Source organism: Porites lutea, chromosome 6 (assembly GCF_958299795.1).
Source record: "Porites lutea chromosome 6, jaPorLute2.1, whole genome shotgun sequence".
Lineage (NCBI taxonomy): Eukaryota > Metazoa > Cnidaria > Anthozoa > Scleractinia > Poritidae > Porites > Porites lutea.
In genome coordinates, this window is record NC_133206.1 from 27,187,394 (window position 1) to 27,259,482 (window position 72,089).

The 72,089-nt window shown below is 38.9% G+C and overlaps 5 protein-coding genes, 1 long non-coding RNA gene and 1 other non-coding gene across 7 annotated transcripts in view; 3 read left to right on the forward strand and 4 right to left on the reverse strand.

Annotated features, from left to right (window-relative positions):
• Nucleotides 1–631, forward strand: part of LOC140940522 (probable cysteine desulfurase) — a 14,433-nt gene extending 13,802 nt beyond the window's left edge. Inside the window, exon 19 of the mRNA XM_073389508.1 lies at nucleotides 1–631. This exon is cut by the window's left edge and continues 531 nt beyond it. The gene's annotated coding sequence lies outside the window, so the exon portion shown is untranslated.
• Nucleotides 632–4,235: 3,604 nt separating this feature from the next.
• Nucleotides 4,236–7,393, reverse strand: LOC140940614 (FGFR1 oncogene partner 2 homolog). Its single transcript, XM_073389608.1, has 4 exons — nucleotides 7,184–7,393; nucleotides 6,573–6,758; nucleotides 6,382–6,444; nucleotides 4,236–4,563 (listed from the first exon to the last, which is right to left on the reverse strand). The coding sequence occupies exons 1-4, from the start codon at nucleotides 7,304–7,306 to the stop codon at nucleotides 4,324–4,326; spliced, it is 612 nt and encodes a 203-aa protein (XP_073245709.1). The 5' UTR covers nucleotides 7,307–7,393; the 3' UTR covers nucleotides 4,236–4,323.
• A 66-nt stretch (nucleotides 7,394–7,459) lies between these two features.
• Trnal-cag (transfer RNA leucine (anticodon CAG)) lies at nucleotides 7,460–7,543 on the forward strand. Its single transcript has one exon. It is a non-coding gene; the product is annotated as a tRNA-Leu (tRNA).
• Nucleotides 7,544–10,906: 3,363 nt separating this feature from the next.
• LOC140941699 (melanocyte-stimulating hormone receptor-like) lies at nucleotides 10,907–12,657 on the reverse strand. Its single transcript, XM_073390711.1, has one exon. It carries the CDS (start codon nucleotides 12,499–12,501, stop codon nucleotides 11,569–11,571), a length of 933 nt encoding a protein of 310 aa, XP_073246812.1. The 5' UTR covers nucleotides 12,502–12,657; the 3' UTR covers nucleotides 10,907–11,568.
• Nucleotides 12,658–16,342: 3,685 nt separating this feature from the next.
• On the reverse strand, nucleotides 16,343–17,637 carry LOC140942096 (histamine H2 receptor-like). Its single transcript, XM_073391073.1, has one exon. The coding sequence runs from the start codon at nucleotides 17,635–17,637 to the stop codon at nucleotides 16,705–16,707; it is 933 nt and encodes a 310-aa protein (XP_073247174.1). The 3' UTR covers nucleotides 16,343–16,704.
• Nucleotides 17,638–25,013: 7,376 nt separating this feature from the next.
• On the reverse strand, nucleotides 25,014–26,098 carry LOC140942333 (histamine H2 receptor-like). Its single transcript, XM_073391292.1, has one exon. The coding sequence runs from the start codon at nucleotides 26,095–26,097 to the stop codon at nucleotides 25,171–25,173; it is 927 nt and encodes a 308-aa protein (XP_073247393.1). The 5' UTR covers nucleotide 26,098; the 3' UTR covers nucleotides 25,014–25,170.
• A 37,419-nt stretch (nucleotides 26,099–63,517) lies between these two features.
• LOC140941293 (uncharacterized) lies at nucleotides 63,518–64,213 on the forward strand. Its single transcript, XR_012166441.1, has 2 exons — nucleotides 63,518–63,910; nucleotides 64,075–64,213. It is a non-coding gene; the product is annotated as an uncharacterized lncRNA (long non-coding RNA).
• Nucleotides 64,214–72,089: the final 7,876 nt, after the last annotated feature.

Consider the following 72,089-nt stretch of genomic DNA (forward strand, 5'->3'; position numbering starts at 1 on the left):
AGGTTAATGCTTATTTGATAAGCTGTATTTAAAACCGGCTCGCAAGTGTTCGAAGTTGTGTTATAGGAAAAGAACTCAGTTGAGCTTCACATTTTCAACTGAGTCTCGATAAGAGACGTCTGCGCGCATTTGTAAGCCATTGATTTGGCGATCACTTTGCTAGGTTTTTATCACACGCGTCACTTTGTTGTAGCAAATTGTAGGTTCAATGCTTCATATTTTGGTTTGGTTACTGTTCAGCGTCTTTCCAGTCTTCCGTTTAACGTTATTTAGTCGGCGTTACACCAGCCTCAACACCAAGAAAGAAAATAACACTAAACCTGGAAAAGCTTGCATTTATGAACTGTTATTTATATAGCGAGGTCGAGCAAACTTTCACAAGTCCCTAAATAGGTGGAAATGATTATCTATTTATTTCAAAAGAATGTTTGAAATTATTAATATGGTCCTGAGATAAGTTACTGAAAACTAATAGAAAACTAATACCTCACGGTATATAAATATCTTCCAGATTTTTTCTAATTGCTCTTTTTATATCATTTTTTTCTTTCAAAATTAAATTATTTTGATCAGTCAGTTTGGTGAAGATAATCAGTAGGGTAATAGAGTTCAGCACACATAATAAAGAAAACACGATCAATTTAGGTTTGTGGGAAAATGCCCACCTACCCCTCCCCTAACTGAACGTTGACATGTAGGTCTCACTTAGGGGCAAAATGTTGGGTTAGGGGAGTGGTAGGTGGGGTAGAAACCTTAATTGATCCGAAAAAACGTTGTTTGTCTTAAAACTGTATTGATTCCTCTGAGTAGGGGACAGGACGGTAGACGCAAGATGGTGGAATGGGGACTGTTTTATGGGTATGACTTGGCCAATGTTAACATTGAAGCAAATCGCGTTGAAAAACAATATAAACGTTATAGGTCGCTAGCTAGAAAACCTGAACCAAATAAGAGGATGATTATTGTGGGAGATACAAGTCAGTTTATCGTGGGTTTTAGTCCGAAGCCAGCCTGCCAAAAAATGGCGTGACGTGACATGGAATATTCGCAGAGTATGAACGTTTATGAATTCAGCTTTTAGTCATTTAAAGTCAGTGAGGCAAGCACGCGGATATAGTTGTTCTGTGTTTGTCACTCTACCTCCCACCCGGATTGCATTTGCCCCCACACAGTCAACTCTGTCTTAACGAACACCTAGAGTTGACTTCTTTGACTCGAGCTCTATAAGACGGACATTACTCTTAGACGGACACTTAATGCCTGTCCCAAAGGTGTCCATCTTAACCCTTTATGCCCTAGGAGTGATCAGCATCAAATTTCTCGTCCTTGTAATATCAATGCTTTGTAAAACAGAGTGGTCATGAGAATTACAGACATGATCACAAAAGATGAATTTTCTTGATATTTTATCATTTTCTCCCCACTACTTCTGTAGGAAATGAATAGGGTCAACAAATGAGAATTCAAATTTTGATCTTAGGGTTTAAAGGGTTAAAGAGAGTTGACTGTGTCTGTATCATGTGGTGTTGTCCCACCTCTTCCCACCAGAGGAAGAGTTGACGGGACAAATTTTAAGGGGAGTCCTTTCTTACTTAGCCTGCATAGCAGGCGCTTGGAAGTAGTGGGCACAAGAAAAAACGGGCGCGCGAGAAGGAGAGACCCTCGCACAGGCTATAAGTGTGGCAAGTTTGAGAGTAGCAGATTAAAAGACAACAAAGATACAGAGGTGAAACAAAGCCATCTCAGAAAACACCCTCGCGCGCGCCCGTTCTCTCTTTCACCCACTGCTTCCAAGCGCCTGCTACGCAGGCTATTTCTTACTAACAGCAAGAGTGCCACCAGTAAACGCTCTCTGAAAGGACATCTCCCTAAAACGGACACGCCGTTCTTCAGTCTCTATGAGGCGGACAATTAACGCAAGAGTGAATATCCATTTCCTCCAAAAAATTTGTTAAAATAATCGTCAAAGGGACAATGCTTTTAGCGGTTATCAAATTTTCTCCACTTATTCCTTAGGGAAATGTGACGAAATCAGTTAGAATTTGCTTGTGGATATTGGGATGGCCAGCCTGAACAGTCTGGGTCTTAGATAGGGAGTAGACAGTAGATCTGATTCAACTGGGGAAGGGGAAAGATCAATGGGGGAGGGGGGGGGGGCTATATAGGTATGTGCCGCTGTGAAGGGTATGGTTTTCAAACAGTTCACTCTTGGATGGGGTATATAGATCAGAGTGTTTGAGTCTAGAATAGGGTATCATTTTTCAGGAAACTGATCAGTTGGTTAAAGATTTTATCTAGACTAGGGATTGTGGTATAAGGTTTTGTTTTGGCTAGACTGTGCTAGTGACCTCAGTAGTTTCTGGAAAACAGCTACTCTAGGATAGGAGGGATTTGGGGAGTTTACTCTAGTATAGGGTAGCAAAATGCTGCTGAACTCGCTCTGGTATAGGTTAAGGGTTCCAGGGTCCCAGCGGCACATAACCACCCGGAAATTCCTAAAGTACCCCCCCCCCCCCCTATGTAGGTATGGGCTGTTTGAGAAAGTTTTGTCGTGAACTCCTCAGGAGAAGAAGTGCTTGTCTATGAAAGAAAAAAGAAGTGAAAAGAAAGAAAAGGTTCTGTTTAATGACTGTCTTAAATTTGGGGTAAAATAAAGTCTCTGCATGGTCGTACCTTACAAGACTTTCTTACTGAAGAGACAATCTCTAAACAGGCAAATGCATCTTTAATTAACGTACACGTTACTCCAGGAAAAATGAAGAACTTGGTCAGTAGGCTTCATGTACTGCAAGTTAGCGCTACAATATAAAGCAGTATTTCAACCCTCCCCATAGCAATAAGCGGCATGTGTATTTTTTTGGCGGTCCAAGGTTAGGTAAGGGACTTGTCAGAAATTAGCAGGGGGGGAGGGGGGGTGGGAATTTTAAATTTGGGTTCGGAAATTAGGTGACCCACCCCTGCAATGCGAGTGAAATTTGCTAACCCTCCCCTTGAGCTTGGTCTAAAATATCATGACCCTCCCCACCTTACACAATTGAAAGAAAAATGAAAAAAAGCCAGGGCAAAAGAATGGAAGTTAACTGCAAAAGAGCTACTGAAACCATATTACACCTCAGCAAGAATCGCATGATGTAACAGAGCCTATTGGCCCGTTATTTCTTCATTATGAAGGAATAAGTGGGCTCCTCAAAACGCAAAGACCATATACCCAATACACCTTTGAGAAGGGTTGTTCACCAATGAATCACAGGACATTATCAAGCAATATCTACGCTTCAACTGAAATGAAAATCATGATGATGATGAAAGTGATTTTATCAAAGCGAAGCTAATAAAATAAGATAAAATAAACAAAATAAAATGCTGATGAAAAAAAAAGATGTAAATGATGATGATCAAGATGCTCACAGCAGCACTGATAGTGATGCTGAAGACAGGAATGAAAAGGATAGCCAAAACTATAATAACATTAACAACAACATTATTCATTATTGCAATAAGACTGTATAGCATTGTTATAAATGAAAAGTAGATGTTTGTTAAATACTTCACGGTTTATATCCATAATATTCCGTGTTGCTCTTTTTTTTACCATTAAAGAACTTTCTTTTTCTTCTGTGGGTGAACCTCTACATGATCACGGGCATATATTTGCATGACCCTCCCCCTTTTAATGGCCCATTTTTCATGACCCCTCCCTTTTCTGAGTCTCAAAAAGTTGTGACCCTCCCTCTGTTTCCACCCCCCTCCCCCCCTGCTAATTTCTGACAAGTCCCTAAGCAAGGACTTTTTTCACATACAGGACAGAACAATCTGATCACTTAAATAACGGAAAAGATTCAACTATATGCATTTGTCTACTTCAAATTGACACCAACCAACTAGAAAAAGTCGTGCAAACTATTGAACTTGCGAGTCATCTTTCCTTGTTTCTGCGATAAAATTGGTACTTTTATATTGATTTCTTGGGTATTCCTTGGAGGACCGTGTTTTCAGTCGGCTAAGAAATTAACTGCTGCTTTTAAGCCCTGGGGTTATACATCTTCGTAAGGAGTTTTAGGAGAGCTAATAAAGTAGAACGGAAGGGCTTAAGGCCAGGATAGAAACTGAAAAGCGCTTAAGAAAGAGCAATAGCAGTGTTGATCAAAATACATTTTGTATTTACTCGGGTTTTTAAGTAAGCTTCAAAACAACAGACCACGTCGAATTCATTTTAATACATTTGAAGGGGGCATACATACCAGTTGGAGGAGGGGGGGGGGGGTGGCTTACAATCCGATGTAGGGTGTCTTATAAACTTTTAAGGCGGCAATTTACAGTATACTATTGATCAGTAGAAGTTGACAATGCACTATCTGTATTTTGCTGAGGAGAAGCTTTCTCTTCCTTAGCAGTCCGCACTGGTATACCACTGATTTTTAACAATTCCCTGAGGCCTTGGTTCTCTGCCTCAATGGAAGCCATTCGTTCTTGTTCTTGTTGAATAGCTTCATCATCGATGTTTATTGCCTGTGCCATAACTGCTGCCATTTCACAAATTTGCTCTGTTTTTGCCTGTAATTCCTAATCAAAGAAAGACATGTATTAAAGTCCAATAATTATTGTACCTTAACCACTCAAAAACAACCTGAAAATGTATTTTTTTTGGGATTGAGTATTACATGTATTCTCTCCAAGAAAGATGAATTTAGGGTGCTAGCGGCTGGTTAAGGCACTTGCATTGTGTTTTGTAAACTAGGGAACATTTCTGGTAACTTGTCTCTCAATTTTGTTGGAATCATCATACAAGTTCCAAGAAACATTGCATAATGTATCAAGTTTCAAGTTTATTTATTATTATATAACAAATTTTTGGGGGCGGCCATGTGTGCACTGAGCTGTGCAGACCTGTTATCTGTGCTCTGATCTCAATTCAAGAATTCTTCTCTTATCGCCTAATCCTGAACCTAAATATTCTGAAAACCAATTCAGTATGACGGTTTTTGTTTTTATAGGATAATTGTGTTATTCATGTACTTGTCTTGCGCCCCACCCCCCCCCCCCCCAACCAGCTTTCCAGCTATTTGCCCAGCAAACTATCCAACTTTTGTATTTTTGAACAAAGAATAAAGTTGTTGTTGTTGTTGTTGTTGTACTATTTACAATCAATCCGATTGACCTGCAGGTAGCTAAACTATAAATCAATGCAGGTCAGCCTCACAAGTTCTAAATATTACAGATTTCAATTTCCGAGTTTGAAAAAAAAAAAAGATTAACAAAGTAACAGTTTTGCAAAAACAGAGAGAAACGTATAAGTAATATGGTTCCACATTAAATCTAAAAAGGAAAACTAATTATTAAAGGAAAAAAAATTAAATAATTATGATGATAGGTACTAGAGATATATAGAGAGAAGTGTTGTAAGTTAATTTTTTTTGAAGTTGGGCCAGCAGCATGTTTAATAATCCGATCATCTTTCAAACCTTAATCCTTTAAAACACCTTGTTTGTGTAGTTCCAGAAAATATCCATAGTTGTCATAGACTCATGAATAAACTTCTGGTTATCTACCTGTTGCTGTATTACACAATATATTGTGGTATTCGCCACAATGTGGTCATTTTCTAAGCCTTCTTCTAACATGTTTCAACTGAAATGGAGAAATTAATGTCTACTTTTTGTTTAGCTTGAATTTAAATGGTTCTCATTTGTGTCGTGTACGGTATCACCTCCATGTTTTTCATTGACTTACTGTAAATTATTAACTAAGAAAGACCCATTACAAGGCAAAACTGAGGTAATCAGAAACTGAATTTGCATGAATAAAAGGATTCTTTCTCTTTTTATTGCAGAAACAATTAACTTTTGCACAATAGTATAGTGCAACATTATTTTTGTCCTAAATCTCTTTTCCAGGGGGTGCCTACCCAAGTTGAAACATTACAGAAATTCCAGGGGGAGAGGGAGTCTGACAAGTACCCCCTGGAATGGAAATTCCAGGAGGTGGGGGTCTAAAGCAAGAGTACCCTCTGTGGGAGGGGAGGGGGTAATGGATATTTTCTAGTACTCCATATTTGGATTAAGCACACTGCTTGATTGGAAAAATTGAAAATGGATATTTTCTCAAAAAAAGATGAAAATAAGGCCAAGCTAATTGAAGGGGTTCATGAATAGGGCGGGATCTTTAGCTTTTTTTTATAGCCACCCCTACTTTTAGATCATTTAGATGATTTAGATCAAGCACCCCACCCTAAATTTAGTAAGGTTTTCTCAGAAAAAATTATTAATAAAGTAAACCAAACAAAGACGAACAGCCATTTAGGCATCATCAATAAGCAGGCCATAAGCAAAGTATGATAATGCATGAAATATGTAAAACAAACCCAGACAAAAAGGACCATACCTTGTAATTATTTAACTTCATGCAGCTGGCATCTAGTCTGTTTGCTTTGATGAGTCCAAAAACCTATTAGAAATTAGATTAAGAAGGAATTACCGGTAAGTTAAAAATTGAGTATTCTATTTAATGCAAGGTTTTGTCCTAGCTGAAAGTTATATATTTTATCATAGGCTTAAGCACAAGCTGACACTGACCTGCTCTCTGTACTTAGCCATTATAAGCTCCAGTGCTGACTGGTATTCAGCTAGTGAGGTCTGCAGCTCAATGTTCTCTTGTTGTAGTTCCCTTATACGAGCATTCTCTTCCTGGCTTCCTAAAATAAGTGTACTGCGGGGTCTGTGGTGTGCTACGTCGTTAAGATCACTCACAACATCACGATACTAAAATAAAAAAGAACAGGTGCTTAAAGACTAGTATAAAAAGTGTACCAGTAGAGATACATGTCTTTTTTATAAACTCTTCTGACAGACTTCAGATTCTTTGAGCTACGAACGTTTCCATGGTCTCCAAGTAAAGTTAAAGAAGGTACATTTTACACCTTCAAAGACTAAGTATACATTTGTTGCGTTCTTCAGTATTGAGCATTCATTTTACACTGACTAAGCTTAAATTTAAAATTTAAATTCGGCCTACGAATGTTCCAACATTCGATTGTTTATGCAACGGTAGAACCAAGGGCTGTGGCTAACGAAATGTTCTAGGGCAGAGGGATAACTTGTTAGTTTTGAAAGTTTTGGCGATAGATACATATATTTCAATATTTAGCAAGCTTAATTAATCCTTGATTATCTTTCATTCACTTTACCTGTTTCATTGCGTCCAATTTGAACTGTAGATTTTTCGCTTGGTCAATGAGTGTATCTGTAGAGCCACTGTGTTCACGAAGACGGGACGCCAAACGTTTAGCATCCAACAACAACTGGTCCATGTTTATTTCCGATGAAAGCTCACTGTTTGATGTCAATGTAACAATCCGCCATTTTGTTTTCACAGTTCAACACAAGAAACCGCTGGCTCGTACGGCTGCTAACGACAGCAACTGTTATTGAAATATCTTTAAATCGCATTCCCGTAAATCGTAGTCAGGATGGCCGAGCGGTCTAAGGCGCTGCGTTCAGGTCGCAGTCTACTCTTGTAGGCGTGGGTTCGAATCCCACTTCTGACACACTACTTTTTTTTCTACCTTTCCCCTTTTTCTTTTCTTTCTCATGAAATTTTAAAAATAATTTTAAAAAATAGAAAACCCACTCATTCAGGAAAGAGTGATTTGAAGTAGTTAACTTCAATTTAATTTCTAATTCCCAGGACTACCAGAGAAACAAATAAACTGGAGTTTGTACTCAGTACTGATATTATGATAAGCCTAACTAAACTTGTTTCAGAATGTATAAGTAACGTTATCTGTATAACAAGAGTTGTTTAACAAAAAAATAATAAATAAAACAAAAAGCGAAACAAAGTTAATAAAATAAAGCCAGCTTTCTCTTTCATCAGGAGCCGATTTTACCCCTTTCATATACTTTGCAATCTCAAAGTCAAACTCTTCAATTTTGACTTGGGACTCTATTATTGGGGGGGGGGGGGGGGGGGAGGGGGGGCGGGGTTTTGGGGGGCTACTGAGGAGAATGATAGTGTTTTATTTTAACTGTTACCACATATAATGACCTGCTTGATCTTGCTTGGCTAAACAAGTTTTATATTGTTAGGTGAACGGGCAAATTTCTGCCAGCAGGTTCTTAAACCACTACTAGGTTCCTCGCGCCGGGTTTTTACTGTAATGTACCCCTTCAAGTGAAGTGAAGTGAGGTGAAGTCAGTGGGTCAGTGAGGCGAGTAGCGAAAAACCGCATTTTTCACCAATTCCTCTTCTTTGGACTGATTTTAGGTCAATTAGCATAAGAATGGCTAAAAACGAGTTTTGCAAGGAAAGAGGCATATTTTCCGACTAACCTGACGAAATTAAACAGCTTTTTTGCTTTTCACGCATACGCAAAAGCCAAAATTTGGACTTGTTGTTGTTTTTTTCTTCGATCTTTCTCTCTCGCTCTCTTTGTTTCTTTATTGGCGGTTTTATTGCCCAATTTTTGGTCTTTCCTTTGCATGGAATTGTGGCTGACTAACTTTTTAAGAAAGGGACAAATTTAGTAGTATGTAAACAGCGAAATTGGCAGTGGATTTTTCTCCAAAATGTTACCTTTTTTTGTGAGTGTAACTCTGTCAGGATTGCAGTGCCGGATCCAGACCTTGAGATAAGGGGGGGGGGGGGGGGGAGCTCCCCGGGCACCTCCCCTGGATCCGCTACTGGATTGGTCAGAATATCAAAAACGAGGTATCGCTGGAAAGATCTATCTCTGCTGACGTTGTTGCTTACCAATTTATTAACTTAAACTGAAATCTAAATGGGTTCAAGGAGAAATGTACACATCGTTCCATATGGGTCGTATACGTCCTTAGCCGTCCGAAAAGGGTTAAATAAAAAATTATGTAAATAAAGGATTGTAAGAAGTGAATAAAAGTGGGGATTCGAATTACATATCTTCATAGGAATCACAATTTCTTTAAGATTAAGACGATTAAGGGAGCTACCTTGTGTTACCTGGATATATCAATAAGAAAAACTCATGGCTAAAAAGAAGTCTAAGAGTTGCTAAAAACGGAAATCGATGTAGCTTCTTTTATTGATGTGGGTACATTATCAAAAAGAACCTCACCTAAGTAAGCTTATCTAAATGTGTTTTTTCCTAGTGTTAACTTAGGGTTTGGTAGATAAATATCGTTCCTTTGTCTTGTCTCGTTCGTGTCACATTTGATTGCAAATAGATCTTGTTATTGGGCTGCCCGTGAGGGCAACGCCCAATCAAGAAATAACTTCCATCTATGTCGAAAAAAGATAAAATGGCGGACGGAACTTCCAGAAGGCTTTGCGTGTCCCATTCCCCCTTCAATGGGGACGATTTTTGCGGGGAGGGGACGGGTTATTTCAGTTTGTCTGGCGAACATATTTGCAAGTCGATTTGGAACGAACACAAAATTATTGCATGGGGTTATTGGCCCTATATCTACGCAGAACTATTATCTAAATACACTGTACAGTATCCGAAGAAAACCAATGAAGAACCAATGCCCTTCCCACGGTCCCCACGGAAAAAGCTTCAACTTGTTGCAGTTTTCTCCCTATGAGTAAAAAGTCTTTCCTTAGAAGAAAGGAATATACCATTTGTAGATCGCCTCGTCAAAAAGAAACATATTTACTTGTACATTCAGAAGGGTTAAAAATCGGATATCCCTGGGAAAGAAAACTGGAGCTTAATTTGCTTTACGAGTTTTAATTAAGAAATAGAAAATTACTGTTATTTGACAGTCAGTCTAAGAAAAGAAGTTGACCCTATCACGCAGTTTGTTAGCGTAGAAGGGCAATCATTTTTAGAATTTCCGGCTAGATCAAATCAGAGTCACGTTATAATGGGGGGGGGGGGGGGGGGGGGGCAGAGGGATTGGGGAAAGGAGGTGCATTGTGAAAATACACAGTATACCCATGGCTACTTATATATTTTCCATTGAATTAAATTAGGATGACCGTTGCATATAAATTTCCATGTTAATTCACAGGATCCAGAGGAGATGTGTTTGTCGTTAGAACATCAAAACCCGTCGAAAACCTCCGAAAAAATGGGTTATTTTGATCGCGTTACAGTTTCGTTACACATTCTATAGACCGCAAACCAAGAGACTCAGGGCTCGCAAGATCGGCTTACAGTATAAAATACTTTTACTCGGCACTTCGTACCTCAGTCGCCCTTCGGTCACCCTTCGGGCGACGTGCCGTGCGCCAGCGAGGATATGGCTTGCGGTCATCGATTTTCAAAAGTCGATCTGGGTCAGATAAGAAGCGAAGAAATCGTTTACAGTAGATTCATAAAGATCCCATTGGGCTAATTAATCGTGCTAAGCGACACTGGTATAGACATTTTTCAAGGTGAGACTTTAAATAAGTAATTCATTTATTCACACGAAACTCCTCTGGACCCTGTGGTTAATTATTGAAATATTACTCTTCAGATTTGAAATGTTCGTCCCAATTAAACGTTCCATTATTTCATCCACTTGACGAAAAAATGGATTTGCACAAATTTTCTCCTTTCAAATATGTCGCAAATATGTGAAAACTGAGGAATAAATATGGGGCAATGATGGTAAATGCCACGTTCGCATATTAAAAAACAGGGGGTTTATTGTAATGGCGCAATTTTTATGTACGTTTTCAGTTGCACGTGATTTATTCCTTCATGTATTCAGCTGTGTGTATGCAACTGAACAATATGCGTTGTGAATGTATATGAGTTCTTAAGGTTTTATGTTCGCGCGTTTTTGACTGTGAAGAGTTTTGAACATCATACTCATATTACCTTTTTCCTTTCTCTCAAGGCACATTTAATATTTATTACACAAGGGACGTTTATTAAGATAAAACATGTCTTAGCAGCATATTATAGACACCTATAGATTATTAACTTATAACATCACCAAGAGACTGAGCTGATTGCCTTGGGATGGTCTCGTACCTTGTTTGTATAATAATACTAAAACACTGAATTTCTTGTTTGTTGGTTCCCTTAAAGAAATTTGCAATTTCAAAATGTTAAAAGATTTCTAAATAAACATGATATGTTATGCTCTCAGACACAGATGCGTTTAACTTTGTGGATTTATAAGAATTCTTTTTCATACATCTTTAATCGCTCACCACGCAAAGACAAGCAATGAATTAAAACAGCAAGTAACGTTCCGTAGTTCATTTTTCTTCGTCTTAAAACAGTGTAATTGTCGGCTGCCCTGACAAAAACAAACCTCAAACTACACCACCGGCGCCGGTCGAACTACACCTAAAGGCGATTGCAGACTTGTTGTGCATATACTAAACTACAACCTGTTCTTATTATTACAAAGCTTTCCACCTTTCGATCAAAATGTTCATAAGACTTTAATAGCAACAACAAGTTGCCTTTTTAAAAAGCTAAGATATTAACAATAGAAGGAAACCCTTATACCTCAGCTACCACATTAATTATGTAGTTTATATACGCTGTAGTTAATTTTTATTTTTCCGTTGTTTTTGGGTACGGTAAGGTATGATAATGAATTTAAAACAAAGGAAAAAAAATAACTGAAATAAAAAACTAACTGCAACATATTATGTCAAAGAACAGAAGATTTGCCTTATTGTGTCTTTAACAGCCTGTCTTACTTCTTTGATTTTCCAGCAATAAAGAAATGGGTTTAATGACGAGTTTAGGAAAACAAAACTAAATGAAAAAGTCTTGGTAAGATAAACTGATGAAGATAACTTGACGCTTTTCAGATCAGTTAAGGCCTCTATTATGACAAATGGTAGATAACAAATTAATAATGTAACCTGCACCAACAGTGCACTGTACACTGCCTTTCTGTATCGAGCTATGTTCAGTGGAATTGCTTGCCTCGGTTGTTCTTGAGCCACAGTGACTTGAATTTGGTAATGACGGAGCATGAAGAAGATTTTCATGTAAGAGAAAATTATGATAGTCAAACAAAAAGACAAATTTATGAAAAGAAGCAATGAAAATAACAGTTCATTCCAAATGTAGCTTGTTGTGACGACAATGGACAAAACCGACATAGCGATTACAGTTATATAGACACTTCTCAAAGTTACAACTTGTCTGTATCTGAGGCCCAACCACAAGGCGAGAAGTCTGTCCACGCTTATTGCAGTCAATACTAACAAAGACACCGAACACAAAATATGACTGGCGATAAAGAGCGCAACGTTAACATTATAGCAAAGATCCCATCTTTTACTCTTCACCGACATCAAGTAAACAACATACAGAGGCTCGACAATGATTCCCACCAAGAGATCAGTTATCGCTAGGCTGCGTAGCAGGAGTTTGGAGGGCGGATGAAGTGACGATTCTTTATGTAGAGCAACTAGGATCAGAGTGTTCCCCAGAAAAGCTGTAATGGACAGAAAAGTATTTAGCACTAAAAGGACGATTAGTTCGTCGTGAACTCTGGCAGTGACATCTGCGACATTTGCTGAACAGTACAAATTTCTGATCGTTTTTTCAAGGGTTGGCACTGCCATCTTTCTTCACTGATGTTGAGCGGTACGTGCAAGTGATTATAAGATTTATGTTTATATTGTCTCTTCTTATAAGGGGATCATCGTGCTACAATCACTTATCTCTCGGCGTAGTCAATCGAACGAAACCGAACCAAAAACTCGATTGAACCCAATCGAACCCAATCGGTCGAACCTTGTTTGATTGGTTTGGTGGAACTTTTCGGCGAGTTTGATTAATCGAACTCGTGTGTTCGATTACCGAACTCAATCGAACCAATCGAATTCAATCGACGAGATTAGTTCGATTTTGTTCGGCAGAAAGACAAAACGCATCCATTTGAATCGGAAACATCTCCCTATAGTAGGTATTTGAAGCAGCTAATTGCTTGAAAACAAAATATTACAATTAACCCGGAAGTAACTAAAATCTTTATTGGTTAAGTGATTTAAAATCGATAAATTTACTGGGAAACATGCAAGCTCAGGCACCAGTTCACGTTGCAAATGTCCAAGTTCACCGCAGCCATCGTAAGTTACCTTGAGAGCTGGATCTCCCCTTTGTTTGAAACCAGATGAAACTGGTGTTATGTTTGATTTTTGCATGCATTGTTCGATTTTGTTCTATTGCTTAAGGGTTCGATTTTCGAACGTTCGATTGTGTTCGATGAGCAAAGGTTTTGGGTAAGTTCGATTAAGTTCGAATACCGAACCCAGTCGGAGTCAAACGAACCATCGAAGTTCGATTGGGTTCGATTTCCGAACGTTCGATTGATGACGCCGGGCTTATCTTCATGATCAGTCAAAAATTAGCATGCCAAGGCTTTCATATAATTAACTTCCTTTGCTTTTATTTTACGTTTGACATGGGTCTTAATTACCCTTCCGGTGTACTCACTTCGGTGATTTATGAGTCAAGTCCCTTGCGTCGATAAAATAATATTGAACCTGAAGATCACGGGATATTGGCTGGCAACAAATTTCCCCTACTCGGAATGCTAATTACCTCCGACAGTGATTAATGATTTCAGCTTTCCTCTTTCAATATAATAAAATTTAATTTGACGGTGAGAAAAAAAAGGGAAAATAAAAACCTAACGAAACGAGTTGAACAAAGTTGTGTATTGTACATGGATTGTATTTTGTCGTTGATAATGTTCAGAGTAATGAATCAAATCAACATTAAACTAATCTGTCAATGGAAAATGATCTTTTATGCATCAGGAAGGAAATATTTACTCGGTTTAGTGGTTTTTTCTTTCCATAGAACGTTTTCATGTGACGACTCGGCGGCCACGGCCCGGCAATCTCATGATCAATTGGCCAATCCGATCCCCGTACCGTTGTTAAAAGTAGCTTACTTCCTTCCTTGTTGATAATTTTTTAATTGCGTTTCTGTAGATTGATTTCAGGATTTGTGTCCTAATTGCTACAGGAGTAGTTTTGGGTAAAACATCTCAGCGCCTAGAGAGACGCCTTGCAAGTTTTGATTTTGAGATTAATTGAAGTATGAAGAAAGCTTTTGTTAGTTTTACGACAGAAAATGGAATGGTTATAGCAGAGGCTTGAACTCCCATGCACAACCGCCCCTTGGATTTGATGCCAAATAAAGCCTTCGTTCCCGCGGGCTGGGAGAGATAACCTGAGACTTTAGAACAACGTACTGGCAAGCTAGGAGAGTGTTTTCGAAACTTTGGTCTAGGAAAAATATTTAACATGTAGCCTTCTTTCTGAAAGCCAGCTCGATGATTTAAGAATGAAGATTATTTACAGTTCAGTCAACTCTCGCCTGGCGGACACCCCGATAATACAGACAGTAGCTAAATCCCCGGCAAAAACAAATTACAGTCAACTGCCTTTATAAGAGCACCACGGTCCTCGAGTTAGGGTCCTCACTAGTGAGAGTCCGTAGACACTCAACTCTCACCTTGCGGACGCCCCGCTATAAGGGACGCCCCGATAATACCGTCTGCAGCTAATATAAATCCCGGGCAAGAATACATTACAGATGTTTGACTGAAATAAACTCCCGCTATTACGGACTCTCGCTAGTAAGGACACTAACTGCCGAGGTCCCTAAGTGTCGGCAATAAAGGGAGCGGCTAATTATTTCAGTATGCGCGGCGTCGCCGCTCGCGCGTTCTCCCGCAGCTTGCTTTTGGCCTGGCAATAATTGGCGAACTTCCTCGCAGGCTGAATTTGGAACGAGGTTAAGTTTAATGACTGAGACCCATTCACTGCCACTCTCTTAGAATTAAGGGGCTATTCACGTAATACTTCACCCTAACAACATCAACAGAGACAGTGCAATTGAGATTCCTGAAGCGTGGATACCTACGATCAGACATCACATTCCAATCAATTTATATAACTGTTTCGACCCTTCAAGAAGTTACTTTACAGCTCCGGCTTAAAAACGCGCAGTAGACAGACCAATTGATGGAACCCCTATTATGGGGGTCTTGTTAATTTGAGTAGTATAGTTGGTGAAACGCTATGGGTGATTAAGATCGAGGAATGGAGATAACGCAAAATAAACTTATCATTGATCTATTGCGAAATGATCATGAAGATGATATAAACCGCGGAAACTACAAATTCAACGGTGGGATTATATTTCCGCAGTCCATAGCATATTTATTTAAGATATGTTTCATTCCTTTCACCGGGTTAAGATATGAAATCAGCAAATTGGCCTGCTCCTAAGGTATGTGTCTTCATAGCTTAGTTGGTACTGGGAGCCGTCTTCAGCCCAAACGCAAAGGCAATTTGTTCTATTCCCTTTTGAGCCCCGAAACTTTATTGAGGGTTAATATGCAATTGCTCTAAAACTGTTGTTACATCATAACGGCGATGATCATATCTTGATCATTCAAATCTCTTGTCGATTACTACTATAATTATTATGATAATTATTGTGCACTACCACTGGGCTTATTCAAAACTGTAAGAACTTAGTATTACGTTTAAAACCATTTTTAATATATACACAGTATACAATACAATATATTTTCGCTTGAATTCAATTAGGATGACCGTTATATACAAAACTCCATGTTAATTATTGAAATATTATTCTTCAGATTTGAAAAGTTCATCCCACTAAACATTCCATTTTTTCAGCCACTGAACGAAAAAATGGCTTTTCATTCACAAATTTTCTCCTTTCAAGTAAGTCGCAAATATGTGAAAACTGAGGTATAAATATCAGGCAAGTACGATGGTAAATGCCACGTTCGCGTATCAAAAACAGGGGGTTATAATAACGAGGCCGAGAGAAAATTAAATTTTGTGCAAATCCATTTTTTCGTCCGGTGAGTCATTCGACCTCAAATTTCCCCGAAGTTTGAACTATTATATTGGGGCAATTTTTATGTAGGTTTTCAGTTGTACGTGATTTTATTCCTTCATGTATTCAGCCGTGTGTACGCAACTGAACAGTATGCTTTGTGAATATTTATGAGTTTTTAAGGTTTTGTGTTCACAGGTTTCTGACTGTAAAAAGCTATTCCTTTCCAGCGAAACTTTTCACTTAATTAATTAATTCATTTGTTCTTCAAATTTAGTGTTGTGTTTCACATCTTCGTTTCCTATATATATTGGTTCATAGTCTCTTTCATTGGCATTTGATAATGGTGACATGTCGTCGTAGCGTTGCTTTTTATCCTTAACTGTTTTACAAAATCTTTCGTTATCAAAAGTTTTGAACATAGTACTCATATCACCTTGTTCCTTTCCCTAAGCACGTTTAATAGCAGCATATTATAGAGCCCAGTAGACTTACATCACCAAGTGCTGTCTCAGTTGATTGTCTTGGGATGGTCTCGTTCCTTTTTTCTATATAATGCTAGAAGACTACTGACAGTTTCTTATTTGTTGGTTCCCTTAAAGAAATTTCAATTTCGGCAAAATGTTGAAATATTTCTAAATAGATATAATATGTTATGCTGTTAGATACAGGTGCGTTTAACTCTAAGAATTAAAACGATTTTGTTTTTCATACATCTTTGCTCGCCACGCAAACTAGCTGCGCAAGCAATAAATTAATCTAAAACAGCAATTATTAACGTCTCCGAGTTCATTTTTCTTCGTCTAAAGAACTATAATTATCGGTTGCCCCGACAAAATCAAACCTCAAACTACACCAGTCACTGGTCAGGCCGTACCATACCAAAGGAAAAAAAACTTAACTGCAACATATACATAATTCAGATGCTCAGTAATCAACTATGTCAAACAACAGTAGATTTGTCTTATTACGTCTTTAACAGCCTGTCTTACTTCTTTGATTTTCCAGCAATAAAGAAATGGGTTTAATGACGAGTTTACAAAAACAAAAGTAAATGAAAAAGTCTTAGCAAGATAAAATGATGAAGAAACCTCAACGCTTTTCAGATCAGTTAAAGCCTGTGTTATGCCAAATGGCAGATAACAAATAAATAATGTAACCTGCACCCACAGTGCACTGTACACTGCCTTTCTGTATCGAGCTATGTTCAATGGAATTGCTTGCCTCCGTTGTTCTTGAGCCACATTGATCTCAGCTTGAATTTGGTAATGACGGAGCATGAAGAAGATTTTCATGTAAGAGGAAATTATGATGGATAAACAAAAAGACAAATGTATGTAAAGAAACAATGTAAGCAACTGAGGATTCCAAATGTAGCTTGTTGTGCCGACAATGGACAAAACCCACATAACGATTACAGTTATATAGACACGTCTCAAAGTTACAACATGTCTGTATCTGAGGCCCAACCACAAGGCGAGAAGTCTGTCCACGCTTATTGCAGTCAGTACTAACAAAGAGACCGAACACAAAATATAACTGGCGATAAAAAGTGCAACGTAAACATTATAGCAAATATCCCATCTTTTACTCTTCACCGACATCAAGTAAGCAACATTCAGAGGCTCAGCAATGATTCCCACCAAGAGATCAGTTATCGCTAGGCTGCGTAGCAGGAGTTTGGAGGGCGGATGAAGTGAAGATTCTTTATGTAGAGCAACTAGGATCAGAGTGTTCCCCAGAAAAGCTGTAATGGACAGAAAAGTATTAAGTACTGAAAGGACGATTAGCTCGTCGTGAACTCTGGCAGTGACATTTGCCGAACAGTAGAATTCTCTGATCGCATTCTCAAGGGTTGCAGGCACTGCCATCTTTCTTTACTGACGTTGAGCGGTACGTGCAAGTGATTCTGTACAGTCACTCATCTTCATGGTCAGTGAAATGTCAGCATGTCAAGGCTTTTATATAATTTACTTCCTTTGGTTTTATTTTACATTTAAATGGGTCACAATTACCCCTCTGGTATACTTACTTCAGTGACTTATGAGTCAGGTTCCTTAATTACTTGGACAAAATATTATTGAATTTGAAGTTCAGGGGATATTGGCTGCCAACAAATTACCCCTACTCAGAATAATAATGATTACAGCTTTCTTCTTTCAAAATAATAAAATTGAATTTGACGGTGAGGAAAGAAGGGAAAAAAAAATAACGAAACGAGTTGAAGAACGTTGTGTATCGGTACATGGATTGTATTTTGTCGTTGATAATGTTCTGTTTGGGGTAACGAATCAAATAAACATGAATAATCTGAAAATGGAGAATGATCTTGTATGCTAATCAGGAAGGAAACATTTACACGGTTTTAATAGTTTTTTCTTTTCTATGTAAAGTTTTCATAGACTTCATTGCGGCCACGGCAATCCCATGATCAATTGGTCAATTCCTCGCTGACCGTTGTTAAACATGAGAACGTTCCTTCCTTCCTTGTTGATAATTTTTTTATTCCGTTTCTGCAGATTGATCAGCCAGGATTTGTGTCCTAATTAAGGCAAAAAACTATAGGAGTAATTTTGGGTAAAATATCTCAGCGCCGAGAGAGACGCCTTTTCCGTCTTAAAGCCCCGAGGACTAGATTTGCAAGTTTTTATTTTGATATTGAAATATGAAGAAAGCTTTTAGTTAACGACAGAAAATGGAAAGGTTATAGCAGGAGAGGCTTGAACTCCTGCATACCACCGACCCTTGGATTTGATGTCAAATAAAGCCATTGTTCCCGGCTGGAAGAGATAACCAAGACTTTAGAACAAGAAGGTGCCAAGCTAGGAGAGTGTTTTCGAAACTTTGGTTTAGGAAAAATATTTAACATGTAGCCTTCTTCCTGAAAGCCAGCTCGATGATTTAAAAATGAAAATTTTTTACAGTACAGTCAACTCTCGCCTTGCGGACCCCCCGCTATAACGAACACCCCGATAATACGGACAGCAGCTAAATCCCGGGCAAAAACAAATAACAGTCAACTGCCTTTATTGCGGACACCGTAGGGACCTCGAGTTCTCTTTTAGTGTCCTCACTAGCGAAAAGTCCGTTATAACGGGAAATTATTTCAGTCAAACATCAGAATTTCCCGCTAAAGCCGGTCAACTCCCTTTATAGCAGACACCGGCATTGACCTCGAGTTAGTGTCCTCACTAGCGAGGGTCCGTAATAGCGGGAAATTATTTCAGTCAAACATCTGTAATTTATTTTTGCTCAGAATGTAGCTGCTGTCTGTACTATCGGGGTGTTCGTTATAGCGGGGTGTCCGCAAGGCAAGAGTAGACTGCACTACGGACTCTCGCTAGTGAGGACTCTAAGTCAGAGGACCGTGGTGTCCGCTATAAAGGGAGCTAGTTGACTGTATTTAGCCAAATAGTGCTGAATAACTCCTTTCCTCTAGGAACCCAAGTACATTGATCTCTACTTTTATAGTATAACACCGACACTATGATGTGTTCTTCTTGCAAGAGCTCAAGGTTTTTATCAAGGAAAATTACTCTAAGAACGCCCGCGGAACATAAAATCTGGGTGGCTGTTCAAGGGAGGAGTCCTTCTAATAGAGATTACGGTATTTTTTGCCCAAAAACTAATGACTAAATAACGACAGGGACCAACTCAAGGTGCCTTTAAATAAGATTTGTGGAGAGCGGGGAGGGATGAACTCTAGGTTTCCGTTTTAGGAGGGTTTCCTTCACATAACAGATTCATAAAGAAATTGACTGAAGAGCGGCGTTCCTTGTCGCATTATGGGTGACTGAAGAATAACAAGGAACCAATTCCATGTCTTCTCAACAAAGGTGTCTAATTTACAGCGATGCCTGATAAGAAAAAGAAACATGATTGGCTCCTCCTAAAATGCTCCACAATCGGGGGGAAGTGTGACGTCACTCTACCATGGCAGCTAAATTTCTGGATCGAATCTCAACAATCTTTCTTGACGGAGACAGCCATTTTTATTTTTGAACGATGGAAGAAAAGATTGAGCTACCGTTTTGTTCCTGAATGCAACCATGCACTTGAAATTCATTTGTCAATTTTTTCAGTTTCAGTGCCATATTTGTAGGCCACAGTTTGTTGAGATCCAGAACTTTTGCTACCATGGTAACAAGACTTCTCTGTTGGTATAAGATTTAATGGAGCCTAGACCATATTAAATTTAATTTACTTTAATCCATTTTTACTGCATACAATATAATAAATACACAGACACAAGTTAGCAGCGGGTAGGGGCGTAGCCAGCAAATGGACCTGTAGGCCCGGGCCTGCAAATTTTTGGTTTGATCCCTCTACCGCTTGTAATAAATTATGCGTTGTTGGGGTGAGCTAAAAAGCTTAAGAGCTCGAAGTGTTGGTGAGGTCAATTCGTACAGGATATGTGGAAATGAAAGTCAGCCCGGCCTACAAATAGCCGAAAAGCTGGCTTCGCCCCTGGCGGGGAAAGACTAGAAGGGAACCGAGGAACCATACAGGCTAGTCCACTGTAGGGAGAGATTTGCCATGAATTCTTTATTTGTCTCGAATTCCTTATCTAGCTTTTAAATATTCCCCTTGAAGTTGTTTCAGCCGTAATTTACATTGAATTTACATTGAGTTGTTTTTAATTAGTTCCCTTAAATTCTACACATTTTACTTCAATGTTTACTTTAAAAGGGATAATTTGTCTCTGGATAATTATACAGCTTAGTCACTGAACAACTGGATCTTTCTCCTGTTCAAATACCAACCGTAGTTTTTTTGGTTTTTACATTTTAAGGAATCCTGAACAAAGAAAACTCGAATTCTTTACGCAGCTTTCTTTGTAAATTTCCTAAATTCATTTCCTTGACTGACATTTAATTTTGTATCATTTAGTTTAACCAGAAACTCATAAGGGGTTAATTGGTGCTCCAATTTGAGATGGATTTTGTGTTTAATTTTGCCATGTGCTCAGCCGATTTAACTTGCGTGAACGGATCCACGATCCAGATATTGTTTTCCGAATTGCTTTAAAGGATGAACTTTTTGGATTTTGAATAAAAATGTTCAAGAAACGGCTTCTCTGTCTATTGTTTAGAGTTTGTTCATTCATAAAATTAGCTCAAAACACGATCGTGACTACAACATCCAAGCCGAATTTAAGCTTAAATGCTTCTCACATTCATTACTTGCATCACTTTTTGTGAAGATGTCAGGTTCAGGTTTTGGACACTTTTCGATACGCAGCTAATGAATTTTATTCTAAATTATTTTTTACTGTTTATTCTAGACTTTAAATATAAGAATTTTAAAAGCCTACCGTTTGCAGTATAACTGTTGAGGTCCAAGTTTGAGTGCTGTCCTGTTTTCCAGTTGTAGCAGACCCTAGTACCGTGGAAGAGTGATGAGTTCCCTTCCCGCTAGCCAAGCGAGTTGCAGAGTTAGTTTTTCCCCTTGTTGTTCACGCGCCTAAGTCGCTCGAATTCTCTTAACGCTTATTTCCCCAATTTGCGCTTGGAAGGGCAAAGCCTATCGTTACCCCACCCAATTTAAAATTAGATTATATTGTAAAAAAGAATGAAAAAGAATTGTTAGAAATAAGCTGTTAATTTGTATTTCCGCAAATCATATCCATTTACTGAGCTAGATTTAAGCCATGCCTATGAACAGATGCTTGTGGATGAGAACTTTAAGGAATTTTTAACGATTAACACACATAAGGGCCTGTACAGGTATAACGGTCTCCCTTACGGGGTAGCCTCAGCACCTGGTATTTTCCAGAGAACCGTGGAGGGTTTGCTTCAAGGAATCCCTTAAACTGGAATTCTGTTAGATAACATCCTTATTACAGTCCCCAGTACTGAAGAGGACTTACCAATAGACAACGGAAATGGAAGATGGATCAGAGAGACCTGTGCCATACGCCTCGTGTACACCCTCTATGGCAGAAAGGAACTACGGTCACCTAGATAAAGAAGCACTAGCTGCAGTTTTTGCTGTGAAAAAGTTCCACCAATTTCTTTATGGTCGACATTTTAAGATTTACACAAATCACAAACCACTTTTGGGGCTGCTACACTCTGAAAAAGTCACGCCTTTAATCACTCAAGCAGGATGCAGAGGTGGGCATTGACTTTGCTAGCTTATGAGTATTAACTGCTGTATCGCCCAGGAAATGAGAATGGTAATACGGATGGACTCAGTCGCCTACCCGTTTTGGATGTCCCGGGGTGCACACCCGTCTCAGGGGACATTGTACTCCTCCTAGAAACTATCAACACCAGCCCAGTAGATGCTACTAAGATAAAATTGTGGACAGCCCGCGATCAGGTGCTTTTCAAGCTCTACAGTTTGTTTTTCAAGGATGGCCTTCAGAGGTAAAAGAAGAAGCCCTGAAGCCCTATTTTATTAGAAGAGAAGAATTGAGTGTACATGCTGGCTGCCTGTTATGAGGAGCTCGCGTCATAGTACCCCCTCAAGGGAGAGAAGAGGTGTTGAACATATTACACGATACTCACCCGGGAATAGAAAAAAGAAGAGTTTAGCCAGGAGCTATGTATGGTGGCCAAAAATGGACACGAATTTAGAAGAGAAGGTGAAACGTTGTGCTACTTGTCAGAATCACCAAAAGACGCCTTCCTGTTCACCATTACACCCTTGGAAATGGCCGGGCCGCCCATGGTCGCGATTGCACGTAGATTATACGGGACCTTTCATGGGAAAGATGTTCTTGCTGATCATTGACGCCCATTCCAAGTGGATGGATATCCACTGTGTGAAGTCTGCCACCTCCAGTGTGACCATAGACAAGATGAGGTCAACTTTTGCTTCATGTGGTTTATCAGAGATTGTAGTGTCCGATAATGGATCCAATTTTGTGAGAAGTGAATTTAAGTCGTTTTTTGCAAAAAAAGGCATCAAGCATACTACCTCAGCAACCTGGTTGAGCGATCAGTACAGACCTTTAAGCAAAGGATGAAGAAACGGGGTGACGGTTCCGTTAACACCAAGTTGGTTCGTTTTCTTCTAAGCTACCGGATTACCCCGCAAAGCACCACTGGTGAATCTCCAGCTCAGTTACGGCGGGGACGTAGTCTTAGGTCTCACCTCGATCTGCTGCGACCGGATGTAGCGACAAGGGTGCATTTGGCTCAGTCTAGACAAAAGAAACAGCATGATCAGCATAGCCGAACGCGCGGAGTGAAGCTTGGTGATGCCGTGAGTGTCAGAAACTACTCCCGGGGGTCGAAGTGGGTCCCTGGAACTATCATCCAGGAAACTGGCCCTCTGTCTGTACGAGTTGAACTAGAAGATGGAATGGTAGTTCGGAGACATCATGACCAATTAATTTCTCGTACTACAGAGCCTCTTTATTTGCCCCAGTCCAACAGCTCAAAGGGCAGGCCATAGCAACGAGGGAAGTGTTGTTCCGGAGGTTGCAGTACCCGATGTGAATAGCCCTGAAGTAACCTGTGGGGAGTTGGAGCCACCCACTACACCCGAAGACCCAAGCTTAGTGCCTGTCACCCCGGTGCGACGATATCCAGTAAGGGACAGAAGACCACCACAGCGTTATTACTGATGGACCCCTCCTGCCCCCATGAACATTTAATTAGTTCAAGGTGAGATGCCACATATTGTTTAGGAACTTGACGGGGAGGAATGTGCGGTCCTCGGAACTTGTTAGCGGTCACGTGACCCCTGTCGTGTTGTTCTGTTAGTTCAAACCATGTGCTTGTTGACTCGTTGTGTTCCGTGAGAGTATTTAAGCTGTTTAGTCGCTCGATACACCACATAGCTATTTCGAGAAACGTTGTCGGGAAAAGTGCACACGACAATCCCGAAAGGTATTGTGGGTGGTTTTGAGTTCAGTGTTCTTCAAAGAAATTTGAAAGATCTAATGGCATGAGAGGCCATGGACGTATGTTTGTGAATGCTAAAGGAAAGTAACAAAAGTAGGTTCGACGGCTACGATGTCAGGAACAGTAGTGTATATCCCATATTACCTTTTGCGATTGTCGCGCTCACATTTTTTTCGACAAGCTTTCTCAAAATAGTAAATAGATATATTTTAAATAGATATATTTTTGATTGAAATAAATTAGGATGACTGTTATGTATAAAATTCCATGTTAGTTATTATTTTTCAGGTATGAATCGTTCATCCCAGTTAAACGTTTCATGATTTCAGTCACTGGACGAAAAAAAATGGATTTGCATAAATTTGCTACTTGCAAACATATCGCAAATATTTGAAAACGAGGAGTAAATATGGGGTAATGATGGTAAATGTCACTGCACATATTAAAGAACAGAGGGTTCAGATAACGAGGCCAAGAGAAAATTTGTGCAAAGCCATTTTTTCGTCCTGTGAGACATTCGACCTCGAATTTCCCCGAAGTCAGTGAACTATTATATTGGGGTAATTTGTATGTAGGTTTTTGCTCGTGATTTTATTCCTCTATCTATTCAGCTGTGTGTATACAATTGAAAAATATGTTTTGTGAATATGAGTTTTTAAAGTTTTTTGTTCACAGGTTTTTGACTGTAAAGAGTTTACCTCTTTTCTTTCTCTCAAAGCACATTTAATATTTATTACACAAGGAACGTTTATTACTGATAAAACATGTCTTAGCAGCAACTCATTTTTTCGTCCTGTGAGACATTCAACCTCAAATTTCCCCGAAGTATAAACTATTTTACACTGAAAATTGAAAAGATCTGTTTCAGCCCTAAAGTGAAAGTGTCAATTCATCCCTGCAGGCCAAAGTCTGATTCAGCCCTTCCTGGAGCCCTTCGAGCACAATTTAGGCCAAAAAAGCTCTATTAAAAGGCTATTGCAGCCCACAATAGGGCCCATTTCAGCCCTGGGACCAAATCAGCCCTAGCTAATTGTACTGTATTGGCCCTGATTTAAGGGAGCCAAATTAGACCCAAAAATAGGACTGTATTTTACTCACCGAAACGGCCCTATTTTTAGGGCTAAAACAAATCTTTCTGATTGTATTGAGAGTGTATTGGGGCAATTTGTATGTAGGTTTTCAGTTGCGCGTGATTGTATTCCTCCATGTATTCAGCTGTGTGTATACAATTGAAAAATATGCTTTGTGAATATTTATGAGTTTTTATATTGAAATATTTGTCAATAAATATGATATGTTATGCCCTTAGATACAGGTGCGTTTAACTCTAAGAATTAAAACGATTTTTTTTTCATACATCTCAGCGATAAATTAACACAGTAATTATTGACGTCTCCGAGTTCATTTTTCTTCGTCTAAAGAACTATAATTGTCGGTTGCCCCGACAAAATCAAACCTCAAACTACAATAGTCACCGGTCAGGCCATACCATACCAAAGGAAAAAAATTAATTGCAACATATACATAATTCAGATGCTCAGTAATCAACTATGTCAAAGAACAGATTTGCCTTATTGCGTCTTTAACAGCCTGTCTTACTTCTTTGATTTTCCAGCAATAAAGGAATGGGTTTAGTGACGAGTTTAGAAAAACAAAAGTAAATGAAAAAGTCTTAGCAAGATAAACTGATGAAGAAACCTCAACGCTTTTCAGATCAGTTAAAGCCTGTGTTATGCCAAATGGAAGATAACAAATAAATAATGTAACCTGCACCCACAGTGCACTGTACACTGCCTTTCTGTATCGAGCTATGTTCAGTGGATTTGCTTGCCTCGGTTGTTCTTGAGCTACATTGACCGCAGCTTGAATTTGGTAATGACGGAGCATGAAGAAGATTTTCATGTAAGAGAAAATTATAATGGATAAACAAAGAGACAAATGTATGTAAAGAAGCAATAAAAGCAACTGAGGATTCCAAATGTAGCTTGTTGTGCCGACAATGGGCAAAACCCACATAACGATTACAGTTATATAGACACGTCTCAAAGATACAACATGTCTGTATCTGAGGCCCAACCACAAGGCGAGAAGTCTGTCCACGCTTATTGCAGTCAGTACTAACAAAGACACCGCACACAAAATATAACTGGCGATTAAAAGCGCAACGTTAACATTATAGCAAATATCCCATCTTTTACTCTTCACCGACATTAAGTAAGCAACATTCAGAGGCTCAACAATGATTCCCACCAAGAGATCAGTTATCGCTAGGCTGCGTAGCAGGAGTTTGGAGGGCGGATGAAGTGAAGATTCTTTATGTAGAGCAACTAGGATCAGAGTGTTCCCCAGAAAAGCTGTAATGAACAGAAAAGTATTAAGCACTAAAAGGACGATTAGCTCGTCGTGAACTCTGGCAGTGACATTTGCTGAACAGTACAATTCTCTGATCGAATTCTCAAGGGTTGACACTGCCATCTTTCTTCACTGTTGTTGAGAGGTACGTGTAAGTGATTATAAGATTTATGTTTATATTGTCGCTTCTCTTATCTTCATGGTTAGTCAAATATTAGCATGTCAAGGCTTTCATTTAATTTTAAACCCAAGTTCGTTTGGCGATATTTCACGTTTGACATGGGTCATTCGTAACCCCTTCGGTACACTCACTCCGGTGATTTATAAGTCAGGTTTCTTACTTCGATAAAAATATTGAACTTGAAGATCACAGGATATTGGCTACCAACAAATTACCCCTATTTGGAATGCTAATTATCCCCTATAGTGATTAATGATTACAGCTTTCTTCTTTCAAAATAATAAAATTGAATTTGACGGTGAGGAGAGAAGGGAAAAAAACTAACGAAACGAGTTGAAGAAAGTTGTGTATCGGTACATGGATTGTATTTTGTCGTTGATAACGTTTCAGTTTGGGGTAATGAATCAAATAAACATTCAACTAGTTTTTAGTAGAAAGTCATATGAGGGCTATTCAAAATCTTTGTCAGTGATGACCTAAACCTGGAAATTATCTTACTTTTAAGTATCGCGTTTAAGGTGACTAACTTAATTATGAGCCAGTGTTAGTATTTTTCTAACGTGCTCGCGTCGCGTCAGAAGTGGCGGGATAATTCTCGATTTTTGATATGTATAAGTTAAATTTATTTTGAAGTTTTGATTGGGCGATACGAGCGAATTTTCTAACTATGGTGTTCAGTCTTTCTGTTTGCACAAAAATCGAGCGATTTCCACGAAACTTAAAATTCTTGAGTTTAAGACTGTTTAGTTCATCTGCCAAGTTTAAGGAAATTTGTTCGAGTGTGATCTGCGCTACAGGACAGGTTTGAGAAACGACGTCAATTAAAATACAACATTGACTTGGCCAAACATGTCACAAATTTAACAATTTTGGAGGGCAGTTACGTTCATTTTTTGATAAATATGATAAATAAATTTGGGGCTCGAAGCCCTAATGCTCCTAGTGTGATTCCCTTTTAGAACAGAAGGAAATTTGCTTGGAAAAAAATAAAGGCTGCGGCTATATGGCCGGTAACCGGTTAACATTTTCAAAACACTAAATGACCGGCAGTCCAATATTTTTTTCAATAATTTTGACAAATCGAAGATTCCCAGCTAGACCAAACTATCATACGTCGATTTAGACTCGAAAAACTGAGAGACTTAGTTTCTGATCAACAAATGTTGTCAAAGTGTAAGTGTCTTCAATTTTAAAGGAAAAAATTCACTCGAATATGAGCGGATTCAATCCCAGAGCGTAGGGTCTGCTGGGGCGGATCCAGGATTTTTTCAAAGAGGGGTTTGCAAGTGTGAGAGTTCGAGGCAAACATCCCAGGGCCAAAGGAATGGGGAGGGGGGAGTTGGAGGGTAATGTTTGAATACGTAGATTTTCGATATTTTGATTTCAGAGGTATAAATTTGTCAAATTTGAGACACTATTATTAAGGACTAAGAGTACAGTACAACAACGATAGTTTTCTGTATCTTTTTACCCGCCCATTAAATCAAACAGACTGACAGGAAAGAGCCTTCTTGAAGGAGCCTGTATAAAGGCTTGCTGGCATATCTCGTCTTCCTCGAATCACTCAGATTAGGACATGGCGATCTACTGCGAGATCAGAGAATCGCTCTTCAGTCGTTGTTGACCTAGAGCAGGTCTTGATTCATTTCATCAGTGAAAGAGACGGCTCAGATTCTGCGCTTGTGATTGGTAGGGTGCAGGTTGTTTGGAAGCTCCCTATCTGTTGACTGCCAGAGTGTTTTCCATCTACGTACCTCATTTCCAAGGAAATAGGCCATTTCCGAGTTTCCCCGGGCCTCTGCATCAAAACGAGGTTAAATGCTCAGCCTTTGATATGTATAATTTTTTGGCAAACAAAACAATAAATAAATAAATAAATAAATAATTTTTCATTCTCATGCAAATGAAACACATTTTCACAAGAAAGGTGGTGCACTTGGCCTCGTTTTGAAAGCGAGGGTTTTTGCAACTCGCAAGTGGCCTATTGAGAAATCGTCTTTCTCCCAGAATAGAATGCTCTCTACTTCATCATCCAGCTGCAGTGCCCTATTTACTATAGTCGATGGCACGACACAAAGCAGATGGCGGGCGTGGCGATCTTCGTCAGAAAATTAATCTTGCATTTGGATGATTAAGTAGTCGAGAAGAGGAATAGCTACAGTCTTCTTGTAATGATAGATTGAACTGGAACTTACATTATAACTTATAATATTATTTTTGGTATGAAAAAGGGATAGGCATGGGTAGCCAGACAAGTTTGAAAACTTCCCAAAGAGGGGGTTGCAAACCCCTCAACCCTCCCCCTGGATCCGTCTCTGGTCTGCCTACCACTATTCTAACCACTACATCACCGTGGTTTCCCTGCAAGTTGGTGATTTTATTTAAATATTATAGCGTAAACCCCAACCCAAAATAGAAGCTAACCGTTAACCCTAATCACTATTCTCAGGGCTTAACCCTAATCCGTATGGTTAGTGCTTAAATCAGTATTTTCAGTGCTTAACCCTAATCACTATAGTCAAAATATCAGACTTATAAAATGTTGCATTTTGTTTAAATATACTTAAAAGATATTAAACGGCTGCTAAGTGCTCCAGTGATACTATTTCTTTGTTCTTATGCTACGCTATTTTGCTGGTCTTAGCGTGTTCTCTTTTCCGAAAACCAACCCAAATATACAGAGGTTTCGAACTTTTCTTTCATTCTGCCTTGGCATAGACTATGACGAATTCATCATGAATGCTTTCGGTTCTCAATCGACAAGTGACGACCAACTACAAAAGTATGCATGGAGCATGTGCAAAGTTGTTTGTTTTCTAATTAGACCTTTTGTTTCTATACTTTAACGAGATTGCAAATTATTCAAATTTCAGTTGAAAATCAGTGTAAGAAGAAAGCACGTGGTAATCCCCTGCGCATTCTAAATCTCCCATTCCAGCATAGCCACAATTCCTTGCGAGTCTACTGTGTATCCTAAATCTTCCATTCGCACTTAACCACAATTCCTTGCGAGTCCATTGCGCATCCTAAATCTTTGAGTCGCGCATAACAACAATTCCTTGCGTTTGGTACGAAAAAGTGAGTGAATGCCCCTATAATGCATGTAAATTTTTGTCGATTAGAGAGCTCCCTCGTTCGCTCGCTTCAGGCTCACTAACTGCGCAGCAACTAATCTGTAAATGGAAAATGATCTTGTATACTAATCAGGAAGGAAATATTACTTGGTCTTAATGGTTTTTTCTTTTCCATAGAAAGTTTTCATAGACTTCACGGCGACCACGGTAATCCCATGATTAATTGGTGAATTCCTTGTACCGTTGTTAAAAGTACCTTACTTCCTTCCTTGTTGACAATTTTTCTGTTCCGTTTCTGAAGATTGATTTCAGGATTTGTGTCCCAATTAAGACAATGAAACTACAGAAGTAATTTTGGGTAAAATATCTCAGCGCCGAGAGAGACGCCTTTTCCGTCGTAAAGCCCCGAGGAGTAGATCTGCAAGTTTTGATTTTGAGATTGAAGTATGAAGAAAGCTTTTAGTTTACGACAGAAAATGGAATGGTTATAGCAGAGGCTTGAAATCCCGCGCACAATCGCCCCTTGGATTTGATCAGATAACCGCGACTATAGAACAACGTGCCAAGCTAAGAGAGTGCTCTAAAAACTTATGGTCCCAGAAAAATATTTTTTTGTTTCATTAACATGTAGCCTTCTTTCTTAAAGCAGCTCGATGATTTAAGAATGATGATTATTTACAGTACAGTCAACTCTCGCCTGGCGGACACCCTGATAATACAGACAGTAGCTAAATCCCCGGCAAAAACAAATTACAGACAACTGCCTTTATTGCGGACACCGTAGGGACCTCGGGATAGTGTCCTCACTAGCGAGTGTCCGTAATAGCGGGGAATTTCAGTCAAACATCTGTAATTTATTTTTGCCAGGGATTTAGCTGCTGTCCGTATTATCGTGGTGTCCGTTATAGCGAGGTGTCCGCGAGGCGAGAGTTGACGTTATTACGGACTCTCGCTGGTTAGGACACTAACTCGAGGACCGTGGTGCCCGCTATAAAGGAATTGACTGTATTTAGCCAAATAGTGCTTAATAAATCCGTTCCTCTAGGAACCCAAGTACAGTGATCTCTACTTTAATATAACATTCATGACACTTGCGAGAGCTAAAGGTTTGTGTCCAGGAAAACCACTGAAAAACGCCCTCGGAACACAAAATCTAGGGGGCTGTTCAAGGGAGGAGTCTAATAGACATTATATTTTGCCCAAAAACTAATGACTAAATAACGACAGGGGCCAACTCCAGGTGGAAAGCTAGCATTAATTGTTAGTATTATTAGAGGCCCAGCGGCTGCTCTCTTGTGCTGTGTGCATGAACGGATCGAAAGAGCACGATAGGGATAAACAAACTCAAACCTCAGCTGCTTCTGAACACGCCAATAAGACCGGAGTTTCAGGTAGAGATTATCTGTTTTGGAATAGCCTGCGAGCAAGCTCTCCATTTGAGGGAGTAGCGAGAAGTCTCTCGAGAGGCGCATACGCGACTTCGCCGCTCGCTCGCAAGGCTCAGAAGCCTGCCCCTAAATAAGCGCCGCAGTCCCATTCCAATTCCAGGTTTAATGTTGTGTTAGTTTAATGCGGAAAATAACAGTACCTTGGTGTGAACAATTATTTTTCGTGTCCAACTTTCAAATAAGCGCCGCCCTCAACGAAGCAGCGCATTTAAGGAGTAAAAAAATTCTGAAATTTAATAGGCGCCATGGCGCTTCTTCTAATAAATACGTTATGATATACAGGGTAAAAACAAAAAAAGGCTGAAATGACCGAAGTCTCCAAAGATATGAATTCGTAGGATTCAATTACTGGTTTAAAAGCTGCTCCGTACAACTGACATGCGTGGAGTCAGGCAGTTAGTTTGACGGGCAGCACTAAAACACGGAATCCGGAATCCGGAAACGAAACGGAATCACGGAAACGGAAACGGAAACGGAAACGGAATCAGAAACAGAAACGGAAACGGAATACGGAATCAAATATCAATGATAGAAAATTAAAGAATTTCACATTACACAACTTAGTACAATCCAAAGAGAATTTGTCTTAGTTTTCTTAGCAGTTCCCTTAAATATATTCTTGTTATTGTGTCTTGATAAGGTTTGCCGTAGTGTGGGTTACTGCACTGCAAAGCGGAAGAAAGTAATTTTACGAGTAATTTTTATTCACGAGTTCATGGGTTGAATAATACAGTTAAATATTACTTTTGGAGCTAATTGTCAAGATTAGTAGTAGTTAGCCTCAGACCACACCACGTGATAGTTCCCAGACTGAATACTCCACACACGACCAACCGGTGACGTGACCACAGTTCCGGTGTTTTAGCAATAAGTTCAACTTTTTCGCCAAGCTGGATATTGATGGAATACTGGTGTACCGGTAATTGAGTTTACGTGGACGTCCGTATTTTTGTTGAAGAGGCTTATTAAACATGGCGTATTATTTTGATGTAATCGGTTGCGGAATCAAGCAAATGCATGCACAATTCTCTCTTCTCTTTGGAATCCACAATGCCATGGTTCTCTTGAGTAAGTTGTCTTGATAAATAAAACTGAACACTGTTGAAGAAAACCCAGAAAAGACACTAAGAAAAACTTGACGGCGACGACTTTCAGTTATATAAACGACGCCTCTGACGATTCAAACGAAGTCTGTCTCCATATAACTTACCTTTTTCTTAAGGCACTAGTTTTTGTTAGTAACGTTTTTCTCCTCGCTTTGCTGTCCCATGAGAATTTGCATTCATCGCCGATAGTGGTATCAAGCGTCTTTTCACCGGAATCGACTCCTCTAGTGATACAGCAGTCTCCTCTCCTCTACTCAGCTAATTTATTCATTTGTGTCTTTTTTTATCTGTTTATTTATTTTATTGTCATTGCTAATATATTTTTTTTTCAAATCGATCGCTTGGAATCTCTTTCACAGATTCCGTATTCCGTTTCCGTTTCCGTGATTCCGTTTCCGTTTCCGGATTCTGGATTCCATCTTTTAGTGCTGCCGTAGTTTGACTCAATTCCCAAGTCAAAATAAGAGAAAAAATAAAGGTCTTTTATCCTCGTTGAAGCCACAAATTCACAATTTTAAGTAAAGCTAGAAAAAAAGAAAAAAAAAACACAAGAAAATGAGTGAACGCTCACTATTTCTTTTTCTTCTTCTTTTTTTTATTACAGCCCGAGTCCATGTATTTCAGTGGTATTTTGTCAAAACAACCCCGCTTTAAAGTTTATACTCAGTTATTTCTGTACTTCTGGTAGATTTGAGCGACAAAGTCGTGGAAAAGATAGCAAGTCCATTTTATTATTCGTTTTTTGGCAGTAAACACATGCACCCATTGGGGCCCTATATTTTAGCAAGGAGCATGGAGGCCGCACATTATGAACGTTTTGGGACACTGGGAACTAAGCTTAATTCAAAGATGGCGCGCGGAAAGGCATGGTTGGTTTTCTCCCGTTTTTCATCTACTTTGCAAGGTTAGTAGCAATTATAGGTGGATCAAATAGTAAGAACTGTAGAAGTTATCGTTTTAAGAAGTTTTAGAAGTGCTTGTGGTAATGGGTTAGCTTACATTGGTTGAGATCTTGACTCTCACCCTCTGAGCTCATGTACGGCTCTTAAAAGAAGGTCGTACAGGGGGAGTCTCTCGCACGGTTCACGAACAGAAAAAACAGCGAATCACGGATCACGGCTATCAAAATTTCATTTTCCCGAATCACGAAAATAAACAAGTAAGGTACTCGTTTTAATAACCTTCTCTTACGGTAGAAAGAGTGTTTGAAGAAAGCAAAATCGTTAAAGGCTAAGTAAAGGCTGCTTTTGAAGTAAAATAGCATCGCCCGTGTTTGAAGCTGTATTTTACCTGAAGTATTTAAAATTTACTTGTCTTGAAATATTTCTAAGTTAACTTTGTACTACCATCGTCATCCTGACATAGTCGCCGTATTCTCTTGTTCTTCTTTTAACCTTGATTACTTATTAACCTATAGAAAAGTCGGCCCGTGTCTTTCAGAACGGTCCTTGATGTCGTTTAATAAGAAGTACCGTAAATAAATTCCTACCTTGTAATGAAGATGTATTTCCTGATAGTAGCGGCCTCTCCTCGTCCCATTGCTCTTGTGTATTTATCGCAAAGGCCTTACTGCCATCCTTTCCCTTTTCGAGACGACAAAATTTAAGTTCAACACAGGAGCCGAGGCCACGTTTCTCAGCCTCTGCCTTTAATCCGGCAAATTCCGCGAACTTTTTAGTAAACGCTGCCAAAGATGAATGTTCATCTGTAATTGGAAAGCGAACTCGTTCCTTTCCAAGAAAATTAAGCGAGCCGACAGACTTTGGGTCAACGTAAAATACAATACATTCGACCCTCATCGTCCTATATGTACTCGTCCCCTCCATATCTCGGATGTTTCGATGTTTTGGATCACTGTCCTTTGACCTCCAGTGACATAGGAGACCATAGGCATAGGAATAGACATCTGATCCATGATAGGCATGTAAAGCACGTGAATTTGCACAATGGATTACTTCAATTAAAGCGAAGTCTGTTACTTGTCACATTTGATATTTTCAGTCTTAAAATAAGTCTTCCGGAGCACTCGCATCTCAAAATCACGCCAAATAGAGTGGTGAAATCACGAACATCGGTTAATAATTCAAGTTCTCCACGGGTCACGCAAAACCTTCAGATCACGGATCACGAAGAATAATTTATTAAATTCACGTTTCACGGAAAATAAAATAAGCCAATCACGCATCACGGGAATACCCCTGTACGACCCTCTTAAAATCTGAACATTTTAAGCTAAGGGCAAATCGGTGCGTATCCAATGGTGTTTAACGGCTTTATCTGCAAATTGGCTTTATAAAATTTCTAACTAAAAGTTCTATGAAGCAAATACTTTATTTGTGTACTTAGTTAAGCCAGGCCTTTGAGCGGAGGTGAAATGTTGGGATTTTGCAGCTGGATTTTGGGGGATGAGGTCGATGGAAAGATCCTTACCCAATGACCATAGCAGTGACAACAACAAGATCTTTACTGGTGATATAAATTTGTGTTCTTTTGAACGTTTTGTGATGTTTCAACTGGGTCAATCTGTCAGATAAACCGGTGAACTTTCCTTGGAGTTAATCTTAGGGACACAGTGTCCAAGATCATAAATCTAAAGGTGATGTTACAAGGGACGATTCACAACAACGATTTCTAGCTCAACACAGAGATGCAACATTGTTGTGACATTTTTTTGATTAGTTACGACATTGTTCTACATTGCAATGTTATGTTGTGCTGAAAATCGTCGCTGCGAATCATCACCTTAAAGCAAAGAGCTGTGTCATTGGACCTCTTCTCCAGCCATTTGTGGGACACAACATAAGCATTGTCCCTCTCTCCCCAAAAAGGTGCTGCCCTTGGAGGAGTATCCCTTTTTACTTTTTAAATGAGTATACCTAGGGGTGTCTTGACACCCCTCCTTAGTCCCACCACCCTCCAACAGAAAAAAAAAAAGAAGAAAAATTTATCCATGGGTGTCCTTAAATTGTTTTTGTAGTACTACAAAAAAAAAAAAAAAACTCACAAGAAAACATCTTAAACTGAAAGTGATTTTGCTGATCTCTTTTAAAGTTTGTGTATTGGAAAAAGCTCTAATAATAATTCCAAAAAAGTGGGTTGAAACACATTTAAATTTGCCATATGTTGTCCGCTATAAGGAAGAGAGGCAGCTTTGTTTTTAAGTTTCTTAGCCTTTGGGTGCCATGGGTTCTTTTGATACCCATGGGGTGGGGCATGGGGAGTGGTGTAGTGCTGGTGAGAGGCTCAAGCTAATAATATGTCATTTTGAACAATATTGAGCATTGAAAGGACAAAATTTATCCAATGTCATGTAATTCTGCAAACAAATCTTTGTTCCTGTATATCCTACCTCCCTTTCCGTCAGCTTTAAGAGGTTCTGCATGTACCTTTAACTGCCGCTTATAATTAACAATTTATTAATGAATGAGGCTGAGTATTATATGAAGAATTATGGAGATGGAGGAGGGTGTTACGGCCTTGGCGGATAACACCCTCCGAGATCTCCATAATTCTTTATATGATATGAAAGGCGAATTCAATAATTTAATTGTTTTATAATTCATTCAAAATAATTCCTAGTTTGAAAACATAGCTAAAACATTCTTACCTCCATCGATGTTAAGTTCATCTTCTATAGTGCATGTTTAGGGTAACGTTCAGCCTCGCAAATAGCAGATGTAGCCCTTCGAGTTGTCTTCTTGCTATTCTTGCCATGTTTTTAGCTATTTTTTGCTTAGTTCTTACTCTTCAAACGAGTAAAATGTCTGCCATTTTTATTTTCACAACCAAAACAACTCAACCTCGTCCCCAGGTCTTCTTGGTTAACAGTGCATTGGCCTGCAGCTGTGCTGCACTTTTGACTTCATCAGTTGATTAATCACAAAATTCTTCCAAATTTGGTCATCAGTAGGTGGTTGTGGTCAATTATGTGTGTGCTTTTAGCTGATCAGAAATGGAGAAATATTTTGAACGAATAATAAATAAGCTAATACAAATTTTTAAGGAGCTTTAGGAGGGCTCATAAAAGAGAGGGCTTTATATGTGAAGGGGCCTATAATGGGAAAAAGCACCTTGAAACAAGTTGTAACATTGCTGATCAAAATAGATTTGCATTTACTGGTGCTCTATTAAGCCTCAAAATATCATTATAATAAAGCAATAATTAATTTCAATACATTGGGAGGTAGGTTTGATATATATTTTTTGTTTACAAGTACATGTAGATGAGTGTATATTAAGGATAATTTATTTTACTTGTAAGATAGAGTGAACTGATTAGAGCCTATTGCAGCCTTCATTTTACCATATAATACTCAGTTTTGTTGGCTACAACAACCACATTATAATTATTTAGCATGTGATAAAGGACATTGCGTGACTCTGTTCTTATGCAAGAGTGCCTGTTTATTGAGATGTTCACAAGAACTGACCTTGGGTTTACAGTTTCTTCATAACAATGCTTTATTGTTACTAGCTGTGAGTGATACTCAGTTATGCCTAAAGCCGTCATACCACTTGAGTGCTTCTTTGTTTTTAGCTTTACATGTTCATGCTGTATTTTACTCAGTAGCTTAGACGCATCAGTTGTTTATATTTAACACTTAACTTGCAGTCCCCATTCTTGCACCTCGACACCGTGTTTACGGCCCTGGCTAAGGAGGTGTCCAATGGTCATACCGCAGAGCCCTTCCCATCACCACGTATCCCCAACCTCCAATGTTCCCCTCTTGGGGTAGTGCCTAAGAAAGATGGCACTTGGCGCCTTATTATGGATCTCTCCTCTCCCCATGGTTCTTCAATTAATGACTACATTTCCAAGGAAGACTTCACCTTGCACTACGCTACCTTTGATCAAGCTCCCTCCCTAGTTGCATGTCACAGAAAGGATTCTCTCATGGCAAAACTTAATCTCAAACATGCTTTTCAACTCTGCCCAGTCTGCCCAGACAACCGCGAACTACTTGGCATCCACTGGCAGGACAACTTTTACATCAATCTCCGCCTCCCCTTTGGTTTGTGATCCTCCCCCTTCCTCTTCAATCGCTTAGCTGACACCTTTCAGTGGCTCCTGAAGACCAATTATCACATTTAGGACCTCATGCATTACCTCAATGACTATTTTACGGTTGACCCCTCTAACTCTCCAGTCTACGCTCACAATGTTCAAACCATTACTCATGTGGCCCCTCAGGTGGGCATACCCATGGCCCCCAACAAACTTGTAGGACCCACAATCTGCTTAGTTTTTCTGGGTATGCTCATTGACACCACCCACATGGAAACATCCCCACCTGGTGACAAGCTTTATGAGTCGCTAGTACAACTCCAATCTTGGTCTTACCGCAAGAATTGTTGTAAAAGTAAACTTCTGTTGTTGATCAGCAAACTGAACTTTGCCTGTCAGATTATTCCTGCAGGCTATATCTTCTTCAACCGTCTAATCGATCTCTCTACCATTGCATGCCTCCTGCACCACCATGTCACCATCAACTGTGAAGCCCGTCCCAACATTGATTGGTGGCTCCGGTTTCTTCCCGGTTGGAATGGCCATGCCATCATAGCAGACCCCACTAGACAAGAGCACTGGATTTGGAACTTTTCACTGATGCTTCCAGAAGTATTGGCTATGGCATCATCTATGCAGGCCACTGGATTGCTGACCCCTGGCCTCCACAACTTCAGAATTGAACCATCCAATGGAAAGACCTTTACCCCATTGCTCTCGCATGTCTTCTCTGGGGTGATCAGTGGTCTGGAAAAAGCTCCTCTTCCACTTTGACAATCAAGCGGAAGGGGATATTTGGGCATCAGGCTCTTCCCAAGACCCCCTCTCCATGCTCCTTGTCCATTCTATTTTCTTTAGTGCTGCCACCAAACACTTAACAGTCCTTGTCTCTTACATTGTCGGCACTAATAACGCTGTCACCCGGTTCCACTATCTTGCACCAGCAGCAGACCCAGACTCAACCCCTGTCTCCCTGTTGGCATCGACCCTTTGGCAGACCATCTAGCCTTTCTCCAATCTCAGGCGATTACGGACTCAACCTGCCACTGCTACCAGTCTGGCATGCGGTGATACTCTAATTTCAGTCTGTGCCCCCAGAGGGTGGCAAAGTTTCCCAGCCAGTGAGACCACACTGTGCTTCTTTGCCGCCTTCTTGGCTGACCAAGTCAGATACAATACCATAAAGTTATACATGGCAGGCCTCCATTTTATACACATCAAAAACAGCCTACCGGATCTCTTCCCGTTAGCACTGCCCCTTGCGTGGAATCAAGTGCACCGTGGAGCCTTCATCTCATCAGCGCCTCCCTGTAACCATGTCCCTTCTTTGGCAGATTAAGGAGGAGCTATCTCGTGCATCTGATTTTTTGCCATCTGATAAACTGATGCTGTGTGGGCATTTACATTAGTCTTCTACGGCTTCCTGCGGTCTAGTGAATTCACCTCACCTTCAGTATCACAACTCCTTGCTTTGCGTCCAACCAGCAGTGTATCCCCTCTTTACGTCTTCCAGTCTGGTGGCCACCTCACCAGAGCCAAAGTTACTAGTATTCTTTACACCCTCCTTCAGCATCTCGGTATCCCAACAGAACTCTATGCATCTCACAGTTGTAGAATTGGTGCACCCACTTCAGCAGCTGAAGCCGGCCTTCCCCCTTGGCTTATCCAAACACTCAGACGGTGGTCAAGCAACTGCTTTTCCATTAATTTTGTATTTGAACTCCGCCTAGTGTTCTCCAGAAGGTTCCAAGTCTCTTGGCTGCCACAAACACCTCAGGTCAGGGGGCCTGGAACCCTCTACAAGGACTTTGCACCCCTAGTTTTCCATAGTCAGTTAGTTCACCAGGCACTATGTAATTGGGTGCACACCTGCCACTCTTACCAGTTTGTAGCAGGCTGGGTGGGGCCCCCACCCCACCTTAGTTTACTCACTTGCATTGCCTCCTTTATTACCATGTAAAGTGTGTCGCTGCCACCCTCATTCCATTGGGTATTAAATTACTAGCCAAGGGTGTGTCGCAGACACCCTCATTGCATTACCCAGTTTAGAGTGTGTTGCTGCCACCCTCATTGCATTGCCCAGTTTAGAGTGTGTTGCTGCCACCCTCATTGCAGTATACTGCAATTATCCAGTTTAGGATGTGTCGCTGCCACCCTCATAATCATTGCATTACTCAGTTTAGGGTGTGTTGCTGCCTGAGTTGCTGCCACTCTTGCTTTACCTCAGGTTGCACCCAACAACCTTTAGCCCCATTTACTGCCAAAAATTTGTAGTTGTGTATTTTCTTTGTTAAAGTCTACATTATTAGCGAATAAGTTGTTAAAGGATGTTTTACTTGTAAAATAGAGTTAACTAATTAGAGCCTATTGCAGCCTTCATTTTACCATATGTACTCAGTTTTGTTGGCTACAACAGCCACAATATACATAATGTATTTTACATGACTGTGATAAAGGACATTGCATGACTCTGTTCTTATGCAAGAGTGGCCTGTTTATTTAGAAATTCTCAAGAATTTACCTCGGGTGTTCAGTTTCTTGATAACACTGCTTTATTGTTTCTAGCTGTAAGTGATACTAAGCTATGCCTATAGCCATCATACCACTTGAGTACTTCTTTGATTTTAGCTTCGCATGTTCACGCTGTATTTTACTCAATAGCTTAGATGCATCAGTTGTTCATGTTTTCCCCACCACATCCTCTGCTTCAATAAAGCTGGCCTACTGGCTTGGGTGCACACCTGCCACCCTTACCAGTGCGTAGTGGGCTGGGTGGGGCCCCAACCCCACCTTAGTTTACTCACTTGCATTGCATCCTTTATTACTGTGTAGGGTGTGTCGCTGCCACCCTCATTCCATTACGTACGTATTATTGCTAGGGTGTGTCGCTGCAACCCTTATTGCAGTACCCAGTTTAGGGTGTGTTGCTGCCACCCTCATAATCATTGCAGTACCCAGTTTAGAGTGTGTCGCTGCCACCCTCATTGCATTACCCAGTTTAGGATGTGTCGCTACCACCCTCATAATCATTGCAGTACCCAGTTTAGAGTGTGTCGCTGCCACCCTCATTGCATTACCCAGTTTAAGGGGTGTTGCTGCCACCCTCATAATCATTGCAGTACCCAGTTTAGAGTGTGTCGCTGCCACCCTCATTGCATTACCCAGTTTAGGGTGTGTTACTGCCACCCTCATAATCATTGCAGTACCCAGTTAAGAGTGTGTCGCTGTCACCCTTATTGCAGTACCCAGTTTAGGGAGTATTGCAGACACCCTCTAGTGTTCCACTAGAGATGACCCCAGACAGTTATCTCAGTCTATTTGATTATCATCCTATCCCGGCAGCCCATTGTTGTTTAATTTCATATCATCTACCGTAATTTGTTTACTTCATGGAGGGGAATTATGCAACAATTTATATTTATATCAAATTTTAAGTTTGGTGTCAACTTTTTTTCCATCTTCAACAGTTGTGCACGATTGGGACAAAAAGACACTTTTTATCAAGAAAGAGTGGAGCAGCACCATGTAACTGATTAGCCACAAACCACAGCAGTATCAAAGACTGGTAAGAACACTGTCGAATATGCATTTTATTTCTAATCACAACAAGTAGTCAACATGAGAATAAGGCTTGTTGGCCCCCTGCAAGCAGAGCCTTTCTTTTGCTTATTACTTGATTTTGGTGCACATGAGAAAGGCTCTGCATGAATTGAGTGAGATTTTTGTGAAGCATGCGCTGCACGTTGTTGGGATATAGTTTTGGACCCAGGTCTAATAGCCTTGTGCCTTGTTTAGCGGGCTCAGTTATATGTGACCTGGATTGGTTTATCAATAAATGGATGCTTGCACTCAAAAAAACGAGTTGTTAAGAGAGAAGTTCGATCTGCAGCGACTTTCAAGGCATAAAGCAATTCAGGCACAGCCTCCTTTTCTCAATTCCATCACTCAAGAAGACAAAAGAAGGCGTCTGCTTGCAGCTTTGTTAGGTACAACTGGAATTGAATATGTCATGCATATTTAAAAATACAAAAGTTGTCCATTACCTGTAGGGTAAAATAACCATTAGTTAGCCGTAGCTTGGGCCTGTTGTGACTACATTATATTTCAAATCTAAACAAAATAATTTTGGTCAAGATGGTCTAGAGATTAGAGATGGTGACAAAGGTGCTTATGTCATTATATTAATCCTAACCCACCTCCACATCACGGAAACCTCAAAATTTGGACATTTGATTTTATACCTTTTGTCTACCTCTTGTATATTAAGGTACTGACAGTGAAATGTGTTCTCAGATTAAAACAGTTTGCAGCCTTATAGGATTAGCCTTTTTTTTAGGGTTTTTGTAGGCTGGTAGACCAGTAGTCAAAATTGGTAATATTATTAATGGTAATCATACTGAAAATTTAAATCAAGATGTCACTGATTAAAGGGTTTCTCCACAATAATTATAAAAGTAAATGATAATAATTTATTATCATAAAAAATCTTCCTGAATCCTTTGAGGCAATTTTTTGAAAAGCTTAAACTTTCGTTTTTAAAGTAACTTTTTTGTCATAAATTGGCAAGTTTTTTCTTTTTTCCTCGACAATTTTTTACGCTGTATTGTCCCTGAGTAATGATTATTCCATTTTCAAAGCAGAACCAAACGAAAACTGAGCCAGAAGTTTAATAGCTGCATAAATTGACCGATATTGCAAGTTAAAATCGAAAAGGAGACCTACCCCTGAGACTTTTTTAACATCCTTTTTCAACTTTAACTGTTTGTTTGCTCAAATAAAATAATGTTCAACGTTTGTTGAATAATAAAGGAGAGTTTTAAAAACTAAAAGGATGTATTTGGTGGCCATATTGTTTTTCTTCATTCCAGGGAGAGAGGTCATGTAGCAGCTCTTCTAACACTAAAAGCCACCATTTTTGGTGAAATGTCACGCTCCCGGAAGCAGTGATCACTACCATTATTGACAAGACAGGAATTAAAGGACTGTTCTCTTTTCAAAACCTGAGACCAATTTCCAGATTATCTCTAAAGTCATAGCTACCAGGATAAAAAACGTGACTCCTACCAAGCATAATTCATCATAACCAAAGTGGTTTTGTGAAGGACTGTTTTTTAGGTGAAACTGTTTGATCGATCTTTGATTTAACAGAATTCTCTCTGAAAGAAAAAAAGGGGCAAAAAAATCACTTCATTCGAAAGCTTATAATTATATTATTCTAGTGTCAAACTTTTGCACCACATGGTTATCTGTTTGCACCAACGGTGAAAATGATGTTTGAAGTTTGCAGGGCCCGGTTGCATAAAACCTGCACTTAAGTGCTCACTTAAGTAGGTCACTTACGAGTCCAATATGGGTACACTTACGGGTGTTGCATGGAACACACTTAGCACTCTCGTAAGTTTCTGTTTTACGTGGTAACTTACGGGCTCACTTAAGGGCACACGTAACCTTGATATAGTACTTTATTAATGATTCACTCTTCTTTTTTTTTTTAAGCCAACCATCGGTGAGTGTAAAGGAAGTTAAAAGTCGTTTCGAATATTTTTTAAGCCTCTCAAAAAATGAGATTTGCATGCAAACATTAGTTTTCTTCAATATCTACTGAAAATGACAGTTCTTCTTTTTTCTCAAAAGTGTTCATCAGAGGTTAACAAAGCGCATTAGAACGAATTACGTGAAGAAAAAATATTTTTTTTCACTTCTCAGTAAAAGATCTCGTTAAATTTAGTAAAAACAGTAACAGTCCCAGTAGACCACTTAAGTGATTTCATGCAACTGACTTAAGTTACGAGTGTACGTACGTGTACCCGTAGTTGTTGCGGATGTTTTATGCAACCAGGCCCAGGTCGCGAGCGCTGGACAAGATTAATTTGTTTTTACTGGCTTTCTTGTATGCTACTGGTTTGGCGTGAGTTAATTTGGCAGAAGGCGATAACTAAGAAAAGAATAACAATACTTATGAAAGAAACCAAAATAAAGACGTCATTATTATCATTAACACTAAAACCAGGCAATAAAATTTTAGTCTGTTTAATAATTTTTTTATTATCAGAGAAAACAAGAACTCAAAACAAAAGATGGGTGGGATTTAATAACAACTTCGACTTTGATGACTGCAGTCACGAACACCCGGAGTTTTCAGTGCCGAGAAACTTAACATGCCTATAAATGACTTTCATTCAAGAAAATGCCTATTTAATTCTTTTACATGGTTGTTCTTTGGTTGAAGACTTCAATAATTTCAGACTGTAAGGCTCGGCTGGATTTCATGCAAACACGAAACTTCCAGCTGCTAAATACATGGCATGAAAAGTTTGACTTCTAAAAGCCATCGACCAGCTTTCGCTCTCTGATTCTGAGAATGAAAAAAATTAATAGAGTTGTCAACTTGCTGCCAACATCAACAGTATAATTAAGCTTATGTTTCATGGCAATCAACTCAGAAGAGTTTCGTTTCAAAACACGGTAAAACTCACCGGTAAATAAAACTACAAAGCGATTGTTTGTTGTCGTTTTCCAAATGAAGCTCGAATCGGCTTTAATTGGCATGAAGACTGAGAAATTGAAGAACTGAAAATTAGAACTACAATACACACGCTTGCAATGATAACTTTTTATGTCTTAGTTTCAGCTATGTTAAGTGAAAATAATAGTCAAAAACTTTGTTTTCGTGAATGAAAATCAGTTTACCTGACGCTCCATCCTCGGAGACCCAGGGGACGGTCATTCGGGTCGGGAGAAAAGGTGGGACGAAAGCTTTGAAGTACAGGCAAAAGAGCCCCTGGGTACCGACTCTCACCGAACTATTTCAAAAAATTCAAGCGGATGCCGGCTCCTGATTGGGCACAAAAAATGCTTTGTATTATTGTGCCCAATCGGCCAACAGTTTCTCCTGAGTTCTTTTCGTGAGTCGTACACGACGGCTATTGTCTCGATGACGGCTTGTCTGGTTCATGCACCGAGGAAATGCAAGCAGTCGGGGAACTTTCAGTTTGATATAAAATCCCCATCTGATTTCAAAATACTGTCTGCCCGAAAACTATAGATGCTTTCTGAAAAATACAAGCTTGAGCTTACAACAGGTATTCACGCTTGAATCGGTCACGTCTTGCGTAAATATTAGGGAGTTTTTAAAAGATGCCACGTAGGCTTTTGTACATTATGCTAGCATTTTTTCGAGCATTTTAGTGAGGCAAAAGCATTGAGCATTATTCGAGTATTTTAGTGGCATTTTCCTCGGAAAATTAATTTTTCCGAGAAAATAAAATAGAAATTAACTTTTTTCAGGAGCCGATGCCCCATCAGCTCGTGCGTTTTTAAAGAAAATGAAGACTAAAACTCAAAATTCACAAAAAACCTAATACAGCTGTTTTTTTGGCAGTATTTATGAACTTGTACACGTTGTCGTTGTTACTTGCAACACTTGCACGTTTTTGTAAGTGTAAACTTTGAAATTAATTTAAAAAACCGTTTGTATAATGAGCATTATCTGAGCATTTTAGTGACTTTTTTGGGGAGACCGAGCATTTTAGTGGGAAAAATGGATCATTAAGGTGGAGCATTTTAGTGGGGAAGCAAAAGCATAATGTACAAAAGCCTAATGCCACGACGGCTGCCAGCCACGAAAACGTCACATGGAAAAGTGAATTCACATTTTTTTAGTCTCTATCGTGATTATTCCAACTCGCTTACTTTGAGCTGAATTTCTATCAACCATACCCAAGTTCATGAAGAGAATGAATTTCGTCATTGCTTGTTTACGTCCTTCACAAAACGGAAATTAGGCATTTTCACAGATAGTCGTGCAGTTGAGGGCAAAGAAATGTACAAAAAAGCGTGATGCACGTGCAAAGTTGTTGTTTTGCCTTATCAAGCCATTGCTTATTTGACTTTCTCATCGCCGCCGCATCTTAAACTTCCTATTATTTACGATACATTGTGATTCGTTAAAAACAATATTCTCGAGGCAGATTGAATTGCTCCCGCTGATAGCATCCAATACGTTTTTTGCGACTCATCGATAGTTCCTTCGTTTCTAGTTTATTTTTTAGGGAAGTACTTAGAAAATATCAGTTTCCCTTGCACGCACAAACTTGGTAAACGAACCGGGCAATAGCCGTCGTGTACAAACTCACGAAAAGAACTCTGGAGAAACCGTTCGCCGATTGGGCACAATAATAAAAAGCATTTTTTGTGCCCAATCAGGAGCCGGCATCTGCTTGAATTTTTGGAAATAATTCGGTGAGAGTCGGTACCCAGGGGCTCGTTTGCCTGTACTTGAAAACTTTCATCCCACCTTTTCTCCCGACCCGACTGACTGCCCCTGGGTCTCCGAGGATGCTGACGCTCTAGCCAAAATTACACACTGAGTTATTATCATCTTACCTTTTCTGAATCTAATCAACTAATTGTTTCAGTGATCTGTGCCTGGTTATCCATAAAAGCAATTTCAATAAGTACAAAATAGTCCAAAACACGAGCAGCATGAAGCAGAACAACTGAACCACAAGCTGCACACAGAGAATGAAGCCGAGCACGCGCGGGAGACTTTGATCTAACTGGAAAGTGTGACTGAAAAAGAGACCGGAAATGCTCAACCTGGCCATGTGTAGACGTTTTGCCGCTGTGTTATCTGCGCCTCTCTCCACTGAGGTTCTCAGTGTGATGGTGCCTGGTGGATGCCGCTCTCAGCGTTGTCATGGTTACCCTCTAAGATGGCTTGCGGCTGCCTTCCGCTTCTTCAGGCACCTTCCCCACACCCATCTATTGGCGATGGCTTAAACTGATTATAATTTTACTGATTATAAACTAATTAACTGACAGTCGCAGGCTGATTGCTTGACTGGCTGGCTCATTGGCTTGACTGGCTGACTTATGTACTGAGATTCATCCTAAGAAAACAAATTAATTTTTATGTCCTAATGTTGTGAATCAAGATTACTGATTGCTAATGAAGATGATCAATTTTTCATTTTTATCAGATGTGTCAAGCAGATGTGTCAAGACTTCAACAGCCAGGATTTTGAGGTTATCCTCAGTACACAATAACTGTAAGTGCTGTAAACATTGCCTTGTAATCCAGCTATTGAGTGGTTCAGATATACTGAACTTGTGCAGAAATGCTGAGCTTGTTCAAAGTAAGATTGACGAACAGTTTCATCAGCCTTTAGTGGCCATACCTCAGGCCTAATGTAACACAAAATTCAAAACTGTTTCAATTTTATTTTCTCTGTAAAATGTGGGATACATGATGCTTAAATACATGTATTTAGTGAAAGAAAAACACTATTTAGGTGATTTTGACTTCTAATTCTTGATGTTAATGTATACCGTTCAACATAAGGTTCTAGAAAATACTAAACAGGCAAATAGTAGTATTTTTTCGACATATTTTATGATTTCAGTAACGGATGCAAATCTGCTGACTCATGCTGAAATGTAAACATGCCCTAATTAATTATTCATGAATAATAAAAAACTTAGAGAACATTCGCAAAAGTCACGCAATGCATGGAGGCAATTTTACTACGTAACACTCAACAAAGACAAAATGTCTTTGTGCAGCCTTTTGTAGCTTTGAATTCATCATAAAACAGTTCAGAAGGAAGTTTTAACTCTTGAAATGTTTTTCAACACATGAAGAGAAATATCGTGTCTCTGCATGGCCACGTAATATCCTCTATTTATTCCTCAGTAAATTAAAGACTAAACTCGACGTGATCTCAAGACTCACGAAGTAGTCCAGTCTCATTTTGTGAAATAGCTGAAACAAGCCTATAAGTCACGAACTTGCACTCCCAATCTTGTCCCAAAACTAGTGCATCATTTCCTAACAATTTTTCGTAATAATTTTTTAACTACCCTGGATGGCAGTCGTGCAATCGGCTAATCCCTCAACTTAGAGTCTCCTCTGATCTGAAGCATCACACAGGTGAGTTGGTTCAAACCCCGGGAAAGCCAAAATAATAATTCTTTCTTCCTCGAAAAAGTTAAAGAATAAATCAAAGAAGTTGAAGTGATCTTGAGATATCTCGAACTAATTCAGCTCTCACTTCGTCAAATAGCTGAATAAAACCGAAAATTCTACAGACTTTGCGTGCCTAATCTTGTCAAAAAAAGTCAACTTTGATACATTCCTGAGTGTCGCAAATCCTTTACTTCGCGATCCCCCAAAGTAAAAAACCCTTTCTTGAATTTTAGAATCAGATTTCGTTACAAAGCTTTTTTGTTTAAGCTGTTACAAATGTAAGACGATTTCACATTCCTTAAATTTTTTTTTCAAATCGTATACGTAGTAGCTTGCTTTTGTGTGAGTTGCTCGTGTCATCAAGAATACGTCATGGTGGAAGCCCTTTAAGTGTAAGCCACTGGAAGTGCATTTTACTATCAGAAACTGAGTGCCATATAATAAACAACTTACTAAGCGAGCTTGCTTGAGCTACACTGGGGAATATTTGCCCTCGGTGCTGCGCTCGGTCCGTACTGCGGTGACCTCTGGCCAATATTCCCCGGTACGGCCCCCACGCTTGGTTAGTAAGCGGTTATTATTGACTGATAGCATTTTAGTGCTTTGGCTTTTTCTTTCTAGCATGATAAATTCAAATAATTCCTTGCACACAGTAAAAATCAAATCTTAAAATAAGAGTTTTTTCTGACAATTGGCAATTCTTAGTGAAGTAGTAGACGTGATCTGCTTTGAATGAGCTATGCCACAATATTGGTATATAAAACCAAGTTCATATTTTATTCATATTTTAGGATAGTTCTGCAATCTACATGATGCCATTTGAGTTGAATGATTTCTTGACTGATTGACAGTTTCATTGAGTGGTCCTTAGCTGATTGACCAACTGACTCAATCAGTGACCAACTGATTTGTTTACTGTCTAGTTGACTATCTGACTGACTACCTGACTGATTGAGTGACACGTCTAACTGTTCTACTAACTGACTGACTGATTACCGGTATATTACTGACTAACTGATAGATTAACTGACAGATTGACTGACTGATGGACTGACTGACTTACTTGATGATTGACTGACTCATTGACTGACAAAATGGCTGACTTGTTGACTGACTGACTGATTAAAATTAATGACTTACTAACTGACTGACTGAGTGACTGACTTACAGTTAACTGGCTGGCAAATTGATTGACTGTTTAGCTGACTAACTGACTGGCTTTCTTGATGATTGAGAGGCTGTCTATTTGACTGGATTACTAATGGTCCGACTATTGACCAACTGACTGATGAAGGTACTGCCCAGCTAACTGACTGACTTGCTGACTGACTGACTCATCGATTGACTTGTTATACTTTGACTGATTTATGGACCTACTAATTAACTGACTGACTTACTGTCTCATCTACTTACTGAGTGACTGACCTGTTGACTGACTGATCATGACTAACTGACCAAACAGTTGACTTAAAGTACTGTTGTGATCAACCAACCGACTTACAGTGTAGTTGTTGATTGACTAACTGACTTATTGACTGGCTGAGTTGCTGACTGACTTTACAGACTAACTTGATTACCAACTTATAATTACTGTCCAATTGACTGGCTGACTTGCTCAATTACTGACTGACTGTATGACTGATAGACTGATTGACTGACAGTCACAGACTGATTGATTGACTGGCTCGCTCACTGACTAATTGGCTTGACTGGCTGGTTGACATACTGGAGATTCATACTCAGAGAAGACATGAATTTTAATGCCCTCCATGTTATGAATCATAATTACTGAGATTGCTGTTGAAAATGACTAATTTTTCTTTTCAGATCAGATGTGTCCAGCAGATGTGACAAGACTTCAACAGCCACTGGATTTAGAGGTTATCTTCAGTGCCATAAATGCTGTATATACTGCTTTGTAATCCAGCTCTCGAGTGAACCAGATAAAGTAAACTGCTGGTACAGCATGTTCAAAGTGAGATTGAGGCATATGGCCTCATCAGCTTTTGGTAGCCATACCTGGCCAAATTAAAACCAAAATTCAAAACTGTTTGAAATTAATGTATTTGTAAAATGAGAGATACACTAGTGAAGGAAAAAACACTACACTGTTCTTGAGTGACTTGAATTCTTCTTGATTTCAATATTTGGGAAACTGTTTCTTGTTTACAACTAAGAAGACGTATAGAGATTCAACAAAATTTTCGGACTCAAAGGAAGAGTACAAAACATTTTTGTCTTCAGTTTGAAGCCAAAGTGTATATTTCATTCTGCCAACAAGTGGCACTTGTGTATAAGTCCTAGAGACTTAAAAAATTGTTCATGGCTCGATTATTTAAAACAAGTATCCTTTTCTTCAGAACACTCTCATATAAAAATAATCATTTTAAAGCAGTACAATCTTCACTGTAAGATAATTATGTGAGCTGCAACTCCTGCAAGTGGCATGGACATTATAATTATTTGGAAAATAAATAAATGAATAAGATGAATTTTAGGTTTCATAAAATAAGGGTCATTTGATCATGAATTGCCATTGAAATACTGATCACTAAAAATCAGCAGTCTTTTTCTGAAATTCACACAACAAAATCATTTGATGTATTTGTAAAATTTGTACATTTATGCTGCTCACTTTTGTGTTTTGTGTTTTAAAACGGATGGGTATGACCACTAAAAAGCCTGAAGAAGCTACTTATAGCTGGGAATTCCTCTGGGATACGTGAAATTAAGCACTTTGAGTTTGTTTTTTTCTTTCATGCATTTAGCTTCAAATAATTACTGATTCAGTTAAAATCAAATCTTAAGACTGACACAATTGTTTTGGTAATTTGTCCTAATCTGCTTTGAACAAGCTGTGCCTCAATGGTAGTTAAATGCCAAGTTCTGCTTTTAATCATAAGTATAGTTTTTCAATCTACATGATACCATTTGAGTGGACTGATTTATTGACTGATTGACTGTTTCCTTAAGTGGTCTTTAGCCGATTGACCAACTGACTAATTGGCTGACTGTCTGACCGATTTCCTAACTGACTAACTGATTCGTTGACTGACTCTCTAACAACAGACTGTCTGATTATATTACTGACTAACTGACTGATTAACTTCAGGACTGATTGACTGACAAACTGACTGACTCTTATGTGCTGACTATCTGACTGACTCATTGACTGACAAAATGGCTGACTTGGTGTTGACTGTCTGACTGATTAACTGACTTGTAGTTGACTGACCAACTGACTTATTAGCTGACTTGCTGACTGAGTGACTGAGTGGCTGACTACTTGACTGCCTGAATGAATAACCTGACCTGCTGACCAACCTACGTATTGGCTAACTGACTGACTTGCTGACTAACTGACTCAATGAAAGGTGTATCTGTGACTGACTGTTTGACAAAATAACTGATTTCTTGTTGACCATGAGATTGACAAGGTGACTGAATACTTGTTGAGTAACTGACTGATTAGCCCTCAGACGTACACGCAAATTCATTCCCCCCCACCGTGGTACAAGGGGGGGGGGGTGGTTGATGGAACCTCTCCCCAGAGTTTTTGAAATGTTGCAGTATTTCGAAACGATTTTGCCTTCAATGGAAAGCCTTTGATCTTCTCAACAAGATGAGGTATGAGGTGGGTAGTGGTGCTGCTGGAGGCCTGTGACGTCACCAGCAATGGTCGCCATCTTGGATTTTACCAAGAATTAGAAATCAGGTTAAAATCGCGATAAACAATAATTATTTTTGTGTTTGAAGTGTAAGGTAACACATAAATAAGCACTTTGCATCATTTCATCCACTCGTTTTACTTTTATTGTTGAAAAAAGTTGAAAAACATGCATTTTCACTCACAAATGGCTTGACCACCTGCTACTTATGACGCCATATCTCGTAACCATAGTAACTGATCATCACTAAATTTGTCTCAAAAACAGCTACTGAAAACGTTAGGTGATGATGTTTTATCGTCTAGAAAAAAAATCAAAAAAACCCTCAGAGGTGGGTGGCAACCGCCCACCTTGTACGTCCGAGGGTTAAATAACGTCCTTATTACTGAAAGCTTGACAAGATAATTGACTGCATGTACTTGTTGACCAACTAATTGATTAAAAAACCAGAAAAATAAATGATTACCTTTATCACAACCTTGACTTATTAGATAACTGTATTATAAATGACAGTTTGACAAAGTTATTGACTACTTGACTACTTGACTACTTGACTACTTGACTGACAGTTTGTCAAGATGGCTGGTTGCTTACTTGTTGGCTGGGAGCTTGATTTGACTGATCTCTAGTTGTTTGATCAGCTAAACGGTTAACTGTCCACTCTATGGTTTTAGTAGATTGCTGAACTGTGCTTCGGATATTATTGCATTTCATAAGGGTGTATTTTGAATCTCTCCTGCATAACCTCATCTGGGTTGAGAAATGATGTTCCAAAATGGAAAAACATCTAGAACAAGACTGATGCATTCCATATTGACGACAAAGCATTTTTTTTGGTAGCCAATGTTGTCATAATGCGACTTCTAATTCACTATTGCCATATAGACTATAATGCACCTTTTTCACTCCCCAAAATTTTGCCTAACCATTGTCTTCGATTTTTCTTGGGACAACCATAACACCCAGGAGAAATTGGAAACAACGGTTATACAAAATTTTGGGGGATAAACAAGGTGCATTATGGACTATGTAAAATGGTGAATATAAAGGCTTTGTGGTGCCATGTCGTCACTATGGAATGTTTTAAGTCTTTGCCCAGACGTTTCTTTCATAGTGGGGGTAATTGTCTATTTAATTTTAAGTGCCTTTAACAAACAGCTTGTAACACTGAAATTCGAAAACTACAGCGATATGTTTTCCTTTGTTAGGGGAAAAAAATAGAAAGAAAATTTTTTTTTTGAACTTCAAGGCTCTCAGTAATACCTCATCCTTTTTGTCGATTTTCGTTGGATCTCAGGGAGGGCAATGAACAGCAAAAGGGACACTTTATCACAGATTGGTCTCTTAAACTAAAGGTCAGCTACAACGAGAAGAGTCCTAATAACTTAACATATTTTGGCAATATTTTGGTAAAAGGAAACGTTATCAACAGCAAGTCAAGAGGAATCAAGTAATTATTGTAATAACTGTTTGGGTACTTGCTTTCTATGAAGATGAAACAATCAATTTTATGGGCATTGAAAAATAATTCCCATATCGCCATCTGAATAATATGTGCATCAAATACAGAATGTAAAGCTTTAAAAGAGATATTTGTTGCATTGTTTGGAAAATTTCACGTGGTTGCAAAAAATGAAAAAAAAAATGTGTAGGAAAATTTCAGTGTTACGAGGAAACTCGGTGGAGAGATTTAAAAATGCCCATTCTACCTGTTCAGTTCCAAGGATGATCAGTGTATTACTTCTTCTTCCTTTATTAACGCGTTGTCAAGTAATGAAGGACATTGCAAGTTAACACCTGGATAAACTCTAAATTTTCAGAGCTAGTATTTTGGATGCGTAAGTGAAGGAAGGAGAATTGGCACTTTCATCTTAGGACTGAAACTCCGCAGTAATCTCAAGGTCTTGACAACGCTTTGCAAGGCATTTTTGGATTGGCGTTAGTAAACGGCTTGTTATAAAGTTTTTCGCTGACAAAGATAATGATATTCATAGATATGTGCAATACGCTGTTTAATTCAGAATTCACGTTGCCATAAATTTTCTTTTGCGCGGTTAAACTGCTTGTAAATCGAATCTAAAAGTTTTTAATGCGCGTATTAGTTTGTTTTACCGACAAACAAGGAAGCCGTATTACTATGCGGTCCAAATGTCACACGGCGAAGCGTTGTCGAATTTATGAAGTTATAAAAGCAGGACTTGGAATATTTTGTTATTTTTACGAAGGCTCAGACACAGTGAAATATTGAGCGCAGTAAAATTATTTCGTGTTTCTAGCGATGAGACTGTTACGTGCAACGTTTAAAGAAGTAAATTGGAAAACTTCTAGAACAATCCGCGAAACAATCTCTTATTAGAAAACCGATGTAAATCTAAGACTGATTTATACTAGCAACATAAATACAACTAGTACAAGTTTAGTGAGGTTATTAGCGACAGATGAAACACAGCAAAGAAAAAGGGAATCGAACAAACTGATTCTTATGTTGTCCTTGTTGCGAATACATACGTGATTTGTGCGTTAATTCCTGGTGAGGACACAAAGAATAATTGCGTTCCATTTCCTGTGTTTATGTTTATGTTGCTGAGGACCTCACTGAACTCATACTTGTGTTTATGCTGCGAGTGAAAATCAGTCTTAACTGCGCGCAATATTTCAATGTGTCCGAGCCTTTTATCTGGTTCACTCGAGTAGCTGGATTACAAAGTAAAAAGCACAGGTACTGAAGATAACAGTATTTTATTGAAATAAAGTTCGTCTCTGTTGTCCATGTAATAACAATAAAAAAAAAGTAAAAAAAAAAGTAATCTAGCCTACCCCGTCCCTGCCGGGCTGCTTCCACTCTGCTCCAAGTTGGTGTTCATTAACTGTCCTCATTTGATATTCCAACTTTAAAATCCTGGTCTGTTTTATCTGATACCTTCATTCATGCTAGGGGCAGTTGGACACATAGAAAATTCAACCGCTTGTTCCCAAGTGGGGAGAAAAGCGTGAAGGAAAGTGAGAGTTTGCTCCTCATGACCTCAGGGTCTCATTCATTTACATCACAATACCACACCGGCCAAAATAATTCTAAGTGAAAATTAAGATTTGTTTTAGTTGAAGATGCGTATCTACAAAGTCAATACATCGTGAAAATATCCAGAGCCTCGGACAAGAAAAAAAGGGTGCTACAGAGTGAAACTCAGTCTTCAGTGGGTCTCCGTCAGAAACGAAGGCAGAGAATTGAACAAAGAATCGCGCTGGTCTGACTGACCTTCATTTCACAAACTTCATCAAAGAGCACAAGTCATTAACAATCTCTCCTCTGCGAAGCTACTGATGCTGGATTTCTCGCGCCCTATTTAATGTTTAGGTCTCAATGAAATGAAATTTGCTGCCGAAAATAAGATTTTGTTTTAGCGCCGTAATGTTTAGGTCTCAATTAAATGAAATTTGCTACCGAAAATAAGATTTTGTTCTAACGCCGTAATGTTTAGTGTTTAATGTTTAGGTCTCAATGAAATGAAATTTGCTGCGGAAATAAGATTTTGTTCTAGCGCCGTTTATTATCATTTATCCTAAAACGCCGAAGTGCCGCATTTGAGTTTTTGTCTTAATGTTTCGTTTAAAATTCAAAATCTAAAATTTGCCTGCCCTATTTTGAATTAGGATGTCGTTATTTAAAATCAGTGCCGAATAAGTTTCGCCCTCAAATTTCGCCACAGGGATTAGATCTAGTGCGACTATGCAAATAAATTTCATTTAAGTTAACTTTTGGATCCTTTTATTTCCAATGAAATTAATTTGACAAATTTTCACATTTCGAAACGAAAAAGGAAATTACTGAAATGAGCGGAAAAAATTTCTTTAATCCTATTTCGTGAAATTAAATGTTAGCTGGAAAACTTGGATTTGATTTAAGTCTTAATATATGCAGCTAACCGCGATGTTTCTCCGCATAATAATGAAAATTAGAATATTTTTTAATAATTTGGGTCAATTTCCCTAGAGATGTTTCAGCCGTCGTGACTGGAATGGATACTTTAAATCAGGCTTCTCACAAAAGACTGGAACTAGCCAAATGCGTTGTTTAAATACATGTAAACAATAGATAAGAAGAGTCGTGAATTTTCCAGTCCTTTATGGGAAAGCCCATTTTAATGTATCAATTGAAGTCACTGCCGATAAATTAGCTGAAAATTTAAAGAAGACACTAAGCGAAATCTATGTTTATGATGAAATTTGTTTATATATTTAGGCCTACAACCGAACCTAAGGCATAAAGGTCAAATTAACTTGATTTATCACACAATCAAAGGAAATCTATTCTATGTCCCTTTTAAAACAGGAAATAGAGTAGATTTCAACGGCAGTCTGATTAATCAAGTTAATTTAATCGTAATAATTGAATCCTAAATTAAGATGGTTTAGTTTTCTAGGTTTCCGAAGGTTTAAATAATATCAAAGAGAAGTTAGTCTCAACAGAGAAAATAGTATCATCAACAGCCAAGTTTGTTTGACTGTTGTTTCCAGTTGACACAAAAACAACAGACAAAAAAAACAACAGATGTTGATGAAATCTAACCTTAGTATTGATCATTTTTGAGATAATTCAGTTAGGAAATTTGAGAATGAAATTATAATATAGAGAATAAATAATTGATTTGTATGTAATTTTTATCCTATGCGATGGTTTGAAGGGTTATTTATTGTTAGGCCTTAGAAAGCTTGAGGTAGATGTGAAAACTAAATTATTATTATTTTTTTAGGTTTAGAAGAGAACTCCATTAACAGTTGCCCCCCATTAGAGAGAAAATTAATGACTTTCAGCTCAATTTAATGTCATTTGTGAAAATCCACCCACACCAGAGTCAGTGAGATTCAGTGTCCAGTCCTCTGTCCTCGAATCCTCCATCGACACACCTACTCCATGAGCCGCACAATGTTAGCACCCCCGTTTTTCATCCTAATGTCATGGAACATTCCCAGACATATTGCTTGCAGGCAAGCACCCTGCTGGTTTTTCTTGGAAAAAGGTGTGGGTAGTATTGCGACAAAATGAATGAAACCCCAAGAACATAAGAAGCAAACTCTCACCTTCCTCCACGCTGTCCTCCCCACTTGGGAACGAGCGGCCAAACCTTCCAAGTGTCCAGCTGCCCCCAGCATGAATTACAGGATCAGATAAAGTTTCCCAGGATTTCTCAGTTGGAATATCTCAGAGGACATCAGAATTCACACCTTCTCAGAGGCAGAGCTTCCACAGCCCAGCAGGGACGAGGTTGGCTAGATTTAAACATGACCTTTCCCAATGATGGGCTCCTAATCTTGTGCATGTGCCACCTGAGGTCTGAAATTAAATAAGAACTTAAAAAATAACAATAATAATAAGCTAATGGTCTCAGAAAACAACCAATAATTCTTGACGACACCACTGGTTTCCCCATGAAATGACCCAGAAATAAAGAATAAGTGAAGAAATTCTATACTAATGATGTGTCACTACCCAGATCTGGGTAGTGCTTTTGATTCGTAGTGCCACAAGGAATATGTGCTTCAACCAATCAGAAGCCCTACCCAGATCCGGCTAGTGACAAGTCATCAGTATGGAACTTCTTTGCTTATTCCTAATTTTCAGGTCATTTCACAGGGAAACCAGTGGTAGCGTCATGAAATCTCAGCTGTTCTCGAAGCCTTAGCTAACGCAAGCCTAACAATAAATATTTTTCCTTAAGGCAACTAATGCAAGCTCATTAGCGTATTAAACAAAACTAGATATTTCTTGGTACTGCCGACGCCCTGTAATGTATCTATGTAGTCAGTTAACTAATGCTCTGATTATGTGAGTAAAAATCAGTGGAAATAAAAAGAATGCCACTGAGTCAATTCCTAAAACTAACTATGGAAAATGAAAAAAGAAAAAAATAATAATGCAGAGAGTGAATGCAGCACCAAGAAAAATAATTATTAAAAAAGTATATAAATGCAATCAAAATTCTCCAGTCTGCTTTGTGTGAGACCTATGTAAATACTAAGTTCTCAAAATTTAATAATAAAAGAAGTTTCAGTTGAGAAATATTCAGCGATTTGGAAACAACATTTTACTGCAAGTTGCCTAGAAAAAAATAAGCACAAGCAGACTAGAGTTTGCCTGATAGACTAATAAAAAATCTACTTTGTGTCGTGATACTTTAGATCCTACTATTCGTAAATCTTTTTCCCAGCCTCACTGTTTCTTAAGAGAATTTCCTGTTGCTTTGAAGTTCTTTTTTAAAATTAATCTGAATGGACAAAATCATTTGTGCACCAGTGGGACCTAACTTTGAAGTCCCAACAGAGACCAAAACCAGTCATCAACTCATTGATAATCAAACAAAAATGAAACTATACCTTCTTGATACTTACATACATACTCCTTACTAGAACCGTAAGAGGATCAGTAAGGAGAATTTGTCAATTGATATTGGGACTTCAAGGATTAAGGACTTGTGGCTATAAATGTTTTCCTATTCCTATCCAAATTGTGCTTTGTAGATTTAGCCTGCAAAATGTAGATGCAATCCGAGCTGTAGCTTTGTGACCACTGAAAGTCCGGCAGAGATGCTTTGGCTGAAAAGAAAACTACTATATTGAATAAATATTTTCCCTTGAGGGAAAATCACCAAACGTTTTATGGTTATCGTCTATACATTCTACTCTTATAAATTATACCTCATAAGTTATCTGTATTGCCATTTTTATCTCGGAAATTTAACGATGTGTACCTGTCCAGTACTATTAATTGCAGCCCGTATAGTCCCTGAGTTTAGAAAGTAATGTTATTTAGGAGGTGTAAAGCTAATATTTTGCTAATGAGCTTGCTGTAGAGTGTAAATTTTAGAAATAAGTTATAACTAAAAGTGTACCAGTGAAATCCTGGATCTTCAAACCTCTTGCAAGAATATTCAAACCAAAACTTGTTTTCCTTTCCCTGAAATCACCGTAGTTTTTTATTATTTCCCCTAATTGGAAACAAGAAAATGGCAAAAAAGCCCTGGCCAGCAAAACGAAGCTTAGTATCTCTGTAATTCTTTGCACTCCCAATTTTCTAAAACCTTCACTTTGACAAGAGGTTAAAAAATCATAGTTTCACTCTGTTAATATAACACAGGAAGCGCAACAATTCCTATGAAAAAGTAGAGTTCCGATAGAAGGTGAACGAGTGTGTCGTAAACTTTGACAAAACTAAGGAATAACATTAAAGTAAAACTAAATATTTCGTCCTGTATGATTTATTTTTGCTGTGATCAGGTTGTGACGCTTCCTATGCCTTAAAAAATACAGGCAACATTGTGCTGCCAAGTGTTCGAAGAAACTGAAAGTCTTTGAATGGCTAATGTAATTATATATATAGTCCCAGACAATGTTATGAGAACACTTAGTCCACTCCCACTTTTACTGACAGCACAATGTTAACAACTGTATAGGATGTAAAGCTCTATTAAGACCCACCCACCCCAACCCCAGCCCAGCACTCATCAGCCTCTACTTCCTTAACTAGTCTCGTATTCTGATCCCCCTTTGTTTTTACATGCTCCACAACTTACCTTAAAAGCTATATTCCTCTTGCTGTAAACTCAGGAACTGATTGCAGGTAAGAAAAAGATTATCTATCAAAACGACTACCTTCTCCCTAATGTTTCCACTTAATATTGACAGAAGAAGTATCCTTTCTTCTTCCCCCTTATCTTTTACCCCTCTCCCTCACCCACCTCAAAATCCTTCAACCCTCCTTATAAGGTAGGTGGGGGCTTAATTGAGCTTTTACAGTTTTAAGTACAAAATAAACTATAAAATATCCACACCCACCCAACTACTATAATAACTATATATCAAAGATTATTATAATAACATCATGATCACTATTATTTTAGCAAGATTTCCTTTGAGCAGTGAAGTACTAGGCCCAAGGGGTAATTGAGTTTATGAAGTTTTGGAGTAGGGATGTACCATTGCACCCTGAAACCCCTAACCCATACCAGACTTAGGCATTCAGCTCAATTTTGCTTAATCCTACAGTATACTAGACCAAATTGGTCTAAAAACTAATTTTTGAAAGCATTTCTCTCTGGTGATCGGATGACATACTGTGTTGCAGCTTTGATAAATTGCTAGTTCCTGAGGAAAATGTCATTTTTGATCACCTATTATTAATTATTACTGGCTACAGTATTTCACTGACTTTGTGTGGCAAAAAATTAATGAACCCTTTTCTTCCAAAAGGTAAATCAGACCTTCTTTGAAAGACTGAATGACACACTACTCAAAGGAATCTTGCATTTGAACTTAATAATTATTAATGGTTAAGAAGTACAAATAAGCCGTCTAGATGCATTTTCAAATTTTGTCTCCATGGAATTTTTTGGAACAGAATACTCCAATTTGAAAAAAATAAAGACCACAAGCTTACTTAATTTAGGAAACCTTTGCCTACTGAAATTGTCCCTAATATATATCCAGTCAAAAATTATACTGGATGGTGACTTATTTACATAAAAATATATTATGTCATGAAATTTCATTCTCAGACTTAAAAACAACATGCTAAGCAAACTTTTCTAAGCGATGCTTATTTGTACATTAATAATGGTGGCACACACACTGTATATCATTACTATTGTACTATTGTATTCCCTCCAATAGTGAATTAAAGAATTCCTAATAAAAAATATCTTTATTGATCTCACTACATATTCAGCAAAAGTGTCATGAAGATACTAGCTGATTTTTAATCAGACTAAATTAGGTTTTCTTTGAATGAGTAAAGTTAAGTCGTTTGAAAACTAATTGGTATAATTCAAAGGAAAAATATTGCAAGTGAATCAATTCACTCTTGTTGGGAATACCATGGACCTGTTTTGACTAATGTGCAAGGATCCTATTTGTTGAAATGGTCAAAATTCTTCGGTTTTTGGTTTTGGTTTTTCACTGCCAAATTAAATGAATTTGTCGAATTGCTGCTGAATGGGGGTTGTGGAACAACAGCTGGGTGAAAAACCTCCCCGTACGTCCACTTGCTCCTAGGAGGAAAACCCCCGGGCCAGCTGTACCCCACATTCATTGACCTCCCGGGCTGGGTCAGAAATAGGCTTAAACCAAGTACCTGCTTTGATGTAGGGTACTGATGGCTGTAACTGTTAGTTTTATATTATTTAATTATGATGATTAAAAAATGTAAATACTATAAAACCAGGTTTTAATTATTGTAAGTTGACTTTGATGATACCATTCTCTAGTGTGGCCTCTTCACTCTTGGCTTTTGAACTCCTGTATTGAACAATTGACAAATTGTGCCGTGGACCTGTAATGCCAGATCTATTGTTCTTTTGTGCCTAAGGAAAAAAAAAATTCATTTTCACTCATTTGTGACACAAATGATGACAAGTTTCTGGTTTGCAGGTATTTATAGGGACAGAGACAAGCAAGGGATGTACCAATAGGTCTCACAAATGTAAATGACAAGCTTAAGGCATCACATGTACATTTGCACACTCCTAAATAAAACTGCAAGACTGGGATGACTAAGATGACTAGGGTGACAAGGATGATTAGAGTTATTGGGTTGAGCAGGGTAACTGGGTTGACTAAGATGACTGAGATGAGAAGGATGAGAAGAGTGAATGGGTTGACTGTGGCGATAAGGATGACTAGGATGGCTGGGATGACTGGAATCGTTTGAGTGACTGGAACAACTAGGATGACTAAGATTACTGAGATGACTGGGATGATTAGCACGACAACAGTGAATGGGTTGACTGTAACGACAAGCTTGACTAGATCATGACTGGGATGGTTTGGATGACTGGAATGACTAGGATGACTAGGATTACTGGGATGACAAGAGATCGAAAAGTTGGGACTGGGTTGACTGGTGTGTCTGGCATGGTTTGGATGACCAGAACGGCTAGGATGACTAAGATGACAAGGTTGACAGGGATGACTGGGGTGACTGGGATGATTAGGATGACATCAGTGAATGGGTTGACTGTAATGACATGGATGACTAGGATGGCTGGGATGACTGGGATGACAAGGATGACTGGAATGACTGGGATGACTAGGATTACTGAGATGACAAGAGATAAGATAACAGGCCTTAGTTGTTTGGGGTGACAGGCATGACTTGGGTGACTGGGATGATCTGGATGACTGGCATAACATGACTGGGATAACTAGGATGACTAGGAAAACTAGGGTGACTGTATTGAAACTGACAAAGCCATGAACACTTGAAATATTTCAGGAATGTCTAACTTAATAATTATGACCAATCACAGCAAATATCAAGCCCATTTCACAGTAAAATTCATTTAAGATGTTTACAAAAAGACTACAAAGGCATTTAAAATATGGATCCAGTTGTTCGAAGGCTGGTTAGCGCTAACTTGGGGTTAAAATTAAATAAATTAAATCTGAGTTTCTTCTTGTTCAAAAGCATGTTCTCTCAGCAATAAAACAGAGGGGCATAGCTAGGATTTTTCTAGAGGGAATGACAAGCTGGGAAGTGGTAAAAACCTTTGTCGCGGTGTGAGCTTATTGACTGAACATAGAAATTGGTTGTCATAAGTTATGTCAAAAAGCTTGAAAGCTTGCCAAAGCCGGCAATTCAAACAGTTACAGAACATTTCATCGCAAGCACTGATCGATGGTGCAAACATGAATGGACATCGTTCTTACTGAAAACAAAAATAATTTCATGTAAAAACCTTGCTTCTTGAACCTCAAAACTCAAAGCTCGAAAGTTGAGACTCGAGACTTGATCCTTGTTTCCAAAACACAAAGCATTCAAGCTTCAAGACGTGAGGGACAAGTCTTGAGATTGTTTTGAGCTTCGAGTGTCAACTTACTTTTGAGCGGTACTGTATCTTGTTTAACAAGTTGTTTTAGACTAACAAAAGTGCCCCACATTTGTGTAAATAATGTACCCCACTACATCTACTGCATCCTTGAGTCATCACAACCATCCCAGTCATCCTAGACATCCTAGTCATCGAATTCATACCAGTCATCCAAGACATCCCAGTTGTCCCTGTCATCTTAGTATACATGTAAATCCCAGTCATCCTAGTCATCTTAGTTATCCCAGTCATCCTAGTAATTGGAGTCATCCAGTCATTCTAGTAATCAAAGCCACCCTAATCAACCCAATATCACCCTAGTCATCCCAGCCATTCCAGTCATCCAAGTCTTCCCAGTGGTCCCAGTCATACTGCTCATCCCATCTAGTCATCCTCGTCACCCCAGTAATCCTAGTCATCCTTGTCATCCTGGTCAACCTAATAACCTAGTCATCCTAGTGATCTTATTTATCCTAGTCACCTTAGTGTTTAGTTATCCTAGTGAAATTACCAGTAATCTGAGTCATCCTAACCATTCCAGTTGCCTTAGTCATTCCAGTAATTTTAGTCATACTGGCCATCCTAGTCACTCCAGCAATCCTAGTCACCATAATCATCCAGTCACCCCAATAATCCTCGTCACCCTACTCATTCCACTAATCCCATCACCCTGGTCATCCCAGTCATTCTTTTCATCTCTGCCATCCTAGTCATCCCAGAAATCCCAGTAAGTCCCTAGTCATCGTGGTCACCTTAGTCATCCTAGTCATCCTAGTCATCCTAGTCACCCTAGTGATCCTAGTAAGGGCTTAAAATAACGGCCAGTCAACAAACAATGTCTGGACTGATTGGGGAGTTGACCGGTTAACCTTTCCTCTTGCTGGTCATGTTGACCGGTCACATTCGATCGTACTGAAAATGAAATAAAATAAAATTTCCATGCTGTTGAGTTGTTTCAGTTGTTATCAGTATGTAGCAAGTTGCTGTGTATTGTGGAACTTCGATCTGAAATACTAGGTGAAATGCAACTAGAACCATAAAAATATCTTCACTTTTATTGGTTAATTTTCTTCATGAATACAAATTTTCTTCCCTTGTAATGGGGAGTAACATGGATTACTGGCGGAGTTTTATTTAGGATGATCTCACACCATGATACGTGCACCAGAAATCAATATATTTGGAGGTGCCGGAGAAACTGAATGTGTGCAATTATAATTTATTTTTACTGTTGACAATGAGTGCTTTAAAGTGAAACAACTTTTTTTGAAATATGTAACACCAGTCTTGGTTCATGAGCCCCTGTTTATCTTATGAATTTGACCGGCCAGAAACGATACATGACCAAGCTAAAATAAATTTGGCCAGTCATCATGTCCTGAAACTCTCCGGAAATTATTTCAAGCCCTGCTAGTAATCCTAGTCACTCCATTCATCCTAGTTATCCTAGTACACCTTGTAATTTTATTCAACCCACTTATCCTTGTCATCTGAGTTATCCTAGTAATCCCAGTCATCTAAGTCATCCTAACCATCCTAGTCATCATAGTTATCCTAGTTATCCCAGTCATCCAGGTTATTATCCTAGTCATCCTAGTCATCCCTCTCATCTTAGTTATTCTAGTACTCCTAATCATCCCAGTCATTCTAGTCATCCTAATCATCCTAGTCATCCTGGTTATTCTACAGTCCTAGTCATCCCAGTCATCCTCGTCAACCCAGTCATCCAAGTCACCCTGGTTATCCTAGTCACCCTAATCATCCTAGTCATCCTAGTTATCTAACAATAAGGGACAAAAGAACTTTGATCACGGATGACAATCATACGGCCAAATATCAGTGTAATCTACAGTTTATTGACAGCTAAATGTATTGACTTGTAGCACGATACACATGTTCATCAGTGTAACATGGGGCACTTTTACGAAAATGAGTAAAATATTCCCAAACCATCATTACTTGCCAGATATTAAGTAATTAACATCAAAGAAACATATTTGGAAAATTTTCATGGTATAATTCTTGTCTACAGCTTGTTTTAGAAATTACCCAGAATCCTTTTTGGGCGTGGCATCTGACTTTTTGGCTTGCTTAGCATGACTATTATCGCTAAAATACAACAAATTTATTAAGCTCGAAGTGCTTTTTGTCTGCCTCTTTCTTTTTCTTGATCTTTTCTTCCCTCCACAGTTATTTGAAAGGCTTTTCTTCTCGGTATTCATCTCGGTATTGTGTAACGCAATCGTGACGTCCACTCTATTTTTACCTCACGTTTTCCCGCTTTTTGCCCCTGATTTGTTATAAAAACACCCCCAGATACTAAGGAGAGGTTACACAGGACTCCTTCGATGTTTCTTGTGGATTTCGGCTGGAAAATGGCTTGAATTCAAGGTTTATTTGGCAAGTTTTCTGCTGCGAGTGTGGTGGTAATTCGATCGTTACGCTTAGACAAACATGGCATTCAACTGGAAATATGTTTCCGATTCACCATTTGTAGAATTTCTTCGTTTTAAGCCTACTGAAGACTAAAAACCTTACCAGGATTTGAAGACCAGTAACTGAACTGTGTTGCAGCTGTGTATCAGCGACCGTTGTTAACTAGAGGCTGAGATACAGGTTTTCTTTTGGGTAAGTAATATTTAATTTCACAGATCAAAAGTACACAACAGTTTAGTTTCCGAACACGAAAATTCTTTATTTCTTCATCGCCGTGAGTAATCTTTAAAAACCTTTCTTACTCGATGGTAAACAATGTTATGAACTTTACTCAGACGAATTATCTTCTTTTGTAGGTGCGTTTGGAAGTCGCTAGCCTTATATTTGTAAGGCATGGAGCGCTGTTGGCCCTTGAGCGTTACACAGGCACTTAATGGCAACCGTCCCTAGAATTATAATTCTCGTTATTTGAAAAATAAATGCAGAGAACTGTAATTTTGCGTATGGTGTCGTTTTTTCCTATTTAATATTTCTGCTCTGTTGAATTTTCTTAATGAGATAGTGTTAAGGGAGAAATTTTACTTTTTTAACTATTTCATGCAAATTAGCTGTTACGCGTTACACGCAGATTTTGTAACTATTTTCTTTCATCTTCAAGATTTTTTTGTTCCTAGGTTCTTCCAAATGATATTTTTTTAATATATCACTTAACTACAATCCTTGTTGAAGTAAGGTAGAAAGTTTAAACGAAATCCGTCATTAGCTTGCAAAGATATAGGAAAATATATTGGAGCAACCACTAATGTACATGTGTATCGTGCTACAAGTCATTGATTTATCTTTATTAATAGACTACAGTACGTACATGTATAGAGGACCTAATCCAATACTACTATTGTCAATTCATTCTGGTGTCCACTTAAAAGAGGTTTTTAACAATAGAAATTAGCCAAATACAATTAATTTTAGAGTCCAAGTCTGCTTAACAGAGGTGTCCGCTGAATAGGGGTTCATTATAAAGGGAAATACATGTATATATAACACGTTAATTTCGGGACCTGGCTAAGTGTCTACTTAATAGAAGGTGTCTGCTTAATTGGGGGTCCGCTTAATAGAGGTTTCACTGTATCACTGGAAATGTCCCAACACTTTTGACTTCTTATAATTGTAGTTATTCTTGTCATACTCTAGTTATCCCAGTCATCCTGGTCATCCTGGTCATCGTAGTCATCCCATTCATCCTAGTCATCCTGGTAATCCCAGTCATCCTGGTCATCCTAGTCATCCCTTCCACCCTAGTCATCCAAGTTATCCTGATCATCCTAGTCATCCCATTTATCCTAGTCATCCTAGTCATCCTGGTCATCCTAGTAGTCATCCCAGTCATCCTGGTCACCCTAGTCATCCCATTCATCCTAGTCACCCTAGACATCCTAGTCATCTTAGTCATCCTAGTCTTCCCAGTCATATCAGTTATCCTAGTCATCCCATTCATCCTAGTCATCCTTCTCATCCTAGTCATCTTAGTCATCCTAGTAATCCCAGTCATCTTAGTCATCTTAGCCATCCCAGTCATCTTAATCATCCTAACCATCCTAGTAATCCAAGTGATCCTAGTCATCCTGGCAGTCATCCCAGTCACCCTAGTCATCCCAGTCATGCTAGTCACTCTAGTCATCCCAGCTATCCTAGTGATCCTAGTCATGCATCTGTAAAGGTTGCGATGCCCCTGAACAATTACAACAAGCCTTAAGAAATTATTACAATGAATAAAGAACAACTGTTAGTAAGGATGTAAAACTTACATTTTGGTCCAGTATTCTCTTCATGTATGTTACTCTTCAGGGTAACAACTGTCAGCAACTAATCAGTATCGAATCTGTTGATCCATCAGACTTGAGACTTACGACTACAGCAAAACAAGACATTAAAACAGATGAAAATCAAGGAGTCACAGCCATGTGTAAACTACAAGGGATTAAAAAGGAGGGGGGTAGCGAGGAATGGAATATGGGAACTGAATGGTCAGCTGAAGTCCTAGACTTCGCAACAATGTGAAAGAGGGAAAGGGGAAGTTTTATACAATGTAAATTCACTGGAGTACAGTAAATGTGAAATAATAATGGCAATAAACAAAAATGTCAAAGATAGGGGAGAGACAGCAAAGTGGTCAATAAGGGAATATTAGTGGATGGAGACATCTTTGCTCTTACTTGTATTTTGTTTGTTAATGCCTCAACACATCTTGCTTAAACTGGACCATAATAAAAATTTTAAAAAAATGTGCAAGGGTCTATTCTGGAAATTTTCTCACTATGAAGTGCTATCATGACAAAAAAAAATAGATTGTGGTCACTGATAGGGAAGGATAAAGGCCACGCAAGAATGGAGAAAAGATAAACTACTCCCACGTAGCTTGCCATTTCTGCCTTCACTAGACACATTCAGAGATTTCAACCCTCCTGATTTGATCAGGAGTCTCCCGATTTGAATTGTTGCCTCCCGCTCTCCTGATTTTTATCAGATTCTCCCAATAAAAATTTATCATGAAACTCTTAAAACAAGGAAAAAATTATAAGTATTTTTTATGCTGACTTTTTTTTCTGTGATCTGAGTGTAAAACGTTACATACTACACTTTCCTTTCCTTTCCCTGACCTTATATGAGACTTCACAACAGCTCTTCACAACCATTCATTGGTGTTAAAAGTACAGTAATCCCTGGAGAGCTGTTAGTTCCAACTTTTCCAATAACAAATTAAAAAGAAACGAGAGGTTGTTCCCAAAAACAAAGCGAGAGGGGAAGAGAAACATCTTGTTTGTTTGTTTTTTACTTGGCCTAACATGTTCCTTGCATCAAGTAGTCAAGCTCTATTTGTAACAGGTTAATTTAATGAGATGGTCATCATAAAGCCTGAAGAAAAATAGGGAAATGATATGACACAGCTTTGCTTCACACAGTAAAACTTTGTAGTTTGCTAATAGCTGATGGGAACTTAAGGTTCCAATCACCTGCATTGGGGTATACAGTTTCAGCAAAATGATGTCAAAATGCAGGAAATGCCACTTGAAAGAAACTAAATTTGCAAAATTTCATGGGGGCCATACCGGCAGACCTCCCTCGAGGGTTGCGCCTTAAGCGCCCATATGATCACCAAAGAGGCTAAAAAAAAAACCTATTTTCCTTCAAATGGGGTTATAATCTCTGTACATGCAATTGGGCATGTGACTTTAAAAAAAATATACATATTTGTATAAATTATAAGAAAAAACATTTTGACTGCCCACCCTCAGGCTCGGTGTATGACACTTGCAGACTGCAGACTGCATGCAGACCACAGCTTGCAGATTGTAAATGAAATGACACCAAAAGTTGAAGTCATTAAAAATATAAAATTGTTTTTTGGTTTCTAAGAAAGTAAGGAAGTAGCCTGGAAACAAGGTTGATATTTTTGACGCAAAATTACATTGGCCTCATCTCCAAGATGCTGTTGGCTCTTCTTCACCAAACTCTTTATCAACTCATATCACTAACTGCATTGACTTCAGAATTAAGAAGGATTTATTTTTTTGTTCTTTGATTATTGTTAATTGATAACGACAAGTAGCCATGTCAACTAATACCTGTCTAAATTGTGGTCTTTTGTAAAAGAAGGTTTTAGATGCGAGCAATTCTTGCTCAGTTACATCAAAAACAACTAGGATAGGTCAAGGACATTTAACACCTTTTAAGTGATGTAAATATTTCATCTTGGCAGAATTTAGGGATATGCCAAATATTTTAAACCAAACAGATCCTACCTGGACTCAACAAATTACTGGACGTACATTTTGAATTTCTTTTCATATCAATAAGCAAATCAACAATGGCTTTTTTTAACAGGCCAATCATTGCTCATACTCAAATCCTAGTACACAAGTGGGTCCCCCATAGAATATGGATTTTGGCACTGTTTCACTCTTTCACTGTTTCTTGGGCTTCCTCGCCATGAGAGTTTAAATAATTAGATATTTTTTGCTTTGTACAACTTATGGCAAACAAAACAATAAACAATAAACAGACTTGACCAGAGTTTAGTTAAGTCTGAGGTGCAAGCTTAATTGCTAGACTGCTGGATGGATTCATAAGCGAGTTTGTGACATCAGTGGACATTATTCTGCTCAGTGCCGTAGCCAGACCAAACGGCCAACCGAGGCAGGCGGGAGTTGCTAGGGGGGTTCAGGGGCATGCCTCCCACCCCCCCCCCCAGAAATTTTGAACTTTAGTCTCTCGGAAATGTGATTTGCAGCGTTTTCTGGGCCTTTCGGTAACTTTTTTTCGAGTTAATTTAAGTGGAATTTAAAAAGCAATAATCAGAAACAAGCTACATAATCTGGGTGACCGTTAACCTCGCCAATGGTTTTGATCAGTATTTGTTCAAAAAAAATTTGGGTTAACGTACGTAGCCCCTTGAGATCGATGATATGGTAATTTTTTCATAGTATATTGACTGAATAGCTGAATTCTTTGTAATATCATGATGCGTTAAAAATATCCGATGATCGCTTACGTAAAATAAAAATGATCAGCGAAATTCGTCAAAATTTTACCGAGGCGAGTGCCTCGGTTGGCCTCATACTAGCTACGGCGCTGCTGCTCTTTGAAAATGAGAAGAACATGCACCAACAGCTCCATTGGGAATGAGGTTAATGTAATTTGCGCAGAAAATATAAACTTTGCTTCTAAACCTGACTTTCTCATTTTGTTAGAAGCTGGGAGCAAGGGAATGTTGATGATGAAGCCACCTTTATTTTGTGATATTTTTGGTTTCACTCAGTTTACAGTCTTGCTGTCTGCTGTCTGCAGTCTGCAGTCTGTGGTCTGCAGTATGCAGTCTGCAAATGTCCATCATACACCGTCCCTGGCTGACCCCCACTTAATCCAAGCCATTCTCTGACACAGGAGCTAAGTTAACATTCTTATCTAAGCGACTACTATGGAGTTTCGTTAACTCTAAAATTGCATGGTAACAAGGCTGTGCTCTTGCAGAGCCCGGGTGGCCCCTGGCACCTCACTTTTGTTCTCGGGCGAGTAGAAAACTGAGTTTTTTCATGCAGATTATAATTTATGCTGGGCACCGTGGATTTCACAAGTTCAGAGCAATGGGCTAACTTCAAATTTTCTTAGAGCACAGCCTTGTGTAAGCTTAAAACGTTATATCTTACGCTGACCGTATATCTTACCTGTACTGAGATCAAAACTCTCCATGCAGTGCTTTGTCACTAAGGCCGGGGTTTATAGACAGACTTGAGCTTTCTTGTTGAAAATAAAGTACCTTCTTTTATCACAGTTGAATGATCCAGAAAATAATAAACCACTGAACTGAAAGACCAAGCTGCGTTCAGGAAGAACCCGTGCTTTCATATTGGCTTCCATATTGGCTTTCATAGGGCCCGCCATTATAAGGCGCCATCTTGGTTTTTCCGGGTCCCAAGCTTCACTCGGTCAGAACTAAGAGAGATGTCTGGGAGGGGTGAGGTGAGGAGGTGAGGAGTAGCCGAGAAAAAGTGATCAGTTTTAGAGACATGCAAGAGTCTCTTTTTCAGTCAAATTACCGAATTTAAAGTTCCTTTTTACTTTTATCCACATCCCATGTTTTGAATATCATAAAACTGGCATGATGATACGCGGGCATTCCAAACCCAAGCGCTTGACAAGGATCTCTGGAGAGCCAATGCATTTCATGTAGAAAAATTTCTTAACCTAACGATTTATAGGTCTCATATTCGAAACTGCGCAAACCTTCATCAATTCTTTTTTATAATCGATGGATAAGACAGGATCACAAACCAACCTAAATGTTTTTCAAAAAACACCGAACAAATACGAAACAACACGAAACGCAATCGCGCAAAATTCAAAAGAAAAATCAACAGGATATAGTACCATAGAATAGGGTGTTGTCCCTGTGCCCAACACTAAGGAAAGGTGTGCATTTTATAAATCCGTGCTCCATGTTGGCCAGGCAAACGTTTTGTAACTTCTGTTTTTCTAAATAAAGGATATATTAGTTAAAATTAATGATTTTGATAGGGGGGGTCTGTTAGTTTACTGTTAGTTAGTTTATAAGATTATGGTCTTTTACTTTGTTTTGTTCTTCTTCATAGCTTGTCTCCTCGTGCATTTAATACGGAGTTTCTACGCTTCAGGAAACCTGTTGGCCTTTTCTCATGGCACCCAACGACTGTTTCCTGTAAAATATCTGTTCGAAAAAGCAAAAATTGGCTAGAATTTTCTATAGCTTGAAGAAGGCTAAAAACTTCTAGATGAACGTTTCATTCGTGTAAAATTTTGAGGCTTATCTAATAAATTCCTTACGCTTTTCTTAAGTTTAATTGTTTGCATTGCACTCCCCAGGTCAAGCTATATTTCGTAGAAGAAGGAATCCTAAACTTTTTCGGATTCGAAAATGTGATGGAAAGAGGAATCAGAAAAATTCTCCAGTTTCGTAAAACTTTAAATTGCATTTAAATTTTTCGGGAAAATATTACTGAAGCCCTTGCAATTTCGAAAAGACTCAAGTTGCCCTAGGATGACCGAACAGATACAAATTTTATAGCTCCCGATCCGCTTAAAATGCAATTTCTAGAGATCAAAAAGTACTCTGGATAGCCTATAAACTGTTTTCAATGTATTTCACAGAAACTGTAGTTGGGTGCCCCTGTTTTCTGGCTAGTCCTCAGCTGACAAAAAAGCATTTGCGACAATTCGTAATAAACATTTCAGCTTTTGGCTAATAATCAAGACACAATGCAAGATCTCCTGCCACCGTCGTCTACAGATACCTAGTCCTCCGCGGAACTCATCTTTTTAACCTATATGCCCTGATAATGAAATGACTGGATGCACTTTACCTATTTCAAAATGTAACATACAGTTCCATCAATTAGGAATGCCACGTAGTTAAAGTACCTAAGGATAAGTTTTTTTTTTCTCATTACAAAAGAGAATTATCTGTCCCTGATATTAAAAAGAAACAAGTTAAAAAGAATAAAATCTCGTATTCCTAAATTCCTAATTCTTTAAAAAGTTCTTTAAAAAAGATTTATTCGGGTAGGCTCTGGTATTTTCGATCTGTAGATCTGAGTCAACAAAGTATAGCTGTCGTCTTCTTATCTTGAGCCTATCAAGCATAGTATCACAGAGCGTATGATGGCGAAAGATACTTTAGCTCTTATCCAGGAAATTGCGCTTGAGTATCTTTCTCCCTTCTTATTTGCGATTAGCTCCGAAAGTCTGCTGTGGTACTTGACACACTCATCCGCCACTTCTAACGAACCCGCCGCGCTGACACACCATTGCGTGATCCATGTTAAATTGAACAGCGCGGGCGCAGATCACGGACGTGTCCGTTATTTCCTAGTCGTACCGGCCGTAAGTTGATTGCATCTCTAAATTACTTCTTATTCAGATTCTAATCCAGCTCTTTGAGGGGAATCACGGTCAGCCAATTTGATGATCCCTTTTCTGTAGCTAACTCAACAGCTCGCTTAGCTTTTGTCGGCAGGGAGTTCTTCACCTGCTGCAGCCCCTCACTTAGACAGTCGTCTTTTTGTTTTCGTGAGCTCAGTTGCAATATTCGAATTTCTGAGGCAATAATAATAATAATGATAAAACCACTACCAAAAGGCTGAATGTATACCGTTACAAGTAATGACGACCCCCTCCTCCAAATAGTAAAATAATTAAAGTTGAACAAAGAAAAAAAAATATTCTGTCAACAAAAGAAGCGGCAAAATTCTGCAAAGAGCTCGGTGTACCAAAAAATTCAAGGTGGTAGCCGCCCACGCGAAATGAGTAAAGAAAATGACCAAACACTCTTACCTACAACCTGTCGTTCGATTCTCGTAAGAGACAATCTTTTCTGTAAGCGATCACTTTACTTCGCATTTTAGGTGCTCGCTAACGGGAGGTTCGCCCGCATTTTCCAGAACATAGAATATTTATTCCGTTTTACCCCTTTCAGCAGAATTAGTAGGCGCCGAGTGGCCCTTGATCCTAGGCTTCTAGCGTTAGCATTAGTCTCATGTTTTACTTAGCCACTTCGCCAGCAAATTCGTACCAAAACAACCCCTTTTTGTTGGATAGCATCAGTGATGCCTTCGCAATGCTTATGGTAATCTCTACGCTCTTGTATTAACTGAGTAAGATTAGGTATATTTTGCTGTCTATTATAACTGCGTGATTTTAAGAGACAGCTTTGGGGTCTCGTTCCCGGAATCCTCGCGGCAAATAGGTTTCGCGAAAAGAAAGAAAATGAAGGTACGTTATGCATGCATGGTAAGTGAATTCTCGGACTAAAAATGAATACTGCTAAATGAAATATGATGAT

Bases quoted from the DNA above. Each gene is read 5' to 3' on its own strand.
- LOC140940614 (XM_073389608.1), bottom strand. From the start codon at position 7,306: ATGGACCAGTTGTTGTTGGATGCTAAACGTTTGGCGTCCCGTCTTCGT. The intron at 6,759-7,183 runs GTAAAGTGAATG...TTTTTATTTTAG, and splicing joins AATTGGACGCAATGAAACAG to TATCGTGATGTTGTGAGTGA. The intron at 6,445-6,572 runs GTCAGTGTCAGC...AATTTCTAATAG, and splicing joins TGGCTAAGTACAGAGAGCAG to GTTTTTGGACTCATCAAAGC.
- LOC140941699 (XM_073390711.1), bottom strand. From the start codon at position 12,501: ATGGCAGTGCCAACCCTTGAAAAAACGATCAGAAATTTGTACTGTTCA.
- LOC140942096 (XM_073391073.1), bottom strand. From the start codon at position 17,637: ATGGCAGTGCCTGCAACCCTTGAGAATGCGATCAGAGAATTCTACTGT.
- LOC140942333 (XM_073391292.1), bottom strand. From the start codon at position 26,097: ATGGCAGTGTCAACCCTTGAGAATTCGATCAGAGAATTGTACTGTTCA.